Source organism: Malurus melanocephalus, unplaced genomic scaffold, assembly GCF_030028575.1.
Source record: "Malurus melanocephalus ecotype Western Australia unplaced genomic scaffold, MMel_1.1 scaffold_276, whole genome shotgun sequence".
In the NCBI taxonomy this organism is placed as follows: domain Eukaryota; kingdom Metazoa; phylum Chordata; class Aves; order Passeriformes; family Maluridae; genus Malurus; species Malurus melanocephalus.
In genome coordinates, this window is record NW_026623508.1 from 197,316 (window position 1) to 269,404 (window position 72,089).

Consider the following 72,089-nt stretch of genomic DNA (forward strand, 5'->3'; position numbering starts at 1 on the left):
ATGCATTTTAAATAAATTATAATAAAACCCAGCAGTGATAGAAGTGTCTTGGGTTGATTTTGTGCCAATCCTGTATTCCTATATTCATCTGCTTATATGCCCAAAAGGTGCTTGTGCCTTTAAATCTGACCCGGAAGAAGGGGCAGGCGTGGCTGGGAAGGCGGCGCGGACAGTTTAAAAGCCGGGACTGCTGCACGGCTTTTGGAGCTCGGCTCGTTTGCTTTTGAGCTCAGCTCGGTGCCATGGGAGGTCTTGCTCACTGCATGCAGGGGTGGTACATTGTTGCCGTTTAACTAGACTGGGTTTGTTAGTTTGGGCAAACAGCTTTCCCTGGAGAGATACCCTCTGCGACTGCTTTGATTCTGCTTCTGGAGAAATTCGGCGGCCGGTGTCCCGGACTCCGGAAGAAGCCAAGCCAGCGACAGAAAAACATACTTAAACCCTCTGTTTCATCCACAATGAGGAAAAGGACTATCCAGGTTTTGCCACTGTTGCGGGAGCGGCCATGTGGGTTTTTCTTTCTGGTTTTTTTTTTTTCCCCTGGGGACGGGAGCCGCCATTTTCTCTGCACCACGTGGCCAAGCGGGAGGGAGCAGCGGGCGTTCCTGGGCTTTTAAATATCTAACAGTTACTTTTTATCTGTGTCCTGTGGGCATTGTGTTTTACTAATAAACTGCTTTATTTTTTTTTCTCTTCACTTTTGCCCAAACATCTATTTCATACTGGTGGGGGGGGAAAAAAAAAAAAACCACTTCAGAGGAAACATTTATTCTGTAGCATTTTTCTCTGAAAACATTGTCTCAAACCGAGACAAGAAGTTACTGAAATCCTGTATTACCCAGGATCTGACTAAATACAATAATACAACATTCAGCAGTTATTTTGGTGTTATAAATGGCTGGGTTACCACTAATCCTCCCTCGGGTTTTACAGAACTATTTATTATCTCAGAAAAGTTTAAAAACATGCACCTACACTGCCATCTTGTGGAAAATATCCATTTTTCATTTATTATCTTTGCTGGATGAAACACCCATTCAAAAGGAAATTTCCTTTCCTTTTAGTACGCTGCTCTTACCTATCAGATAAGTAAATGTTGTTGGTTTTGGGTTTTTTTGGTTTTTTTTTTTTTTTTTAATAGGATAGTATCAGTTTAACTTCAACTCAGTTTTCTACTGTATAACATAAAAGCAATGAGACAAATTATGCATAAACTTGTACTTTGAAGGGCAACTGAGATAACACCAACAACTCAAAGAGAAAAAGTTATATTACACTGAATGCAGCTCAATGACCAGTTGGTATGTTCTCATTTTCCAGAACCATATTTATAAAATCCCCCTTTCAAACACATCCTCTCACATACAATTAAAACAGCACCTGCTCTGTATCTCAAATAATGCCATCAATACCATGTGTACAACATTTCTCACCCCTGGAGGAGCTCTCACTGAGCAGAATTCTTGCTTGGAGTGGGAATAGCTCCACCACAAACATAAAAGAAGCACTTCATTCGCCTTTACAGGTTAAAACACACCTCCATTCCACTCTAGGCTGTGGGAACCACAATTTACTGTACCACCCAGGGCTGGTAAATAAACATTAATCACTTCCAAATGGTTATATCAGCCAGACTCAGAAAAAGAATAACAACTTGCCTGATTTTCTACTTTCATGGAATTTTTTATATTGACACTGATAATCTTGAAGGGAGTATTCATAAATGTTAAAAAAGMAAAAAAACCCCMAAAAAATACAGGRCACAAAACTCTGCAGCACAAACAAAAACTGCAGCAAAATTAGAGCTGGTATCTAGTCGGAAGTTTTACAAACGTGCTCTGATGCCTCTTGTTTGGGCTGTTTGATATATTTTAAAAAGAGGTATTCCAGTCTTCCCCATTTTTAGCTGGACCAACTTATCTTCAAGTTAATATTCCTGAATATTCTCCCTTACCAATTTCTACCACACTGCCAGGACCACTGTGAATATGAATACATCTTGATGCACATTATATTTCCCAAACAGCTACAAAAATTATATTGGCATACTTGAGCTCACAAAAATTATACAGTATTTTATTAAAACAGTGTTACTGTATTGCCTTCAGCAAGAAGACTAAGAATTCTAAGATCCTGAATGCCACAAAAGAGACCATTTTGGTCCTATTTACCCCCRAAACACATGCCAGCCTTTGTGCCTCATGTATAGGTCAGAGATTACTGAGCAAAGTGGGGTGGGAGACATGGAAGATGTTTTGCTTGAGTAAAAATGGCAACAACAAATAAGGCCTTCCTTAATTATGATAGACTATGAGAGAGACAATCAGTATGTCTACTCACACCAGAAATAACATTTGCTACTGGAAGAGAAAAGAAATTTTATGTCAGTAAGTGGAGAGTTCAAGAATGTAGCATAACAATTAGCTGCTATCACATAGTATTTTAYTGCTGAAGAGTGCTGAAGAGACCTTAAAATCTTAATAAAATTCTGCACACCTCAGTGTGGCAGATTTCAGAATGAGACAAACAACAATAAATTTTCTGACTGAAAGAAGTGAAGGCTTTTACAGTCAGAATTGACTGTAAAAAGAAAGTTAGAATCATGATATATAGGAGGACAACATGCCTGGAGACAGGTGCAATTTCCAATCACAAAAACCCAGCTATTTTTAATTTCAATCACGCCTTTAAAAACCAGAAACAAAACCCAAGAAACACCTAAGCAGTTCCCTTCACACAAGTTGCTGTTTGGATGGGCAACTTAAATGCCTTCATTTCTTTCACTGCTACTGTGCTGAGCTGGAGCTTGTATAAGCAACGAGCACAGATCTATCAAAAATATTCTGGTTGTACCCTACAAATATAAGATCATCATCTACACAGCCTGTTAAGTTGGCCTGTCTGATAAATTTACATGTTTGTTAAAATGGAGACGTTGATGTGCTTTAAAACCAAGTGTAAAGGTAAAACTTCTACCTCCACAACAAGCACTATATTAAAGTTTTGTAAAGCTGCAAAGAAGCTTAAATGTTTTAGATTATAAGAAATAATTCTAAATGGTTACTTATCTAAGGATGTGAATTAGTCTGTACACATCCTGCTCTTTTTCTTTCCTCTGTCCTCAGTCTCTTCTACAAGGGCAACTTCAGCATCACATTCTGGCCCAGGTCAGAAACCCTCATCCCCCACTGCTGCAGGTCTATTTGTGAGAAACAATAACAAAATCGTAAGAAAGTTTTATGTAGTAATTTATTTTTCATAAATAAATATTATTCAATTAATAATATGTGAATATTGTATACTGTGAAGTTATTTTCTCAGAGACATATTGGGGAATGTACTGTTCATAACAGCCTGGGATTTCAAGCATATGAGAGGAAATTGAAGGTTGCAGAGGAGTTTCAAATGAAGACTAAATCCAGGTAGAAATGGGAGAAATTATGAAACCACCTGTTTATGAAGTTTCAATAAATGATAACAAGCATGAAAATAATTACAATAAAGAAACATCCAGTCTTTTGAAACAATGTACACATAAATGTATATCTGTACATTTGCTGTAAGACTAAATACACTTTCTGTACCTTAGCATGGCAGCTATCTCTGTCTTTGTCTTGACCAATGTATTGCAAGTTTTAATAGTGAATATAAAAAAACTTCATCAAATAATTTTCACTTCAAACAGAGGACTTGGCAATAAGTAAAAAACATWTGGGTAGCATACCAACACAGAAAATGACAGGTCTGTAAGTGTGCACCATCCTCCTGATGGCCATTATTATTATATAAGCGCAGTATTCACACATAAAAATCTGAAGATCTATTTTTATTGCCTTAAAGCTGGACGTCAGAAATCACTTTAATATTTTAGAGCTTTCAACTCAATGTGTTTGAAAGGATCACAGCTCCATGGGCTGCTCAATAAGTATCTGATGCTAGTTGACAATTTCTTCGTATTTTTCAACATCCTTTAGGGGATTTCCCCACAGTATACTTTCCTAATTTCCCACAGATTCTTGGGAACTCATGAAAGTTTTATATATACATGTCAAGATAATAACCACTTTCAGGTAAGGCCTGTCTATTAAAAAGTACTGTCTATTCTGAAAAGCTGTAGACATCCAGAGAGCTGAGCATTTCTGGGCTGCTTTAAGGTATTGACTTTGCATTTCTTCATATGTGTATCTCAGGAAAATTCCTAAATTCTATGTGTTGCTTATGTTAATGAAGAAATTATACACTTAATATTTTCAGTGGTATACTATTGGAGACTGAACAGTTTTTCAGAATGTGAAACCAGGAACCTTCTTTAAAGGATTTCTTTTTTAAGCATTCCTCCTAAAAGTTATGATTTTTTTTCTGATGAGGTTGATAAAAATAGCTTGAGCCTTCCAATTTTCTTAAATATGAAATTACTATGATGCCCTTTAAAGAGAAATTGTACYGTTTATTCAGAGTTGGTGATCAGTGAACAAGACAATATTGTCAGACTTCAGTGGTGCAGTATCAGGCCTCATAACAACAGTCACTCCTGCTTTTTCTCTAACTTTTAAATTCAAATTATTTTATTGGCAGTTTTCTCACAAAAGTTGCATTTTTGCAACCTTATGTAAGGTTTTAAATGTTCAAAGCATTTATCAATAAAGTAATTAAGCATATTGTTAAGCATTGCTAATTTATTTAGACATCATTCAAAAGATATAACATCACACTATTCTATGCTCATTAAATATTTAAACTATCCAAGACAAAATTTTTAGATGGAAGTGTTTTTTCTTCATGTATAATATCCTTTATTCTTTCTACATATGCCAATTTATTGATCTATTTATCTTTCTCCTTTGCAGTACAGCAAAGAAACAATACAGAGCAAATGAATGAAAAGACAAGAGACCAACCAGCATTGATAATACTGAATCACAATCAATAACTCTGAAAAAATTTTCCTCATGCCTCCCTCCATTCTTGTTGAAATGTTGCTTAAAATTTCTTCAGGTGTCCAGCAAATGTTTCACAGCAAACATTTACATGTCCATATCCCTGAAAGAAATTACAAACATTTTTATTGTCTTGCTAATTGTCCTTCCTTGAGCCAAGGATATTCTCGTGCAATAGCGATACATATAAGATAAAAATACTGCATTAAAAGTAATCAATTAATTGAATTAAGGTTTGTACAAGAACTCTGAGACTTTAAATAAAATCCAACAAGTAATTTCCTCAAATAAAGGAACTGTTAATTAATATACTCTTACAAACCATTCACTCACTATGCAAGGAATGACCTACCATAGATTTTTTTACACATAATAAAATAAAGAGTTAAACCTGTGAGTATTGGTACTTAAACAACCTTATAAGCCTGTGCAAGACTGACATGGCTATAAAAACTCAGTTCCTCACTAATAAATCACTCCCTTTCTTAATAGCACCAGCATAAAACCGATACGTAACAGTTACTGTCCAGATTTATGGTGATGTAACTGAGGTCAGCACTTGGATCCATATGTTTGTGTGGTTATTTCTGTGCATACTTAAAACTTTGGACAATATAGAACAAAAGAGGCTGTAAACAAAAGAGAACAAAGTTCCAATAATAATTAGTCTGAATGCCCAATACAAAGCGTCTGTGAACAAACAGACAGACTGGTATCTCTACTTATATTTAAAGGCATATGTTGAGCAGGGGGAAAGGAAGCACACAGTGTAACACAAACCAATAAACTGACTTTCACAGCTGTCCTGCTCTGCCTCTGAACAGGCAAGTGACACCAAATTGCATAGCACAGAATGATGAGGGGTTTCAAAAAGTCTGTGGAATAGAAAGTAGAAGACCCTGTAGCTCTGTTCTCGAAAGAAAATCAAACAGTCATATTGAACACAGATCAAATCAATGAACACCACAAAATACAAAACTCCTCTGAACATGCACCAATCAATTGCAGAATGCTTTTGTTTAATCTAGCTGGAAAAAAATGCCATGACTTTTTGTCGGGAGCACTGCACTTCATATAGAAAAAAAATCTGTAAACACACCTTTAGTATGTGGATGGAGAACAGGACACATCAATTGCTTTCAAAAGCATTTTTGAAGAAAGATAAGTTGCATTTCTTTTGCTTTCAAGTTTACACGTAGAAGCACATTTCTTCCCAAAATGCATTTTGTTTATAAATAAAAACAAACAAAAGATCTCCTAACCCTTCACTGCTCTCCTCACCCTTCCACAAAAGGTCTCCCTCCACCCTTCCTGTCCTCACAAGTTGGAAGGATTCCAGAAAGTCTCCAAGAATAAACTTTAGAAGGAGGTCCTAGTTAAAATATTGGCAGCACATAAATTTGTCTTTTTAATGGCAACCATTTTACATTGTTTAGCACATTTAGCAGAATTTAAAGATGAATTTAATATACTAACAAACTCTCAGAAAAAGCCTGTGAGGTGGAGGGGGTTGAAATGGTGAGAAATGAAATATATAGTCACTGACAACAGGTCTTGAGCAAGCACTGCATGAGCAGGTGAAAAAAAATCTAGTGACAGTGAAGAGCTTGATGACAGCTCTTGCTCTGCTCCCCTTATTCAACTGTTTCCACTTACATTCACTTCTGCATCTGTTATATATTATGGGGTGGTTTCATTAGTAGCTTTGCATCCATTGAAGCAGGTGAGCATGTGTTCAAAAGACAATTGAAAAAAAATAAATAAGACATTAAAAAAAAACATGAAACAGTTCAAAGCAAAGCAGAACAAAGCATGCTCTTTGCAAATAAGGGCATCTGCATTTTAATTGTGTCTATGCCATTTGAATGGAGGTAAAATTAGAAAAACAGTTTAAATTTAAATTAAATCAGGGAAGGTAAGTTGATGCATACAATCTTTCTTGACAAGGACTTCTGAAGAAGAACAGAGAATATACACATTTAGCACCTGCAAGCATCTATCATAAAATGATCTTCCTTAAGTAATTTTCCTTATCTTCCCATTCTTCTACTTTAACCAATTATTTACAACTCACTTGATAATTTTGCCTGTTTTCCTCTGTATTTATGTGTTGGCAGAGGTCTCACATGAGGAATCCAAGTGCATAGTGTCAGGGAGAAGAGTTGATTCCCCACAAAATGTCTTTCCTGAATATGAACTCTTTGGCCTAGAATGATGAATTTATGCTTTTGGTTTCCAACTGTTCTTGGAGGGAAAAGAGAAAAAAAAGAAAAAAAGTAACCTACAGAGTTGTAGACAAAGTATTTATCTCTTGAGTTGTATGTAAATAGGGRTTTTAGGGGTTTTTTGTTGGGTTTTGGGTTTTTTTAAAATCTATATTACCTGTATTTTAATTCCTTAACTGCTAGTTAGGAAAATATGCGGGTTTGCATTTGAGACTATATGCAAAAGTATTAAAATAAATTATAACAATTGATTTTTTTTTGTACTGCTGAGAGTACATAGTTCTGATAGGGACTGTCAAACACTCCACTGTCCAATAAATTGTAATTTCACATCTAAAAAGTCTAGAGGTGCAGCAGAACCACTTAAGCACTTGACCAGCCCCTCTCTCAAAGGAATACAAACATCTGTATTAAAGTGTGGTTACAGTATTCATTGTCTTGTCTTCAGACAGTAAAGTCAGTTTAAGATGTTCCCATGCATTTCCTCCCTGACCCCAGCCATTCCTTGCTTCCTTTYAGCTGCTTCCTGAAATAAGCAAATAATAGAAAACTCTTAACAAAAAAAATCTTTGGTGTTTAGGTGTTTTACCTACAGTTAAATGCCTCTTCTTATTTGTAATCACAGATGAAAACACTCTCTAAGTTACCTACTTATTGGAAGGAAGATGCTTTTCACTCAAAACACACATGGTGGTGACGTCTATAAAGTAATCCAGAGGAAATTGTCTGGGCCAAAAAGACAAAAAAATCCATGAAATTATGGTCTAGCCATCAAGAAGCTCACCGAGAGACACTTTACATTCCATTTGCTTTTCCCAAGACTGCTTACCTTGTAGCTGTACATATATAGCAATAACAAGTGAAAAGTTTTGTGAAGTAGGGAAAAAACCATCAAACCACACTCCATTCTATAGATTAATGGATACCAAAATCTTTGAGAAAACTACTACATCTCTGAAGACACAATGCAAAAGGCAAGTCATAGAATCAGAATCAGTTACAAATGACCTCCAGGATCATCRATTGTGTGCAGCTCTAGACTATATGAATTTTTATTTTAATGTTTCTTTCTAATTTGGTGGCTCTTGTGAGAGTTTGGTGCTTATTCATCTTTCAGTTGATGCCATCTTTCTTCAAACCTACTTTAATAACGCCTTTGAATCCTCCTGTTACTCTAATTTATAAGGCAACATCACTGTTCATATACGAAAAAGGAGATAAACCACACCTAATGTTACCAAAAAATGTAGATGGGTTATTTCTTAAAAACAAATATCATACAGAAGAGGACATATCATGACTTACTCAGTGAAACTAATTCAGCTCTTGAAAAATATACGAATCCTAAACACACATTTCAAGAACAGCAAGGTTTCTATAAGCATAGAATTTTGAGTAATAGTAGAAAATGCTTCTCTGAAAATATTTTCCAACAGTCCACAATCCTGCCGATTAGGCCAATGATCATAATTTTGTTCAAATTACAGTCACAGCATAAAATTAAAAGTACAAACCATTATAAGATTATAATACATACCATCAAATTAATTTCTCACTGACTACATGCTAGCCTCACAGGGGGAACCAGATTTGTTTTCATTTTTTGTCACATATTTGGCAAATTTACTGATAACCCTGAAACATTAACAAATTAACAAAAACAAAAACAACAGTTTGCCATCTGCTGGAGGTGGGGTGCAAAAACTTTCAAACAACTGATGGGCATTCAGTCTACGAGGGCAGATGGGTCTGACCCAAATCAGAGCATGCAGACTGTACACCACAGAGTCACACTGGCTGCAAAGGAGTAAAATCTCTCCACAGCACAGGGACAGAAAGGATACAGGTTGAGGAGACAAGATAATGTATAAATGATTCAGGGGGATTTAGGCAAGAAAATAGGTATAATCTGTTTAGATACAGATTTGTCAACTTTTGTCAGTTCATGCTCATACTTGAAAAAATCTGTTTTTCTCCAGAACATTGAGATAAAAATAACACATCACAGTGCTGTCATAAGAATAAATGAAAATTCAAATACATAATTTTAATGTATTTTTTGGTGATTTTAAACAGAAAAAGTTTTATCATTTTCAAGAAATTTACAAAACCAAATTTTGCTGACTGTTTTTATAGAATTTGCTGGCCTCTTTTGTGTAACCAGAATTCAACACCTTCATTTTGACATACAAAACATTTCGCACAGCTGCAGAAACACTGGAAACACTTGTTGCTTTCAAGTTCCTGAAGGTATTTTAAATAAGTATATCTCAAAATCTTGTTTCATAGAGGAAAAGAGCTTGAATAGAAGAGATTATTCCAAGACATTTGTTTCTTACTCAGAAAGTAACCTACCTTTCTTAGTCAAAATATTTGAATGGATGAATGCACACCTCAAAATGGTGCTGTTGTGATTAAATCTTCAGCATTCTGGTACATGGAAACACTAGCATTATATTCTTAACAGATGTATTGTTGGAACAATTTTATATTCTTTAGAGAAATGGCGGAGTATGATTTATCATCCCTGACTCAAGTGAAATGATACTGGATGGAGTGCTGTCAGTGATGAACAACAATTCCAGCTGATTTAAATTTTCCAAAGTAAAAGACAGCATAATTTCACTATTCAACAGTTTGGAAAAACAGGCTGGAGTGCTGAAACATGCCAGAATTTCTGCAACTCATGGCTTTCCATTATCTGCTTCAAGCAAGGGAATAACAAAATGCAGATGATGGGACCTGAGGCTACATTCTGTAATTTTCATCATCTCTGAGGAAGGATTTGAACACAAGTACAACCTTACACAGAAACTACTTTTCTAAATGATATAGCATTATTATACAGAAGCACTCAAATTTAGATGTTTTCAAATCCTTGCAACTTGAAACCCAGACTTCCAATATACTGGGTCTGAATCTCTCTAGCACAAGAAAAAGCTAAGAAAAGGATAATTTTTAATGAGATATTTCAACTGAGAAATACATCAGTTTCAACATTTGTGAAAAACTGGTGTACATAACATGTCAGGCTTTAAAATCTTCACATACTTATTCCAGTGAAATAACTCCTAGTGGACTTGAGGTCTCTGCTTTTGATACCAGATCATCAGGGAATAAAGAAGTAAACCTTGTTCACATTATAATATCTCTCAAACGTTTTAAAACTTGACTACTTTCTAGCTAAAGAATAAAGGAGAATAAGAAATTTCCCTCATTAAAGAACAAATACTTAAACTTACTCCCCCTCCCCACCTCCCCCTTTTCTGACATTTTAACATTAATATCTTGGAGGCTTAAGTTCTAGTCAGCATTGCATTAACTGTTGCTTTAACAAGTGCTAATGCAGTTCCTGCCTTTCCTCTAAAGACCTATAAAAACACAGTACTTTCAAAATTTAGGTAAAGACATAAATCTTGGCTCCAGGTGTTCCTGAATCACTCCATAATCTGAAATTAAACTAGTCTTGACCAACTCTGAATAAAGTTTGAACGCAGTATAGATTTGTACTAAGTTAAACTACTGGAAGAATGAGTATATGAAACAAACCAAAACTTACTGACATATTTACCTTCTGGAAGGCATGCTAAATGAACTTTAATACCAGATTTGAAAATCCAGCTGTAAAAGGAATATGCATACATGATTAATGAGTGCTGAACACCAACCAGATCACATACTTGTAAGAATTACAGCAAGCAATCAAAATTCCACCCTTTGTAACAATTCAAATAAGAATTGCAGTTACTCTTCCATTTTAAGTCCATAGCTATTCTATGGTTCCCACATATCAGAAAAACCAGCTTAGTGAGAGTATAAAACATTTCAGCAAAACAGACATAAGCAACAACCTTTTCAAATATCCTTTCTTAGTGCAGAGTGCACCACTTCTTTAATGCCARCCCTAACACAATCCTTCTGAGTCTGTACCCACTAATCATGTTTCTACTTTGAAGGAATTTCTGAATGTCTCCCCTATCCCCCAGCTGCTACTACCACTCACTAGAAAATCCTCCCTCATTATCTTGACTGATTGCTTCAATTAGTGAGCAACTCAGTCACTTACATTATGTTCTATGTTTCAATTCTAGGAAAGTAAAGGTTCACTGATACGCTTCAGGTTTACTTAATTAGAAGGAAAATTAACTTAAATGCTCTATAGACATGGTGCTGGGTTAGACTGCTTGAGTAATGCTGATAAACTGTTTGCCAAGACCTTCCTTGATCACAGATTGCTTTCTTGGGCTGACAAGCTCAGTATGACCCGTATATGAGCATTTGCAGCCCAGAAAGCCAAACACACTCTGGGAGGCATCAAAAGTAGTGTAAACAGCAGGTTTGTCACAAGGACGGAATTGTGCCCCACCTGGAGTGCTGCATCCAGCTCTGGCATCCCAAAATAAGAACATGGACCTGTTGGACCGAGTGCAGGGGAGGTCACAAGGCTATTCAGTGGGCTGAAACACCTCTCCTGTGGAGACAGATTTAGAAAACACAGGTTTTTTGCAATATAAGAAATCCATAAAAATCAAATTTGAATAGCAAACTGCATAGTCTTCAGGTTCAGCAATAGTTTTAACAATTAGGTATTTACTTTAAAGCTTTTTAACAGTAACACCATTTAAGAAAGAAATAAAAATGAGACAAAGATCCTGTGTATTCTGTGGGATTCTGACTTCTGATTTCTCAAGACAGCTCTAAGATTCAGGTAGCTACTAGTAGAATAGTAGTAATTAGAAAGTGACATCTGTCATGCTCTATAAACAATTGTTAATGGCCTTTCCATTGCTTTTTCCAAGTAAATGAACGATCCCATCTCTAGTCAACAGTAGCAGTTAAACTCTCTGCTGAGGTGACAATTATGATACAGTGTTTTGTTAAAAACAGCCCTTCACCTAACCCCTTTTGCCCTATTTGGAAATGCAACATGTCTTCCTTTTCTTAGCTCTCAGCTTTCAGACCAACCTGAGCTTAAAAAAACTTCTAGAAGCACCTGAGTACCTAAAAAGATGGGGAATCTAAGGGAAATAAACCAATCCTATGATAAGAGATTGAATTAACAAGCATGTACATTAAAGTAGAAGAAATGTCACAGACAGTATTATAGATAAATAGTGGAATATTATCATTTTAGAAAAGGAAAGAAGTGGGTTCAGCTGGTTTGCTCCAGTACATGGATATGGAAAGGAAATCAGAAGGCTTCTACTTTTCTCAGAATTATTAAACACTTAATTGCTTTACAAGTGAAAACTAGCACATCAAATTTCAAGAGTATTAAAGGAAGGCACAATACATTCAGATGCATTCAGATGAATATATAATTTGAAGAAAATAATAAAGCCTAATGAAGAAGAGTTAATCAGACCACATAAATTAGATAGGGCAGATTATTTGTAGCAAATTGTGTTGTCACAAATGTGGCCCACCAATACATCAAAGAAGTACTGAAGCTTTATCTAAGCAGAAGCATTGGACCAGCTGCCCTTCATTATGCCTTTCTAGCTTAGCTGAGGGTTAGACCTCAAGTCTCTGATGACAGATGTTTGAGTAATACTTTATTTGGTTGCTTTGCGAGAAAAGGCTTAAATGATTGCCTTTGCTGACAGGAATCTTAACATTAACTTGAATTTGCAGTGGTACCTGCTTCTCAAGTGTCATCTGATGCAATTTTAGCTCTGTAAGGAGCTTTGAAACTTGCTCAATTTCATCAGACATTTCTATGCAGTCCTAAGGTCTCAGGCAGACAAGTTGTTGAAGCTTAGTACCAGACAGGGCCTCAGAAAGCCAAAAAAAATCAGGAAAAGAATTCATAATGTCTTTCATACTAAACAGACACCATGGTTAAGTGAGCTGAGTGGTCAGTTTAAGGTGTTTATCTTTTTAATGGCAGTCTAAATGTAAAATCATTACCTCCAAGTTAAAGTTATCTTTAATTATCAAGTAATAAGTTATTTTACACTTACGAAATCATGAATTGTATGAAATTTATGAATGTATGAAATACACATGAAGTTCGATTCCCTTTGAAGGATGCTGCACTCAGCTTGAAGTTGTAGTTGCTGCAGTTACGATAGCTATGCTCATTCCCTAGAATTCGAGTCTTTCTGTGACAAATGAACAATTTTTCTCAAGTCATATCAACATTAGGTATCCAATACCCTCAAGGGACTCAAAAAGGGAAGCAGAAGCCTTTTTCAACATCTTCATTTGAATGGGATTTTTAGGTGAAAACCTCTTTTTCATATTACGCTTCCAAAATTCTCCTTTACAGATCATATTTCATACAGAACCAACATGCCATAAAGAACCCAATGTTTGACCTAACAAAGATAAAAAAGATTTAAAAAAAGATAAAATAGTTTTGGTTGGATAAATCAGGAGGAACAACTAAAGAAAGAGAAATATATGGATATGAAAATCTGTAATTTCAAAAAGGTTGACAATCATAGACAATTCTGAATTTGGGGAATTCTTCTTTCACACAATTCTCTAAAATTTTTGAAATGACATTTGTTAAATGTCTGAAGAAAACTTTCAAGAGGCTGTTAGGACAAAGATTTAATGTGTACTGCCCCTACTGCCATAAAGTAGACGTATAAAATCCAAATCTATTCATAAATAGATTCTGGAAGGGGTGATTATCTCGTGATATGATCATTTTGGCTGATAATATTCAGGCTCTTAAGATCAGAAATGCTGGAAAAATATTTACTGAAAATACTGAGTGACAAAAATTGTTGAAATTGTTCAATGCTGACAAACAATCTAATGTTACAATGATGAGCTCCAAGTTGATTATCTGCATGCAAAAGTGAGATACTGGATGTACAGATGAGTCTAAGAGGCAAAATAGCTCCTCTGGAAAACATCAGAGACATTACATTTTGCATTGAAGAATCCAGGTTTTAAACAGGAAACAGAAGACAAGCATGCGATTTATACAGAATCCCAAGCTGACATTTACCTATCCAAATAACACTGGAAATACTCATGTTCCTGTCCTATTCCACTCTGTTCTACAAGCATTGTTTCCATACTTGAAATTTGTTGTTTGTATTTTGCCTCCACTGTTTCCCTCCAGCTGTGCAAATTATACAAATATAGCCACAATTTTACTAGTATGCTTATCTACAGCTTCCATGGGATATTTCCCAGATTTACCTTTTCTAGACCATGACCTCTCTCATGGTTCACATTCTATAAGAGCCTGAACAATGTCCTCAGTGGCCATTTTTGAAAAAAAATTATCCTAATTGATATAGAATCCCCACCAATAAAATAGAATGATTTAACAAGAATAGCACTTTTGCCATGGTACTTGACTGAACCTGTTTATTTATTCCCTCCCTTTTTCCTAGATTAACTGGACCACAAAACCTATAACAAAACCTGTCTCTTTCTGAAATTCAAGGCATAAAAGAAAGTACTTGTAAGCAAAATACTCACAGATTCACCTGATACAGTAATAAACACCATTCACAATTTTTTCTTTACTGAAGGAGAGAAAAAGGGATTTGCATAAGTGCAATGCTATTCAAAAAAGATCACGCAACAACTGAATAGGTATGTTAAAAGCCATATTATAATAATACAGCCAAAACAGTATTTCTGGCATTTCTTAAAGCTCCTGCTTTGGGATATTTTTTTTTTTTATAATTTCACATAATCACAAAATGAATTCTGTTTATCCTAGGGTATGGGCAGTGCTAATCTTCCCCCTCCCCCCCAAAAAAGAAAAAAAAAAAAAAAAAAAAAAAAAAAAAAAAAAAAAAAAAAAAAAAAAAGATAAAACCAGAAAGGAGAATCAGCTTTAGAACTGGTGGCAGTTTTTTGTCCTCAGATATGTAATCCAGACATTAAATTCAAGAAGCAGTTTCTGAAACAGAAAAGCATAGCTTCAATTTGTTAAAAAGGAAAACATTAATAGGCCAGGTATAAGGAAGGGAAGTGAAAAGGGAGTAAAACTCCCTTTTAGCTACAAAACCAGTTCTAACTGACATATGTGATAATAATTATAGCAAGAGAGTTGGAATCACGTGAAATAAAGTGCTCATTACTGACTTCAGGAAAATCTTTCTTAGCAAGGCAACAGACACATATTTAGAGACACAAGAAATGTAACCCAGCAGCTCATATATATAGAGATTTAAAGACAATATTCTTGGATATATTTTCTCAGACATTGGAAAATATTAAATTAGAAGGATTATATCTGCAACACAGACTCCATGTTACAAATAAGAGCCCACATGAACAATAAAAAGTGAATATTAAATCGAATTTCTCTTATAAAARAGTCCATCATTTTGAAATATTCTCTCTATCACAGGCGACTGTATAATTTTAAAGATTAAAAGCTTAAGATTTTTATATAAAGCCTTATAATATTAGGTATATAATAATATTAGGTATATAGGCACATCTTTATCTGAAGTTTATATTTCTAAGTGAAAAATTTTATGTGGGAAAAAACGGGCTGATTGTCAGCTTATTGGGATGTTCTTTAGTGTTTAATCTTTTCTCAAACACAAGGAAATTGTTGCACCATTGCTCCATTATTCAAAGTTGTTCTTATCTTCTCCATGACTCACAGAACTGCAGCTAATCTGTTTCCTGATAAGACAACACTGACTACTGTTATCTGGAAAAAGCAACAAATGTCAATCTTCTATGAAAAAAAGTAGCTAAAAGACTAAACTGTTTACATCATTGTAGAGAAGTCTGTCTGCATTTTCCAATAAACTACACCAAAATAGAAAATACATATCATACTTTATACGGCTGCTTTTATATGCTTTATTTAGGGTCTCTATTGTGAGAGCTAACTTTTAATTTTATACAATGACTAATACTGGAGCAACAAAAAGGAATGACCCTTTACCAAATTGTCTGACTGAACACTGAGATTTAAAAACATTTGACTCTTGGGAATGATCCTGTGAAGGGACAGGATGATGATCTTTGGGGGTCCCTTCCAACCCAGTATATTATGTGATCATTTTTGCATGAATACAGGGTTACTTTACATGAAAACAGGATAGTATTTCTTAAATCACTCTAAATACAACTTCAATTTTAACAGGAAAGCATTGAGTCCATTTTATAACAGAAATCTTGAGTTCAAGTATTCCTTACTTGATCTTACCATTTCTGTTTACAAACTAGTATTAATTATGTTTTGAACATTTTATTGGTATTTATTAACACATCCATCCCTTTAGTTCCCACAGGTAGACATAAAAATACACATCCAACGATCATGGTGTGATGCATGAGCTATTTCAACTGCACAACATGAACACCATTTAACTTCAGCTTCCATATTCAATTAATGAGTATTTGCTGCTGCCCAAGATGTTAAGACTGGAACTACGAAACTAGCACGGTTATCAGCAAGAGCATAGTTACAGCAACAGAGATTGGCATGTTCTGACTCACAAACTTCCTGGGTCCTCTAAGCCTGTGCTGACCTCAACATMAGCCCCAGCAACAAGTCAGGACCTGAGCTCCTCATTTTACTGATAACTTAGGAAGGCTCGCACAGGCTACAGTTACAATTTTATTTACATGGACTTACAGTGATTACTGGAGTTACCATATACTGATGAGCACAGCTGTGGTTTAAGTGTTCACATTAAATCTCACTCAGGCAGACAACAAAAAAACACACCAATTATTCTTCACTTCATGCCCCCCAACCATTAAATACATAAGCATAACAGAAATAAATACCCTAAACATGCCTGAAGGCACTCAAATGATGACAAAAATGCAAGACACTGTAAATGAGGAGCCAAATGAATAATCAAGACAATGTAACTTACGGACATTTTATACTTTGCTATGTGCTAAAGTGTGCTGCTGTGGTCGGTCAGCAGAGGTCCAAAAGGTCTATCACCTAAAGCTCAGAAACCCTCTCTGACACCTGGGCAGCTTGGGATAACCTGTCAAATTAAGATTTCTCCTCTTATTTACACGTTTGTGATTTGTACAAGATTCAAGATATTGTCACTTTCCATCTTCTTTCATTGTTAAAATGTTTATGAAAGCATTTGCTGAAGTAATGTTGTTATGTATCTTGGTTCGTAGCAGGACAGGATTAAGTTTTTGCAGTAGCAGGGAGAGGGTGGCCACTCGTGYGGCGGCTGCGGCGACTGCGGGTGGCGGCAGAGAGCAGCCTGGCTCTGCCGTCGGCAAACACCGGCTGCGGGCAGGCTGCGGTTGCGGGCATTGCCAGACACACGGCACCGACTGTAGGTGGCGGCGGCAGCTCTTTCGGGGAGGTAGCAAACACGAGGTTGTCGCAGTGTCGAGCTGCCTCGGGGAAGCGGCGAAACAGAGCATACGGACAGGACAGGTGCCGGACAGGGAAGGCAGGACCACAGGAACAAAAGAAAACAAATGGAAAAGCGGGGCGGCGGGGGCGGGGGGTTTAGGACAGCCAAGGTGAACCTCCAGGCAGGCCCCTGCTCCCTCCCTAAAGGAAAATGGCCCTCCTTATGTCGCAGTTAGCTGCTTTTATATGCCTCGCTCTCCCATAGCTTGATTTCCCGCGCGTTTATTCCGCGCGCTGTTTTCCCGGGCATGCCCCACCAGCAAGGGGGGCAGGGCGCTTGCAGAGCAGCWGTCTGTGCCATGAGTGGGTGCCAGGCAAAGCCTCCTGAGGGACAGAGCTCCCAGCACAAAACACATGTTACGTGCATAAATAAAAATCAGATTGGTCTGTCTCAGTAGGGGAAAGGGACACTCATCCAGAGAGAAGGGATTCTTTCCGGGCTCAAAAGAGCATTTTGCATGTAATCACTGTCATTTTGTCATAAATTGATCCTCAAGAGCCAATCGGAGGTTAGAAGCCAATTAACAATTCATTAATTAAAACATTAACAAAAGAACAGATACTAACCAGATACTAGTCAAAAAGCAGCGCTGGGCGGGCTAGGCGGGTGGCCTGCCGCACCTAGGACACCAGCTAGGTGGGTCGCACCCACCAACACCTAGGCACGGCGCCGCACGTAACCTGAGCCCCCCTTTTTATACCCTCTCTGACGTGGTGTTTCTAGAAGGTTCCAGAGATCCTGATTGGTCTGCGTCGTGTCTGCGTTGTGCTGTCATTGGGGGGGGGTCTTTTGCGGTTGCCATGACGACCACTGGTAGGCGTGGTTATGGGGAGGCAGGAGTTTTCTCTGCACGTTCGCAGTGCCCTTCCCCCCCCCCCTTAGATACATGAAGGTGTTACAAACTGTTTTAATAAAGCATGTGGCGATTCCATGAACCAACTTATCACAATTTGAACCCTTTGGTTATTAATGCTGTTGCTATTATTGTACTTTTTCTTATCTCATTGCTGTTTCTAGTAAATTGTTCTTATCTCAAACCCATGATCTTGGCTTTTTTTGCCTCCAAGTCTTAACTCCATCCTGCCCAGCAGGAAAGGGGAGGAAAAGCAGGGAAAGTGAGCAGCAGTGTGGTTTTGGAGCTCAGCTGGAGCACTGAATTGAGGAATACCTTTTCTACACCATGACAGCCTTAATTGGTGCCCAAAGTAGAGCATGAAGGGTTGAGATAACAACAGACCTGCCCAAGAGCAGGTTGGAAACAATTTTGATCAAAGCATTTGTGTTTTAGGTATGAGCCGCTGTCACAGTGTTGTTTGGTCGGTTTATGTGGGTATGGTACCTAACCCCGTCTTCTTATGCATATGATCACCATACTATGTGGAGTATTTTTCCTACTCACTTGAACTGTTTTAATTTTAAATGGTCTAAATCATCTCTTTAGCACATAGCTAACTTTAAAATTAGTGTGAGGAGCCATTTTAATCTTGGTTTGCCTCAACACTGCCTGTCAGAGGCATGTGGGGGAAGGGGTGCACACGTGCAGCCTGCAGGAGGCAAACAGGAGATGGGTGAAGCCTTGTCTCTGGGGGGCTTTCGCCTGGCAACACCTCCATGGGCACCTGGAGACACTGCTCTCTCCAGAGACATTTCTCCAATCAGATGATGGAAGGGCTTCACCAATAGAAGAAGCTTGGACTGGACCAATAGTCTCCTGGTCACCAGGCAGACTTTGGGAGGAGCTAGGGTGTACAAAAATTGACTGCGCCGTGAGTCCCGGGCTGCAGTTTGCGGAGCTGAGAGTTGGGGGAGCTGGACTCTGGGGGAGTTGAATAGGGCTGCGCTTTGGGGAGCTAAAATTGGGGGAGCGGGATCGGAGAAGGTGGACTTTAGAGAGCTGGACTGCGGAACTTTGCGGAGTTTTGTGGGGGACTTTGCTGAGCTGGAGTTGGGGGTGGATTTTGCCCTCGCTAGCTCTTGCTCGCTCACCACGTATCCCCCTTCCCTCCTGGGAGCTCGGCAGGACGCCATCTGCCCTCCAAGCCTGCAGTGTAGCATCTGCCTCRCCTCGCTCCTTCGCTGAGCCAGCTGCCGCTGTCCTCCCTGACCCACCTGCCTGCCTCTGACCTCGCCCACTGCAGTGATCCTCGCGTCACCGCATGTCCAGCAGTCTATCACCACGGGGCTGCTCCTCTCCCCGAGCTGCTCTCCCTCCAGCAGCAATGCTCACCCCTGTCACRTGGACGCCGATGACACTCACCGGTCCTACTGGCGGTAATGCCCGCTCTCCTCTGTCTCCTTTCTCTCTCTACCCATTCCTTTTCCATTTTCCTTTCTCTTTTGCTGTCTTTCCCAGCCCCCTTTAGTGGGYAACTACTTCTCCGTTTTCGGGTTACCAATAAATGGTTCAGAGATACAAAGTTTGTCTCGTTTGACTTCATTTCGTTCTTGACCATCCATTTTAAAAGAACTCCTCGCAGTTCCCTACGGTTGGAACGTGACAATTAGTATGCTTTTAATTAAATGCACACCCTTGCTATTTTGTGCTGCTTGTCAGGCACATTACATTCTGAAGGTAACTTAAGGAAAATGCGTCCTGCTCACACCCACTTTTGGTTCSGAGTCTTTTTCCTGCTTCCCTCGCAGTTCCATTTTTATTTCCTCCAGAGGAATCCTCTTACTTCAATAACCAGGAAAGACATCCATATTCTGGGGTCCGAATTCAAAGGCCATAAACATCTCTATCAGGACTTCAGTTCACTCTTTACTCAACACAACCTTTCCCCTTAAGGAGGGATTCACAGATAATTTACCTTTATTTATTGCTAAGGTGAAACTATACCTGTACAGTAAAGCTCACAAACCTTACCAGAACACCTTCAGATCATTGCTGCTGCTTGTAGTACTAGATCAGTATTAGTCCATATTTATGTCAACATTTAAAATAGGAGCAAGACCATCAGAAAACTCAGTTAAAATCCAAACACTTGTCAAAGACATGCCTGCAACAAACATACTTTCACTAAAGGCTTAAGTCTTTAAATCAACTATGAAATAACATTAATTTCAGTGCCTTCTCAATCATTTGAATAATTGTTCTTTCTTTTTTCCATGCTAAAGTAACATTAACAGCTGTATCCCTTCTCTCTGTATATTCTATACTGAAGACAATTAATGATCGGTGCATCAACACAGTATTATGCAAGTCCAAGTCAGTTTCAAACAAAAAAATTTGTTTTTAATATGACATGCAATCACAGCAATTTCTTGCTCTATGAAAAAGGGTATATGTAATGTAGAGAATACAGAGATGCTCCAACAGTGATATATGAAAAAACTTACAGAAAATTTGAGTCACTGATCTTACATTGTTATATCTCAGCTAAAAAGAACTTCATAAAGTATTGAGACTAGTAATCTTCCACCATATCAGCATGTTTTTCTGTAGTTCACACAAAAGCACAACTACTTWATCTGTAATTATCAGAGCTGTCAACCACTTTTATAACTACAAGAAGCTGCAGACTAAGTCACCACTAATACATAAGCTGAAGTAAGCTCATGAACTTAACCTTTAGTTCCTTCAATAGGTTCCAATGGGATGGTTTCAATTACAAGAAAAAAAAGGACTACTTCCATTTGCTTTTTTCCTTAGTAATTCTTAAAGCAGGCATAAACAATGAACCAAACCACATCATACTCAAGAGAAAAATGGGGAATCACTTAATTTTGCAGTTGGAGAAAGCAAACTATGTATTGTGCAACAATACAAGAACAAAGACTGTGAAATGCCAGATCATCAGTCAGTATGATAGGAAATGCACAGARCATCCTATTTGATCACCTCTGGAGCAAACAAACATGCACTGCTGAAAATAACTCGAGAGTCTTCCTGTATATTGCAACTCACTTACATTGGTAGCAAGGAAATGCTTCAAACTCCATTAACCATATTGCCTAGTTTATCACTACAGACAGTTAAACTAAAGTTCAAAGGAGAATTTGTTTCATATTTTTATAATACAGTGTGATCGCCTATGTGAAATATTTTAAATGTGTTACACATTCATGCATGTTTATTACACAGTACAAAAGATTTCAAATAATATTCCCAAGGACTGGGTTTGCATTTGCCTTTATATTTTATGGTAGTTTCACACAGCAGAGAAGGGAGTGGATTTTTCTGGTTTTTTTTAACATATGAAAAAATGTCTCTAAATCCAAAAAAACTGGCCAAGGGAAAAAAAAAAAAAAAACAACAAACCACAAGCACATGTAATAAACAGAGCTATTTCAACTCTTGAAAACTGACATAATTACAAACTGAAGATTTAGATTTCCTTTAATCCTATTTCCCATGCTTTTCTCAGACATACAATTAYCCATTCACTCCATCATTTCAACAATGAATTAAACAAATTTTCATTAATATGTACATTGGGACTTCGCATGGGAACTTCTTCACTTCTAACTCACTGTGGACTCAGATAAAGACATCCTTCAGCAGTAAAACACTAACGTGATTCATTCTCTCTACTGATGCAGTTACTTGCTGACAGACAGCACAGCAGGCTATCCCAAATGAAAGTTCAGGCACAAACATTTGGATGCAATGCCATTACCTGATCACAGAGCTAATGAGAATGAGAAAAAAAACAAAACCAAGACCACCCCAAAAAATACAGCCAATACCCCTCGCTATTTATTTTCAGAAGAGTATATTTTAGTCACATCAGTTACAAAACACAGTTGATAACACAGACAGATGGGAATGATCAGTGCTGGGAGGAAATCCCTTAAGCTGCCAAAAACTTCAGCTTTGTGAAACTATTCTGAGCATTCATGGAAAGTATTCAAGGCTCTCCAACTCTTAATCCCAGTTCATATTTCAAAATGCACTCAATGCAGTGCAGCAACACCAGGTAAGAAGAGAACAGACATGCAAGTGTGAAAGTTTATGAAGACCTTGAAGTATTCCACATGGTTTTAAAAATATAATGCACCTTTGATTAAAATACCCTGAGGCATAATATCCTTTGACATTGCTTATGCTAAAATTTTATCATTATAAACCTAATAYTGGCAAAATTATATTTCTGTTGATTTTGATCCTATCAAGTGATTTTGCTTTACAGCATAAGTTTTCTTTACAGTAACAACAAAGGGAAAGGGGAGGGGAAAACCAACATACAATGCYGTATCAGAACATCAGTGATCCACATAATGCTAATTGTTAACCTGTAACTAGAGCAGCTTGCTCTTAGAGAGTAAAAGGGCTCACTACTTCCAAATCAAGCTTCTGCTCTAGATAGTCTAAAGAGAATGAGTTTTGCAATGACTGATACAGCATTTTTCTCTCAGATAAGGTCACATAGCCTAAATAGAGCTACTAAGTTTACTACACCTCATYAAATGAGCTGTGGGATGCTCAGGTGAAGGAATACAATAATTTTGGTATGACTCCTTTTCTCCATTCGGGACACTTGAGTTTAAAATGTTTTAACCAGTAATCTTGTATAGATTACTCATCTGAATGCATCGTCCCAAATATCCTACAAAGACCACATCACAGACCTCTGTCACGCAGAAATCTGTCTACTTACCACAGAAGCAAAATACTATCATTAAACAATTTTTGTAGATGTAATACTTCTCCTGAGGAAGCATAATCTGCTGAGGATTTTAAGTGAATTAAGTTATCTCCACCATACAGCTAAAAAATCCTATAAAAAAACTGAACAGTAATTACATGCAGCATGTAATATTTGAAAAGATAACTGTAAATAAGCAGCAAATAAATTTTAAGGTACAATATATTAAAATTGCAACTGTTTGAAATTGTGCCTAACCTCCAATGCCAAAACAGGCAGCTGAAAGGAAAAAGCTGTTTCAAGTTCTGTTCACTAATGATTAGTAAAGCATTTTAAGCATCTCTAATAAAAAGTAAATTTGACAATTAGTGGCTTCTTTCACTTTCGCCAGAAAAATTAACCTTTACAAGACAATAATGCACTTCTCAAACTTTAGTTAGTCCATATCCTTGATTTTAGCTTTTCATTACTATTTAACCTGAAAAAGGAAATAGTTGAACAACTCAAGATTTTCAATTTTGTAGGACTAAATAGGGATGATATTGGACACATAGAGAAAAATCTGTCTGACACTTGCTGCATGCCCCAGATGTATGCAGTCATGAATCTCTGTAACTTGAATCAATCATATTGACAAACACTTCTCATTTTTGCCATGACATCAACGAACAGATTAATTCCTCGGGCTCCTGACACAAACATTATCAAATATCATAGAGAACAAATGTCTTACTGTCTTTTACATAAAAGCCTCTTTGACTCCAAGGCAAAGAGGAAAAATAAGAGAGMGATAATTAAAAATATTTGACCATAGCATCTTAAAGCAGACAGGAATATTAATTTTTATTTCTTTGATGACTTCTTATGAAGATTTCCACAAGATGGTGCTGCAGTCCTGTTAAGACATGAATTTCTCTAACATTTCAAAGAAAACCTCATTTCATTTCATTGTTAGAATAATGAGAAGTGATTTGCAAGGCCTATTTTGAATTAAAGAGCAAAACACATTCCAACCATGTAATTTTCCATTTTTTTAGTTTCTTTTAAATAACTGAAAAAGTAAGTCCTGTTGCAGAAGTCAAAAAACCCCTGAACTAATTCATATAACATAATAGACCACTCTAAGTTTTTCTGTTTGTATGTAATATGAAGTCCACTTATATTCCATATGGTTATAGAAAAAAAATCATAGTTATTTTTGAAACACATAAATCACTTTTTACAGCATGTCAAACTGCTTTTGCTTTCATCTGCAAACTCTGCTCCCAAAAACTTCTGATTGCTTTGTAGTATTAAACTCCAAAAATCTTTTTAAGTGAAATATTAAAACACAACCTTGATATGATAGGGTACCAATTTACAAAGAGTAATAAACAAATAAATAAATTTTATCAAGCCTCACACATCTTTGGTTTATCATATGTTTATGGAGGTCTTACATCTACTTATGCCTCTGAACAGAAATCTTAATATGGCTTCAAATAATGAAAATGTTGTGTTTCTTTCTACACTGGCTGGTCTCCATCTGTGCTGCTGCTCTTAAAATGTGTTGGGCAAGAGCACTAAAACACTCAACACATCTCTTGCAGTCAAAGTCTGTGGACTTCCTTGCACATTTTAGCATTTAGGATCAAACTGGCCCTCACTTTGTCAGTGTTAATGGAAGCCATAAAGTGCTGGTGCTCTCCAGCTCAGCATGAAAATTTATATTTAAAAATAAAAAAAACAGCAAAAAAGATACATATTTGAAACTGTGTATGTAAGTTTTTAATTAAGACTTATTCAACAGTACAGATGGTAAGATGGTATGTAACAATGCCTCTTGGGTGTAATATGCAAGTTCCAGCTGGAATGCTTCCACCACGTAAACCACGGTCCTCAAGCCCGCACTTTAAAAAACATATTACTTAGCATGCTGCTAACAAATGTCAACACAAGATTACTCTGCTGCAATGACTTCAATTTACAAAAGTGCAAGGAGGGAGAAGAAGCTATTTAACAGTCTTTAAAAATTCTGGTCGTGGGGAGGGAAATCAATATACAGATGCATGAGAAAAATATTTATTCAAAGCAATAAAAGCACTGGTGATTGTTACAGATTTGATATATTAAAAATTTAATGCTGTACAAATATATATATTACTTCTGGTATCCACAAGTCTGCAGAGACTAGGTCTCTATGTTTTCAGGTATTCTCAGARGTGGGCTTGATGCTTTGAACAATGTGAAGGTTTCTTCTATTCTGAAAATAAATTTTGTTCACACACGCTTAATAAAACAAGGTACAAAATAACTGACTTGCTTTTAACTTTCTACTTATCCAAAATACTAACAAGCAGCATGAAACTCTAAGTTTTTTCTCATCTCCCCCTTTTCCTCTGCAATTCATTTGTATTTTAAATGCCTACCACATATCAAAAGCCTTAAGTACACAAAGAAAGAAGTAACCCACACAATAAAGCTAAAATCACAGAAAAGGCTAGAGCTTCTTATAGGCCACACAATTAGAGAACAGAAATCTCTTGCCAGAGAAACACTATAGATCAACGCATTTCTCTTCAAGTATACTAAAAATATGCAAAAAAAAAATTCCTTACAAATCCCAGGATTAGTATCAAATTCATCTTAATATAGTTATTGTAATGCTTAGGCTGAAATAGATTTTACTTCTCCTTAAACAACAGAAAACAGTTAAGATAACGTAGGTGTTTTTCGGGAAGAAAAGTTGCAAGTACCAGGGAATTTCAGTCAGGAGATAAATAATATTCCTACATCTTGTCAACCAAATTTTAAACAGTCTTTCATTTCTAGCACATCCTATTAAGAGTGCTTTGTATTGCTTTATAGAAACCAAAACTGTGACTTATCCCACAAATACAGAACTGTAAGTGGATTACTATCCAGTAGAGCCATAAGGAAATGCCACACTTGATGCAGAGACCTTTGAGGCTCGGAACACATATGTACATTCTTTGTACGCCTTAGTCCAGGTACAACTCACTCTGGGAAATAAATTCCTGCTGCCCATTCTAATTACTTACATTTTACTTATCTTTTCCATTCTTTGTCTTATTGTCTCCTACAATTTGAAAGCAACAAAGTTAGCGAAATCTTCAAAGCTGACATTCTTCAGAACTTCAGAGAAAATGCTACTTTAAGCACTGTTTACATGTCAAAAGTATTTTTATAAGACAGATCAAGATGTAGTTTTGCATCATTTCCTTGTTCTTCTATCAGTATACACAACTAAAACCAATGCTTACTTGTTCTCTTAACCCCAAAGGAAAACAACTGAGCATTCACCAGTTTTACTTACCTCTGAAATGTCTGACAGATCATGAGAATTTAGGGTCATGTCTTTGGGAGATGGGTCTGTGGATAACAGTGAACTGCATCCAGACGACTGAAGATGGCTCTCTGGCATCTCTTCATTCCTCTCTGTATAGAGAAATACTCGTTTTTATGTCACCTTTGCCTTTTTGCTCTCTTTTGTAAAGCTAGCCACCAAATAACTTGGTTTACAGTATGTAATAACAGAAGAGAACACATTGTTTAGAGAGTGAAAAAAAAAGCTACTATGAAAGCCTRAAATAGTTTCTCATTTTATTAAAATAAGTGCAGCACTACACTATGTATAATATACATAATATACACAAAGCAAATTCAAAAGATTATGAAGACTATGTCCTAATTAGAGTAAAAACAAAACTTATGAACATCCAACTGCAGTACCATTTAAAAGGAATTTCATATAGTTTACATTATTTTTATTGTGAACTGCTTGTTCAAACATGTCTTTAATTTGTGCTAAGTAACTTGTCTTACAAGTAGCAGAATTTTTTTTTTCATTGAGAAGGCTGTGATATTGTTTGCAATTTTAGATTACTATTGTCAGGAAAGAGAACTTAGTATATAGAAAAAAAAGTGTTCCCATACCCATATTTTTAGTAATGCAACCATCTATACATAATMCCTTTGGAATATACTTAGCTACACTATTTTGTATCTAAAAATCATGTTATATTGTTTTTAAGTACTTAAAATTAAGAATTGTTTATTCTCTATGTGTATGGTTTCTGAAGACTGCTAGAACCAAAAAAGAGCCTGAAACATTCCAAATACTATACTTCTCAGATAAAAGACTTAAGACTCTCCCTATAATTTTATGCCTAAAATTTTCTGAATTTTAGAAAAGCAGGAATAACAAATTCAGAGGAATTTAAAGAGTCTGAAAATATGGAAATTCTCTTTTAAAAGACCACCCACCTGTTTACTTACTACAAGGTCCTCAAGTGTCAGTAACACACCACTAAGCTTATCAAAGAAGCTAAACATGTTGCAAGCTTTCTATGTAAAATGAATGTCTTCCTGTAAAATGAAGGTCCCATTTCTGAGACTCCACAATAAAAACAATCTTTGACATAACAAAGAAACTGCCTTCCTAATTTCCATGGAAACTGATTTACTGAGACTCCCTTTTAATTATCATGCAAGATCTCAACACTGGACAAAAAAACCTAATATATGAAAATGGAAAATAGAATATCCTCCTTACCACTGGTGGTGGGAGTAACAGCTGCCACAAGGGAAACAGGCCAAATCAATGAGGAGGTCAGGGGGAGCTAAGGGAGCTAATAGAGCTAAGGGATAAAGAGCTACCATTGAGGAAGACAGAAGAATTACTCACGGCCTGGGCAATGCTTTTAACTGATTTCCCACTTAAGACTGCTTCATTTATGTCTTATGTGTTATCAAAATTAAATGGATGTTGAAAATGGAAGAAAAAGATTTTTTTCTTCCTCTTCCAAACAGCACAGTTTAGCAAAAATGCCAACTGGATAGCTACTAACTGCTTTAGAGTTGAAATACAGAAAACTTTCAGTAGTGAGTTGAAAAACAACACAGATTATTAACCATTATTTGTCTTGATCCCCATTATAGAAGAAGAAAGCAGCATCATAAAACATATCAGTGGCAGCAAAAAGAACTCTTTGTGCTTATGAATAGCACATTTTTAAAATATGATGACTGCTTTGAAGTCCAGATAACAGTATGGTTTTTTACAGCTTTAGCAACTGCACTTTAATTATCTGCATCTTTGATTATTTGTAAGTACTACTTAACTCTACTATGGCAACTAAATCTAGAGAATAAGTTAGAAACATGAAATGATGAGGAGATTAACTTCTAATCTGCAGCATGGTTTTAAAATTCAGAGGTCACTAAATAGCAGTTATCTACTTAAACTATTTAAGTCAAGGTCAGCAAGAAGTGTTTAGTATATTTATGTTAATTAAAAGGAAAATCATTAATACTCACCAAGAGAAACTGGAAGGCCACTAGAAGTACTTTCTTGTCTTGTATTGCAGAACTCTTTAGGTAAGTCTCTCTGAAATACAAGTTTACTGCATTTTAGCCATACACCCTGTTTCTGATTGAACAAAAGTATATTTAAGTACTAAGTATGTTTGCATTTGCTTGTTATACCATCCAGGTATGTTGGCACTGCACAAACATCTTCATAGGACTAAGGAAATTCAACATTTCCATACATACACTTCATTAAAAAATAGTCTATTTCATGGGTAATTTTTTTAGTATCAGTATTGCTGTTCATAAAGAGGTTAGAACCAGGCCAAAATACAGTGCATATAACTTAGGCATGAGTAGAATGGACAATCAGTCTGCTCTTAGCCTGTACTAATCATTTAATCTCAACATTGGTTGCCTTTAGCGTAACCAAGTAAGCATGCTTTGTACTGCTGGTTGATATTCAAAATTGCAATCCTCAGTCCTAAAAAAGTAGCCTAAAGACTAACTGAAATTCATTCTACTTCAATGCTCAGAACTCAGAAGGCTATTTTAAGCCTGTTTCCCAGAGCCATAAGTGAGAAAGAGCTCTTTTAGATTGACTTAAACTGAGAATGTTTATTAACTTTAAAAAGGTTCTCCATAAGCAAGGAAACAGTAGATATTTTTGAATTCACCTTTTTAATTTCAAAGTAAAAAAAATGCAACACTCAAACAACATCTAGACTTTTTTTTTACCAATCAGTTATCATTATGATTTGAAATCTCAGTCTTTAAAATATGTAATTTTATATACTGGAGTAATTACATCAGCTAACAGGCAAATAGATAGAAATAGTAGATATTGTATGGGGAGAAGCTGAAAAAAAAAAGTCATGTCTATCTCTTAAAAAAATACAATCGTAGAATCTGCACAGACTATGTCTGTTGCATTCCTTTCATTGAAATGCATTTGGTAGCTTTCAGACTTTCCCAGAGCTAAATGCATAGCTGCTGCTACTTTGACAACAGCAAGAAACAGATCTTAGCCTGTTCATGTTATGTTGGCTAGATGACAGAAATTCCCTGAAAAGTGCAACAGTAAGAGGAGAGTGATCCTGAATTGTTTCTGTATATGTGAATCGCACCTTAGATGCAATTTCATGATGCAAAAAAATAGCAATTCTGTGGCCCAATGGATTATTTCTTAGCAGTTTTCAAACGACTACTGCAAAACAGTTAGTTTTGAAGATCATGTATGCATATATATATATATATAATAGCCTTATATATTTATATCTATAAAACCAGTTAATTTAACTTTGAAAAAAGACCAGCAGCAATGTCACACAAACTAAAATTGAACTTGTTTCTGCAGGTGATAATTTAATTATCTCACTGGAAATTTTTGAGTGATATCTTTGAGAGTATTTTCCAAAAACTGTTCCAACCATATGAACAACTGCAAACATGTTACTGAAGCAGTAATCAACCAAATTTACAAAAATAAAAGAACAAGTCTAGTCTGAAACACAAGCTTTCCCATGTGCTACAATAATTTCCTGAAAAGAATACATTTGAAATGGGAGAAAAACTGTCTATGGCTGTTTACCTGAAGGCCTTTTGAGACTGCTGCCAGCAGAAAACATTATCACTGGTGGTACTATTTGGACATATGTCTACTGATCCGTAAGAATCTGATTTCAGATGCTAAATCACTTGAGCTTCTACTGACCTAAAACCTTTCTTTTAAAGTAACTGAGAGTATCCATCCTCATTAATTGAGCAACAGCCTTTAGAAATAATCTTGTGATCAGTCTAAACATTTGTCCACTTCAAGACCTACATAACCAGCACACTTTCAAGGCATGCAATAAAAATGTCTTGTATACAAGTATTAGCAACATTTTCAAACAAGTGGGGTCAGCAACATGCACAGAGCTCCTGGTTATGAATAAATTCAACCGTTTTACAAGTACAGAGAAAAATGCAATGCCAATCAACTATTTTCCACAAGGGTTTTTAACTTCTGGAAAGCATCTGACAGTATCTGAAGGATATACAACATGCATGTAAGAATATAATTTTTAGATAACATTATTAATTTCAAAGTGATGTTACACTTCACTCTATCTCAAAATATTTATACATGAACGTATACAAAATTATATAGCATGCACACAAGGATCTTTCAACAGCATGAAAAATAACCTAGGGTCTTAATGCAACAAGAGGCTTCATTTGCTATGCCAAATATAGCCACATGACATCTATAGTGCTTTTACACATTTAAAAATGCAATGAACATCACTGACAAGAAACAGGAAGTGGGGGAAAAAAAGTGGAAATAGGAGAAAAAAATCCATCGATTAGGCTAGAAGTTTCAAGGACACACAAATTAAAAATAGTAATTAACTTTTTGATTAACCCTGTATTTTCCACTGCGCATGCTATGTATTTTTGTCCGTATCAGTTGCATAGAAGGAAGGTTTCATGTTCAAAAGTTTTCAAAAACTTCCTTCTATAACTTCATTAGTAAATAAAATTAAACTGAATCATGACTAATGAGAACAGGTTTCTGCAAAGAAACAGTTTCCAATGGAGATCCGTGGTTCATAGACTATGAGAGAGCAAAATAATTAAATAGTTAAGAAAAAAATACCATCAACTTCATAAATAGCACTTCCATTCAGACTGTGCCTTTAAAATCAGGGAAAAAACTGCATTGGGAGGCAGGGAGGGCAGAAACAGACCAACAAGACTGCAATTTTTGTTCCACAATTACAAGTTAACATACCTTTTTGGATTGTAACAGCAGTTCTGTTTCAAGAAGCAAAACTCGATTCAATAAGTTATTCCAGTCCTTCTCATCTATGATCACCTTTCCTTGCAGTTTCTCTTCTAAAACTTGTAGCTTATCTTCCATCCAATCTAGCTTATGAAGCTTTTCCTGGAAATCTGCAAGCTGACTCTTTAAAAACTCAATTTGTGAGTTATCTTCTATGACCTGAAAATAGCAATAAGAACATATCCTCTAATTTCAGAACAGATACAATACATCATTTGATCAAATGAAGTTAATGCAATCTTCAAGTTCCAGTAACCACATCTTTCTACATTAGAAAATTATTTTTCTTCCAGAATTATCAAAATATACCTATTCAGGGAACTCAGCTTTAAAAAGAAGCTGTTGACAGACCCGTGTCTTGAAAGAGACAGTACAACTTAACTGACTTTTATTTTTTCTGACCTTTAAAATATATTTTTTATGTAAATATCCACTGCACACTCCTGAAGTACAACTTTAATATAAAAACTTTTATCCCTTTAGAAAAATCCTGTAAAAAAAGTTAAGAATACATGCAGACAGAATCTTAAAATAGAGGTTCTTACTTGTTCACATTTAACTTCCACAATATCATGATCTATGCATAATTCTTCCTCCTTCCCTCCCTGTGCTGGAAGGGGTAGTGGATGAAGGTCACCAAAAGCTTCATTTCCTGAGTGCCGTTCAACTAGAGGCTTCTTTTGAATATGTTAAAAAACAAACAAACCAACAAAAATCAACAAACCGCTAGTGTTAATGTCATTACAATAATATTTCAATTCATTAACCAAGTAATGACACATAAGACCTATTAGTCCAATATTTATTTAGATCTATCTTATTTCAATTGGTTACAAAATATAGAAAGCAAAAGCAGGCAGTTTAATTTTTTAAAAAATCATATAGATTTGAAGGAACTGCAAAATGAATATGCACATACTTTACATATACACTGTGTACTTTGTTTCCTATCCATAAACAGTAATAAAGGCATTAATGTCTTTCAGTAATGTAAGGGTTGTAAGTGAGGACTGGAAAATACGTTATTACATAAAATGAAATTCATACATATAGGTAGTTGCAACATAAAAGCCACGACTAAATATTAAGGAAAAAAAAGGGTTTAATTAGGAAGATTAGAATTCTCTGTTTCTCTTGTCAACTGTCAGCAAAACAGCCCTATGAGCTACACATTCAGTTTCCTTTGAAAGCTTCCTGTAAACAAAACAGACAAATTTTGCAATTCTTTCTAGCAGATTAAATCTTTTGATACTGTCACAAAACAAAATAAAATAATGATTAAGAATGAACAATTACTAGTTTTGTGCAGCATTTTAACATGTACAGTTTCCTCGATGTCGTTAAGCTGAAACTCTCCACTGCTAGGAATTCTTAAAACACATGTACCTATCCCCATTCAGTGCTACTATTAAACAACTAGAAGAGACAGAGAAGCCATTCCAAATACTTTCTTTGTGAAAATTTCCTTGATAAAAGCAATATTTTCCTTATAAATGGAAATCACAACTGTTACCACACAAAAGTCCTAAAAGTTTTCTACCATTTTATTTTGCACCTTTTTAGCAGAATGTACTAGGAAAGCTACCTCCTTCACAAGTCAAGAGTAGTAAAACATACAATCATTTTTACTCAATGCATAATTCTTTCACCTCTGTAAAATCAAAGCCAAAAGGAACGGTACATTATGAAATCTTTGCTGAACAGATTCAGGCAAAAGGGCAAAAAGTGTTTCGAAAGCTGTGTTCAAAACAGGTGAAGCACACCTGTTAGGCCAAGCACACTTCAAACACAATATAGCTTCTTTGCCCGATTGTATCTTTTTCTATTGTTGTCCCTAAACTTTATATAATTCAAATATAGCACAAACAACAGCACTAGGTCACTAAGACCAAGACTTTGAAATCAGCTAAAGTAAAAGAGAAAGGCAATATCTTCTGTATTTCAGTTATTATTTTAACCAATCACACTTCGGGCAAAAACTTCAAAACTGGTATGATTAGATATTAAAACATAAATTAAAGCAAAAATTTTAGCAAGAGTCTGACTTGATACAAATGAGATTAATCTTTAGACATAAAACATAAAAATTATTTTCATACCTGTTTGGAATTCAAAGCACTGCCACTAGGATCAGCAAGAGCTTTACCACAATTTGACCATACTTCAAATTTGAAAGGTCTGAGTTTTTTCCTTGTTTGGCATTTAACCTCCAAAGTGAACAGAAGAAAATAACACACGAAAATTTTCAGGATTCATCACCCACTTTCTACCATGAACAATGGTCAGGAATACTTCATGGGGCACAAACACACAAACATTTAAACCTCTGTCTTACAAATAATGTCTAAAAAAATTAAATATGCCCCAAATTTACAGAGAACACAGATCCAGAAGTGAATGCCGTATTTTTACACTCATTAATGCCTATGCTAGGTTGCATCAAAGCTGCTTATAAATAGAAAAGACAACTAGAATTGAAAGTAAAATAAGTATACAGAACTCCTGACTTGTTATAAACTCAAAGGAAACAAAATCCTGTAAAATATAAAGACTGGAAATTCCTTTGATTAAAGCAGAGACTGATACAGTACAYACACTGAGAAAAAATAATGCCATTACAAGTATCATTGACTAAAATAATTAGATTTGAGAAACAAACACAAGTGTTGTGTTTAAAAGATGATGTTGCTTTGTCTTTAAATTTATCTGAAAAGTTTATTGATTCATACATTCACTGTATCAAGAAGTGCAAAAGAAAATGTATCACTCACTGTAAACACACCAAGTATTTATCTTCATTTGCCTTCAAGATATATTTATCTTATTGCTAATTTTTTTAATACTACAAAAGTATTGGCAGCTTCATGCCTTGAATGAAAGCATTCAAGCATCTTAGAATGGAACTTCATACTCACTTTACATTATTTGATCCATGAGCAATGGAAATAGAAGCTGAAGACCAGTTTATCTGCAGTATCAAGCATGTCAAAAGAAACTTGTAATAAAAGTAACCATTTGATCAGTACCTTACTAGAGTTACTCAATTCCTTATGTTTCTTCACCACACTGTTGATAATGTCACAAACGATTTGCATTTTTCTTTCGGCAAAGCCACACTGAAGAAACTGCTCTTTTGTTAAAATTGGTTTATACTGAAATTGATCTCGAAGAAACTGCAACAAAATAAGAGTTTACTTCACTTTCAAAATCAGCTCACAATTTGCTGTATTTTTTGCATGTCTGTATTCTTATTTCACTACAATTCYCTTTCGTTCTGCACTTTAGCAGTTAATCCTTTTCTAATTTGACTATCTGTAGATATTCTATATATATCTGTCTATATAGTTTTCTTCTAACTAGGCTTTAAACAAATCTCCTCTTCCAGAAAGAATGGTTTTAAACTTACCTCCTCTTTCATTCACATCACTCTTGTAAACTTTAACTCATAGTCTTAAGATTCACAAAATAGATGACTATGGAAGTTAATACTAAAAAACTTCTGTGAAAGCACTAAGTGAAAAAGTGAAAGTGAATGCACAGTACAAAGCTCTATTAATCTCAGCAAATGCATCAGTGGGCTAAGGCTCCCACAGAACCTCTCTGTAACACAATCTCTCAGATGGAAAACTAGTCTGAATAAGCCACTATTTCTTAAATCAACAATCCACCTTTCATAAAAACATGCTCATGGATATGTTAAGGATAGTTTAAACTTAGTTTGAATCAGTTAAGAACTTCATTCCAATTTATAAATGTTTAAGTATTCAACTTTATATGTTAAAATGGCACACTGTTTTAAAATAGGTCTATTTCTTAACTGTGCTTTCATTACAATTTTTTGAGTTTCATGTGATTTTTTTGRTGTTTAAGATTGCTGCCAAGGTCACTTCAAAAAAATCTTATTCTCCAATATACATTTCTGTATTCTTCAAAACTAACATCTAACAATATTACTGTTCCTGCAACTGCCTCAACACTGATTTGGTTAACACTATCCATCCTTATTTTCATTAAAATCTAAACATTTCCACAAAGCGACTTGCTACTCATGTTAAAGCTAAACAGAACTAAAACTCGTGCTCACTRCCAAAAATTTAACTTTCTAGTAAAACTCATAATAGATGTGTAATTTTTGTGAAGTTATACTCAAAACTATATTTCTTTCACAAAGAACATGAAGAGATACCTTATAAACAGCTTCAATAAAACGCAAGTCACTCTTTGCTGTCAGTTCCACATCACACTTTACCAAAAGCTCTGCTATGCAAGTTGAAAAAGATGTAAAACAATAGCTGATGATAGGTAGAAATGCAGCTGGATCACCCTTAACTAACCTATTAAGAAACAAAAGTATTTTACACAGCAGAAGATAACAAAAGCCTTTCATCACATGAACTCAAACATTTAATTTGAAAGACATAAATGCAGCTAGTGTGTTATATGCAAATATCTTTCATTTTAAGGTATTTTTGTCCAGGCRTCTTTCATTCAGCAGACTTTGCTGCTATCTGTAAAATAGTCAAAAAATGTTTTTTGTGATCTTCATGTAATTTAAACATTGACAAGTCTAAAGCCCACCAGCATTTCCAGCTCAACATTCAAGATTTTTTTTCCTAATCTTTACAGGATAAAATTTCTTAAAGGAAGTTTTGCAAGCACTTACAAAGAAATTAGAAAGTTGAGAGATTAACCAAAGCAAAGAGAAGAATGGTAGAAGAGGAACAAGACAGTGATGCACTTCAGAATTTTTTCTAAGGATTGCTCAGAAGAGCAAAGCTGTATACTTTAATACTTCAGATCACATATACCACACCCCAAGTTGCCACAGATATGTTCTGCTTACTTACTGGTGGCTGCAATGCTCATACTTACACATATCTTTTTCACATGTCTTGCTGTCATCATGTATTAACACAAATTTTCACACAGCCACTTACATTGTATAATCCACATCTCTTGGATAATTTAACAAGCGAAGTCCTTGCTCTATTTTTCTTAAACTTCCATTTAGGTCTCCCGTTGCCATTATTCCAAATGCTATTCTTCTTTCAGATTATGAAATGAAAGTTTAAAAGTACATCTGTTAAAAAAAAATTATGCACACAAAAATTACAAAATGCAATAGAACTATCACTGAAATTCAAGGGTTTTTGCTCCCCTTTATAGACACTATTTCCAAAGCATTACAATATAGCACAGAACTACAGGTTGATACCAATTAAGACCAACCATAATCTTCCTTCATTCTAAACAGGATCAAGTAGTAATCCTCAATGTAATCAATTACCAAAGGTAAACATATCTGAAAGCATATTAGGAAAGTGCTGGCTAAATCCACTCAAATTAAGTGAAAAAGAGCTTCTTTGCAGTTTAAAAGGAGCAGAAATTCCATAAGGAGCGAAAGCCTTTTGCATTCTTCAGTTTAGAATGCTTCTCATTCTCTTCTTCACCTGGGCCCAAGCTCACTGGCCAAAAGAGCAAGGGTTGGTTGTGCAAAGACACTTCTCTATGTAGATGATCCATTAAATACATTTGAAATTGTTCAGAAAGAGGTAACAGACTGCCTAGATATTTAAGCAATATGGGTTCAAGTTTATTGGCATGAGAACCAAAAACTCCCTATTTAACTTTTTCATGGTAATATGCAAGTTGAAAACCCACTGTTAATTCATTGTGAGCTTTGCTTTGTGGAAGAAAGCAACTCATCTAAAGAGGTGATGCAAACTACAAAAAGGTGTCTTCCTGCGGAACTATCTGACACAGACAAAAAGAAACAAAAAAAGAAGAAAACAGGAGAATCAGCAAAACATTAAACCACTAACATCCAAATCAGTTTTCAGATCTATGAAAAGGATAAATAAGTACAAGGAATCTTCCACCCAGTCTGACATAAAATTGAAGCTCTAATCTGTAATACAAATATTCACAGAAGACACTCTCATAGAAATTTATCTAACCATAAAGGCTGTTTCTCAAAAGTATCAACAGTCCCTTCTTTTTATGCCAGACCTCCGGATGCAAAAACTGGTAACTACTGTCACTACAAAAYAAAATAGCTTAAGAGATCATAGAAGTAAGAGTCAAGTTGGTAAAAAATTTGGGGAAGGTGAACACAGGAAAATGAGGTACAAAGCTTTTGCCTGTAAGAATTCCTAACCGAAGTTAAAGAACGTTGGCTATCCAGAACAAACTCGATTATAACAAAGTTTCATGATATGATAATATACAACTGCAAGCGGCTCAAAGAACTCTCAAAACTGCATAKAGTATCTAAAGAATCTGTAAAACAAACAAACAAAAACCAAAAAAATCTAGTCCATGCAAGTCACCATGTGTGCTAACATTGTAAAAGTTGCCTTTCAAATGCCCAACTACTAGACTTCTGACTTCTTCTAATTGAATCTAGACTCTGCTGTTGCATAAGGCGGGGAGCTGGGTGAAATCGCACCATTACGCCGAGATTCAAAAACGTCACCAACAAACGACGGACCTGTGCCAGCTGCGACACACTTAGCGCAGACGCCACTTGCACACGGGACTGTGCGTCCTGGGATGGTTGCCCTGGGCAGCAGCGGAACACCAGCAAAAAAAAAAAAAAAAAAAAAAAGGAAAAAGAAAGAAAAGCGTGTCCAGCCAGTATACAGCAAGGCGGGCTGCGGTCCCGGGGCCAGCGCGCTGATGAGAACTCGCAAGAGCGGGAGCGGCTCCCCACCCACCCTTCCTCGACCCTAGAACAGCCGGAAACCGGGCCTCCCCGGTGCTCGCAGCCTCCGCGGAGAGGGAAAACCCTGGGCTGGGAGCCGGGCGGCGCCACCGGCCCGCACTGCTGGGACAAACCCCGCCCCGAGAGCGATGTTGCCGCTCACCCGCGCGGCGGGACCGCCGCCGTTCCCTGGGAGCGCGGCCGGACCCCGTGGACACTCCCGGACGCGAATGGCGCAGATCGAATCTGCCGCCGCGACGCCCGGCGGCCACTTCCGCTTCCCGACGTCCTTCCTTGTGATGTCACTTCCAGCAACAACAGCCGACGTCAGAGCTGCCTGGGCAGGAGTCGGGGCGGCGGCGGCGGCCTCGGCCTCCCTGTCGAGGCTCCTTCTCTGAGCCTGTCCGCCTCAGCCTGTCCGCCTGACCCCGCCGCCGGGCCCGCGCAGCTCCTCCTGCCCGGCGCGGCCATCGCACGGAGGCGGGCCGGGCTCGTCGCGGCGGCGGTTGGAACCGAGCTGGCACAGGTAGGGCCGGCCGGTGCCCCGCTGCGGCGTGGACGGACGGGCGGCACGGCCAATCGGCAGCGTGGGCTCCGGGGGCGGCCCAGTGGGGCTTAGGGGCAGCACCCACTGGGCTGCGATTGCCGCTGCCCCTAGAGTGGGGCCGGCGTGCCCGGGCCAGGTCCTGGCGCCGCAGTGCGCGGGGAAGAGTGGCTCGGGGGGGCGGTGCGGAGCTTCCCGGGACGCGGTGTGGCTTTAGGCAGGTTCAGCCTTCGGCTCCCCGGAGCGGCCTTGGGCCTGTCTTTGGGGCTGTGCCTCCCCCCGCCAGCCTGGTTGCCCGGCGTCAGGATTGAAAGGCTCTCACTTACGGGGGGTCCTGCAGGCCTCGGCTGTAGTGCGACTACGACGAACAAAACTTCTGCTTCCGTGGGCTTGCATCAAAGGAAGGAACGTTTTCTATTGGGTTGTGTCGGCAAAGCAGCAGCTGTAGGGCTCAGTTACCATTAAGTGGAGAGTGTTTAGAGGATATGTTGTTTTTTTATTTAATGAAGTAGAATCCAGTACTAATGCAGCTTTAATCTAGGTTACTTTTAGCATCCTATCATACTTGTTAACACTGCAAAAGAATTTACTATGCAGTAGCAAAGTAACATGAAGAAGGCAGAATTTAAATCAGACTTTGATAGATACCAGACAAAGGTAGAGAAGATCAGTGATTCGTAAACAAGTTTGATGTTCTTTTTACTGTGGTAGTTACTACAGCCAAGCTATCAAGAGGTTTCAATTATTAGATAAAGTTATGTTATTGGAAGTTTGAAAACATGGATTTGAGTAGACTATTGAATCTGAAGATTGAAAGTATATGTTTAAAACAATTTTGAAATACAGTTTTTGACACCTTTACTCAAAAGGCTTTGTAAAAATGCGTTTGCTCATCTTGTATTATGAGTGAGCTCTGAAAGCATTCATCTGGGATTATTACAAAGCAGAAAATTATTATGTGATTAGGAAAATTATATGTACTCTAACAAATGGTGTATAAACTGCTGAGTAGCTACACAAGTAGTAGAGCTTGTGAATTTTCAGCAGCTGGTTTAAGACTCTCCTGCTGTGAGAGCCTAAATGATGTCTCATTTTGTTTCTTCYGTGAAATTTCTTCAGTTGGTCTTTAAAATTGCAAATATATTTTTATTTTTTTGTTTTACATTACAAAAGGGCTTTTTATACTTTTTCTGCAGTGATATTCTCTACATAAGTAAGTGAGTACCTTATTCTCAAGGCTTTATGTTATTCTATCTGGTAAGAAAGCTTAAAAAATACTAATTCTCTTGTTTCTGAGCACTCAAAATCCTTACTGCGTTATCACTGAAGTTGTTAAACTTGTTTCAGTGTCAGTCAGAGCCTCATCTTGTGCTCTACCCAATACATTTTTGTTTTTCCTTATGTTTTTTAGCATATCATTGACTCTAAATAAGGTATTTTTATTAAATTTTAAAGGAAGTCTGAAGATTCCAAATGTTCTGAAGCCTAAGGCTTCTTAACTTGCATTGGATATAGTTTTGTTTGGTACTTTTGCTGAAGCATGTTGTTAATTTTGTAGCTCTTCAAGCATGGAGAAAAAAAATCTGAAAAAGTCTTCTAGGTTTTTTTATGGGTTTTGTTTTCAGTATTTCTTCATGAAGTTGCCTCAGGAAGACTGATTACCTAATCTGCAAAACTTAGACAAAACTCTCTACCTATTCAGATCAGGCCTAAATCTTCACTTACGTGTTGAGTCTGTCTTTCAGATGTTTTCAAATAGCTTTCATCATCTAATTTGGATTTTATGTCCAGCAGGCTCGCAGATGGGTCAGGGGCTCTGGAGAATTGCTAGAAACCAGCAACTCCAGCAGCAAGGATACAATGGACAAGGCTATCTTACCCGAGAGCATGGTAGGAGGATACCTGCTAACAATGTTTCCAATACAAGCCATCGCAAACAAGCCCAAGGAGGCATTGACATCTACCACCTGTTGAAAGCCAGAAAATCTAAAGAACAAGAAGGATTCATTAACCTGGAAATGTTGCCACCAGAGCTTAGTTTTACCATTTTGTCATACTTGAATGCAACTGATCTCTGTCTAGCATCATGTGTCTGGCAGGATCTGGCAAATGATGAGCTCCTCTGGCAAGGGTAAGCAAGAAGTATCACTGGAACATAGTGAAAATCATTGACTTTAAATGTCTTAGTGCTTTTTGTCATGTTAATCCTAGCAAAGATTTCTGAAGTTAAATGACATTTGACATAGAGGAAACATACATTGTTTAGAAGTATGTTATTCGGATTTCTAATTATTGTGGTGTATTACTCGAGATTACTGCATACCCAGGTGTGCTTGGCATGAGTGTTATTATACACATGTTCTTTGAGGTAGGATGGGAAAAAAAAACAGGGACTTGTCTTCACTTTTGTATTAGCTCAAAGCACAACTCAAGTGTTTATATCATTACTTTTCTTAACTTCAGATGTCTAGCTTAAGCAATCAAACCTATTCAGGCAAACTTGCAAATGAAAAGGAGTGAGAACTTAACTACTACACTTGTAACAACTTAGGGGTGTATTTTTTTGGAAAATGCTTATAGAGAGAGGAAGGAAAAGGTTGGTTTTTCTCAAAAGAAATTTCTTCAGCCTAACACTTGAAACACATTTATGTATAACATATGCAGGGTTTGTATGTCTGGGAAATAAATACAGGAAAATTCTTTCAGATAAAATAGTGTAATAACAAAATGTAATTAACTAACTATGATACTATAACTTTGATATTTTATGTTTTATAGCACTAGGAAAGACTCATGAAATCATACTTCTCTTTAGAGTAGATGGTCATCAGAACTTGTAGCATATTTCACAGCATTTTCTTCACCCTTAAAGACAGTACTACTACTGTAGCAGTTGGGTTGCTTTCAGGTTATTTTCCTTTCCTTATGCTCTTGTTTCTTGTACATCTCTTCCCTCTCTCATCTATTTCCTTGCTCTGCTGCATTTTTAATTAAGCAGCTTCCCTTCCTATCATGCTTTTGAACCTATCACAAGGATAATGCAATACAACTTCTTAGTCACAATTGTTCTGCCATTGGGGACTGTTACATTGACAGGAAACAGGATTTCTAGTGAAGGATACCAGTGCGCTTCTAAATTTATCAATATGCAATGCATTGGGATCAGTTCTTGGTATCAAACCCACCATAAATACAAATAAATGCTCTAGACCAAAGCTTAAAGATACTAGAGCTTCTTAATTGCATGCAGTATATATTCTTAACATATGGGGGGGGAGTATTTTCATTGAAGTTCATTCTAGGAAACAGTTCCATCATTTTTAATGAAATCTTTTCAAATAATACTTACATTCAAAGTATACCCTTTGATAAAGAAAGTGTGTCCTGATTTAGTGATAAATAAAAATCTCAATTTGTGTCATTTCGGTAAATGTCTTCACTATTCCACGTGCAWTGGATGTGTTTAAACTTTGGCAAGTACTGTGGTTGCAGTTCCAGTTTCACTCCAAATAAGACCCAGGTTCCTGAATTGAAAAGAGGATCTTTGTCATGCCTCCAGTGGCTATCTGCTGGATCCCAAACATTGTCCTTAATTAGGGCAGGTGTGTTGAAGCAGAACCACCAGTTCAGTAAAGAGTCTAGAATGTGTAGAAAGTAAAAGTTAAAGGTTAATTCGGATGGTATCATCAAAGAAACTGAGATGAGGGACAGAAACTGATGAAACTCAGATATGGAATCAGGGTGGAATAAAAGGGAAAGAAGCTGAGAAGTTACAGAAGATAGAGAAGGATGGGGCTGGATTTAGTCATTAGGACTGTCCAAGACAGGAGGAAGAAGATCAGATGAAAATGGATAGATGGGGAAAGTGCTGAATTAATGGCATAATTTTGTGCAGATGTGGTGTCCCATTCACTGCACAATTGGGGCACAAGAAAAGAAGCACAATGTTTTAATATGTCATAGTACTGCAGGAGAAGAACTTGTCACTGTTCTCCAGTGTTCAGATTCTAGGAGTACCAGAAGTCTGCTGTGTGGTTGTCATTATGATGCCACCTACTGGGATATGTTTTGAGGCTGCACTCAAATACACCRAAACCTCTAAGAGAAGAAAGTGTTAATCATATAATTGAGGGTTTAGAAAAGACTTAATAACTGTTACAAGCAACCTACTTCTAACTTTTCCTATAGTTTGAGTATTTAGCTTTGCAGTGTTGATTACATTTTGCCTCTGTAAAATCTATTAAATTCAGAATGGATTTTTCATAATAGATTAATTCTATTTTCATAGGTTGTGCAAATCCACTTGGGGTCACTGTTCTATATACAATAAGAATCCACCTCTAGGATTTTCTTTTAGAAAATTGTATATGCAGCTAGATGAGGGCAGTCTCACCTTTAATGCTAACCCTGATGAGGTAAGTGAACTGTTTCTGACAATAATAAATGGTTACAATAATCGTGGTTGTTGTTTTATAATAATAGGCATATAAAAACAAAGTTTCAATAGGTGTTTGTTTTACTGTAGGGATGGTTAATACTAGCCTACAGCCTTATTTGGTTCTTTTTTTTTTTAATATTGTACCTGTAAACATCATTTACATGACTTGTGTCATGTGCTCTTTACACCAGTCTGATCTGTGGATGCCAGAAACTGATAACTATATATTGGTGTAGGAATGAGGCAGAGATCCTAACTGAAGAGACAGTGGTGAATTGCAAGAGCATAATAATACATAATAATGCGCTTATGTACATAAAAATGCTAAACTGCTTCTGCAGAGTATGAGTTTGGTTCCACCTCAGGCAATGCAGGCTGAGGTATAARGTCCAGTTACTTCTATGGCAATACATTTTTTTGAGGGGATTTTTACCTATTTCCACTATCAAGGAGCAAATCTTGAAATAGGAAAATGATCTACTGCTGAACTATCTTGAAGATCTGTTTGATTTAATTCCTGTGTGTGTTTGTTGTGCATAATATTTCCTTATAGAACAACATAAATTTATCTTCAAAAATAATCTATTGTCAAACTGCAAGGTTTCCATTCCTAAGTCCGTGTAACTAACTGGAAAAGTCAGTTTCTGCTTTCAGTCTGTCACCTTTCAAAGAAGAAAACAGTTTAAGAGTAGACAGTTTTTGCCTGGGAGATGCACAGTCAATGCCCAAGGGACAGAGAGAGTCTCTTGTCTGTAAAACCAGATTCCTGGTTCACATTTCCTAGGAAAAAAGTGTACACAATACTGCACAAAAATAGTATTCACTTCCTGCATGTAGTTATATATACATGTGGAAGTGGTAATTAAATAAATCCAAAGCAGAAAAAGGATTAAGAGATACAAATAGATGTATTTCTAGTAGCAAGTTTCACTCTGCTGATGATACAGAAAATGTGAACTTGTGAACAATTCTATGACTCATTGCAATAAGGTGATTTTGTTTAAGTTCTTGCTTTATCTTAYGTTCTGCTTAATTAAGAGACCATTGCTTTTATCAGTCACAGACTGTTTTGTAATTTCTCTGGTACAACTCTGCCTTGAACTCTGATACATGGCACCAAGACATATCCAGCACCTGGCCACTTGAGTGATTAGTATTGATTTTCTGCAGAGTTTTCACAAATCTAGTAATAAATGTAAAAGTTTTCAAATGAAATGCAGTATTCAGGTAACTACATGTTTTCAATAATACATTAAGTATAATGTTAGCAGCATTGTTCTTCCAAGTTTTTCTTTGTATGTCAATTTAACATGATTTTTCACGTAACTTAGTTTATAATGTTCTGTTATACTTCAACCTTATTTAAAGTAATCTTGGTATCTTTAAAGTATTTTGAGCCTTCAGAAGGGGCACTTAGTATAACATTCATTATTTTTAAAAGAAAACTAAGATCTGCAAACTAGAGCTATCTTACAGCATATCTAAATTAGGTATTAACTTTATTATGGTACTCTTGCTTCTTCATAATGGTTATATTTTACAATAATAGTACAAACAATCTCTTCAATGAGAGACGAGAACCTCAGGGTATCTCCTAAGGGCTCTGTTCCCCTCTCCCTGTGGAGCACCGTAGCCTGGTAAGAATCATTCAGGGCCTGAATTTCAGGAGAACTCACAAATACTATTGCTTTTACTGTTTACAACTGTGATATTGGCAGAATCATTATAAGGACGCTGACTGGAATAAATGAGGTGACATTCCACTATTACAAATTGTGTCTCCGAATTTCCTGCCCAACTCTGCATTTGATAACAGACCTGATCAAATTACTATAAAAATAGGAATACTTACAACCACAGGAGCAAGATTCTCCAAAGGACACCGCCCATGTCATGAAAATGGGTAACCAGGCTCCACAGCAGCAGCTCCAGAGCTAGCGGTGGCTCACGGGGTAGGGAAGAGCATCTACACACTTTGTGGTAGGATTCTCTGGTTAGCCATTGTTGTGTGCATGGTGTTGTGATATCTGCTGTAATTTAATGTGTTGATTGTGTGCATGAGCTTGCATAACTCATAGCAGGTGCTCACATTCTTCTGAAAGGATGTGCCTAAACACATTACACGTAATCTGAAAAAAAAAACCCTCCAGTGCATGCTTGGGTTGGGGTTTTTTTTGATTGGTTGGTTTTGTTGGCTTTTTTTCATATGGCACCACCATTGAAGCYAGGATTTTAGAACCTGATTTTTGTTGTTTCTTCAGAGAGAGGGGGTGGTTTAGTGTTAATATTAACACTTGAATATAAATACCATGTTGTTTAATCTGCCTACATGGTTTCTGGTGTACTTTATTTTAAAGAGTGTATGGTGTATGTGAATGTTTCTCATGCAGTGCTCGTTTCATCTTGTGTGCTTATGACTCAGAATTTGTAAGCAACCAGAAGTTATTTCCCAGAAGTTATTTGTTTTGTATACAGTTTATAACTCCCTACAAAATATTCTGTCAAGTTTATTACATGGATCAATTCTATGCAGTTAAAATTGAAACTGAAGGTATAAAAGAGAATCTTCTGGTCAGGAAAGATCTGTTTTTTTGTTTCAGCCTTAATGGTTCTAACTGATCTATTTAATGCATTTATTTTTATGGACTTTCTGGAATCTGTATTGTACCAAAACTGTCTGTCTTCAGTAAGGTCAGGATTTCTTTTATATAGCATAACAATAAAGTACAGTAAGACAGACAATACTTGTACTAAGCCTGGCTTCCACTCTTCATATTGTTTCATTCACTACAAACCACCTGTAGTTTTGGTCAGGGAGATCAGATTTTTCTTACCTTTTGCCTGGTTATAAATTGTTATACACTTGTATAAAGCTACCTGGCCTGACTTTTAATTATAGTCTGTAGATGATGGAATGTTTACTGTGCTATATTTCTAAGCAATTTTTTTGAAACTTATCCTATTTCMTAGTGATCTAGTAAGCAAGCCAATTTTGAGATGCATTGATTTATCTGTCTGGAGAATATTGTAAGTGTGTGTATGTTGTAGAGGAAAGAAGTCCTTTTGTGTGATTTATTAAAAAAATTGAAAAGGAACATTGAGCTGAAACCTTTTGACAACTCTACATGAAAATCAGAGTTTAATCTTGTAAATTATTATTTATGGACTCTGTGTAAGGTAAAAAATATTTCTGTGTTGTACTTACAATTTCTGCCATCATAAGTTTGTATAACTGAGACTATTTTTAAAAGACTACAGTGAGACACTGTTTGAAATGTATGTTACATATTGTGTCCACATTTGTCACCAAATTACTTGATTTGTAACTTAGTAAACAATAATCAAAATATGTATTATATAATATCAATACTGTGCATTTTGTTCCAGAAGATGCACATTAAATATATTAAGATAGGGTACTTCCCTAGAAAAATGGGAACAATAATACCATACATGTCTAATTATTATTTGCTAATATTGTTAGTGTTACCTGGAATCACCAATAGAAATTGAAACCCTACTATACTACACACTGATTCCAGAATTCCTGTGCCATTAACCTAGGATATATCTGGTTTATTTTGTATGCATACCTAAACAGAGATGTCAAAAGCAACTACAAAAGTTTTAGTGTTGACTGCTGTACTGAGGTGTTATGAAAGTACTCTTAACGAAGAAGAGAATCAGTGCAGAAATGAAATCAACACTGAAAAGTAAGATTTCCATTTATAGGGATATAAACAAATGGAAAGGCTGTTGGAAACAGGTAGGAAGCAAGGAAGGAGTGTCAGTGGTGTAACAGAATAAGTTGGTAAAACAAGCAATGTGTGCCTGGGAAAAAAAAAGGAGCAACTGTAAAAAAATAACATATGGAAATACAACAAATGGCTTTTGTTGTTACTATTAGTCTATGCTTAAAATTATTTGCACATATAATTTAAATCAGCACTTCCATACATTAATATTTTATCCAAAGCTGTCTGAAATTCAGAATAATATTCTTGCTAGAGAGGTAAGATAGGCAAATAACCTTAGAGTCATCTTTCTTAATTCTCTAATGCTAAGAACATTATATTGCTCTGAATCAGAATTTTAAAACTACTTTATGTGCTCATTCTGCAATATTTCTCAAGTGTTAAAAAGGCCTTTTCATACCTGGTAGATCATGGCACAGAACACTGCGTCAAATGTTTCCTAAGAGAATCACCAGCTGACTGATAAATAATCTTAGCATAGGTTTTAATAGTGTGTAGACCGACTTAATTCAGCTAGTACATATGCCACAAATGACATTTTAGCTACCCAAAGTGATTTATTTGAAGCAAGGGTTCTGAGGGGTTTTCAAGGCAGTATTTACACTGTTATGGAAAGCAGATTTAGTGACATGTTGTAAATAAATTTCATTTGCTGTGAGACAGAATTTGAGAACTTGAARTCAGGCTTCTACTGTTGCAAAATATTTTTGATAGCTTAGGATGGAATAAAAAGCCACTAAAAACAATGGCACGTGGTGAAGTTTCTTTTGTCTATATCCTGTTTACTTGTGAAGGAGTTGAGGAATGATATTGTCAAGCATTACATGTGGTAGGGGAAGAGAGGGAATTAGAGACAGAATAATAATGCAGAGACTTTGTAGTCTCTCAGGTGGAGTTCCTACATTGAGTTGCAAGCTAGTGCATGAAAAAGARCTGCAGCATTTACTGTCACAAAGAAAGCAACCCATTGTCTATCTTAAAGAAGGTGTTATTTTCATCCTGATGCATCTAAGCCATTCCAGATGTTTTCTGGATGTGTTGCAGAAGTGTTTGTTAATTGCAGCAGGAATGTTACAAACTGCCCAGCTTCAGTTTGTATTATCTTAAGCAAATTCTTATTACTGAAGCAACCACATAAATCTCAGTGAATCAGGATATATGTAAAGGAGCTATTCTTCTGCTCATCTTACATAAATTGCAAAAATCCTTGTTGTTTATTTTAATCTCCCATATTTAATTTCTTACCTCTGGTTCAAGAAAGTACTTAATGTTAAGTTGTCCATCCATATTATGGACAAAACTTAAATATTACCTAATTTACACTGAAATGCAAGCTTATAGAGCACTACATGTTTCATTGTCATCATAAGTAAAGATTTTTCTTAAAATTGGGACATAACATTGCTAGATTTTTTTGGTTTACCTATCTAAAAACCTTTATGTTTTTATTTCTTCTTATAAATAATTATGTTAACAAAATAAACATATGTTGATAACTGCTATTTTCTATAAATTTATAAGCAAAAACTATAGACTGGTTAAAAAATAGTTATTACTACAGGTGTTCCTTGGCTTTTAACTTACGTTCTTAAGCATATATTCTAATTATTTTCTTGCTTGATGCCACTAAAACTTTGCTTTACTAAGCCACTTCACAAAATGTTCCAAACCTGTACTCAGTCCTTTATTTCTTTTTCACACTAAATTGAAGAGCACTGGGAAGTTTAGTTTATACACTGAATGACAGGTTGCCCCTACCTACATTTTACAGATGTAATGTAAACTAAATGGGCAGACTTCCAAAATATTGTGAAGTTTGATATCAGAACATTTATGAAAAAATATTTCAGAAGTATTTTAAAGGTGATTTAGGTTGTGGCCTTGGTACATTATACTTTGCAGAAATGCATGTCCTTCTCATTCTACATTTCAACCGTTACGCTATAGCTAAGATATGTTGTACTTAAGTATCATAACACTTTTTTGGAACAAAAGCTGAGAACTGCTCCCAGCCCCTCCCATACTGAATTGAAAGAAGTTGGTTAGTTATTCTCAAGTTTCGATTTTTGCTGTTAAAAAGCATGAACACTTTTTAAATCCATTAGTTGGGTTTTGATTTCTGAGATCATAAGAAAAATGTTTTRGGATATTTCAATGACCAGAGAGAATCCAGAATATCACTGAAATATTTTAAATTTGTCATGTTTATTCTATAAGAAATGTGTGCTTGTTCAAAGTGTAAAATTCTGGAAGTGATGAGTATAAAATATATGCTATTCTGTATTTTTAAACTATTTTTATGTTAGGTATAATGTTCTTATTTATGTGTATGCATATTTATATATGTTGATACTTACCTATGCTTTGAAATCAACGTGCTTGTGTTTATTTGCATTATTACACATTTAAACAAATGCATTTAATGCATCTATTTGAATGTGATACATTGTATACATGTGAGAACATTACTGTTTTAATGAAAGATATTAGAGACTAAACTCATTATGGCTAAGATTTTCTTATTTGTAAAAATTAAATTACCAATTATGGTACCTGCAACATTTTAAATGCTATCACTAAAGTATGAAAAGCAAAATACTGATATACACTGTAAAGAAATTATTGAGGAACCACCATGCTCATTATGGGGTTCATAATTTAAAATTTTCTACTATGACTGTATGTAAAATCTCAACCATAACAATAAATTGTTTTTTTGCATTTGATTTATAATTTTAGAGTGTATTCTGCATGTTGAATTGTGATTAAGAGGAGGAGGAATCATTCTGAGAAATAGACCAATTAATTAGTAGGATTACATTCCTACATTGTGAAGTAGAATATTTGTTCCTAAATACTTTGTAAAGATTAAACATATTTATATGTACATATATTTTATCTCAGGGAGTCAACTATTTTATGTCCAAAGGCATACTAGATGATTCACCGAAGGAAATAGCTAAGTTTATCTTTTGCACAAGGACACTGAATTGGAAGAAACTGAGAATCTACCTTGATGAAAGGTAATTCAAATTTCTCTTAAGACATTTTCTATTAATTTTCAATATACAGCCCCATTTAACAATATTTTGCATCTAGTGATGCAACTTCAAGGATGTAAAAAGGCAAGAAAAGGCAATTAGGTAATGGTTCTGTTAAATCTGAACAGTTACTCAATTCAAGTATTTATTTGTCTTAACACTTAAGAATCCTCAAAAATATGACCTATAAATAATAAATGTCATATCCTCACAAAAGCTTGCACAGATGTTTTGCTGCKTTTTTTTACTTGATTTTTTTTCCCCTTTCTATGGGTATTATTCAGAAGAAGTAGTTATCACTTAACTAAGGGATGATAGCTTTTTGACAGATGTTGAATCATCTAACCATTACTTGGTTGTCCGATACTTCTTGATTGGAAGTTGCGCACACCTCCTAAGGTGGAATGGAGTATCCTCTTGGAGATATCAAGACATGCAGAAGTGAGCAGTCTCCCTGCTGTGGTGTGCTTTTCTATCTCCACAGTTTTCTCGTGCCATCAGGTTGGGGTAGTATTGTGAAAGAGAAGAACCAGCAAGAGAGGTTGAAAGAGAAGGAGAGTAGTAACTGCACCTAAGTAGGAAGAACAGAGGGCCAACAGCACTTCTAGCAGGAATCCTCTCCTTCTCATCTTCTTCAGCCTGGACGACTAAAGGAATAAAAGGAGTCATTCTGTAGTGTTATCACCACTGACAGTCCTATCTGTAGAACTTCAGATTTATCAGTTTCTTAAACAATAATAAAAATACAAAACCATTTAATAGATGAGATTGCAAGTTAATATTAGTGAATCCTACTGCCATTTATCGTCCCTTCATAAACAGTATAATCAGACACCAAGAATAAAAACTAGTTTTTTAATTGTTGAAACTCCCATCTTAGTACTAAAAGGTAAAAATCAGGTTAAACACAGGAGAATATTCTTTGGTTTACTCCAGATTTACTTCCGAATTATTTTTTCACACTGCCTTTTTGACATCTAGTAATATAGGTGGGATCTGAATCTTTTAGATGTTTTTGTGTTCAGTGAAAAACACTTGAGAACATCACACCCTGATGACTTCYATGGGCAAATTTTGCCTAGCTGAAACATGGTTTTTACAAGATACTCCTGTAACAGCTTCTATTTAGATACCAAAATGTGTGACATACATGAATCTATTCCCTTTATTGTCTTTTTTATCGATTTTGTCACTGTTTAAAGGAAGCAGAGCCTTTCTGTATACTTTGACTGAATATAAACTTTGAATTCTGATTGTTGTGTGTTTTTATAGTATTTGGCTACAAATAAGCAAAGAACATGTGTTTATATTATCGCTGTGCTGTTATTTTGCCTTTCAGCAAAAACAAAAGCTTATTCTAAACTTTAATTTTGTTTTTAAAATCTAGACATTTTCATATTTAAACAGTTAAAATAAACTTTTCTAATAATGTGGATTTTCATTTTACCAGGAGAGATGTTTTGGATGACCTTGTGACGCTGCACAACTTCAGAAATCAGTTCTTGCCAAATGCACTGAGAGAGTTCTTCAGACACATTCATGCTCCTGAAGAGCGTGGGGAATACCTTGAAACTCTCATTACAAAGTTCTCTCACAGATTCTGTGCTTGTAATCCTGATTTGATGAGAGAGCTTGGCCTTAGCCCTGGTAAGCAAAACGGAGCTTTGATTCATTGGATCAGTCCTTATATTTCTGGGTGATGCTACTGTTTCTGATAGCTTTAAAATCAGCATCCAAACAAATATTTCTGTAATTATAAAATGGTTTGGTATAGAGTCATTATTCCACTTGGGTTGAAAAACAATTAAAAACAAAACCAAACATGCAGATTCTTTTTTTAGAGGATTAGTTGGGCTTATTTCTATGTTATCTTTCCTTAATTTTTGTCTGTACGTGAGCTTTTTTCTATTTCTGCATTTCTTCTTGCAAAATCTTRTACACTTGACATTTTACTTTGTGGATAGTCTCACAGAAATGAAAGGGAATATTRGGCACATTCAAGTCAACAGGCATTTCTAATTGGTTGGGGGAGGCAGTTTTCAGCAGTGGAACTGTTTGCATATTTAAAAGATAAGCTTTTGCAGGATGTTGGCTTTAGTTTACACAAACCTGAAGAATCTGTTTAAATGAACATGCATAAAGCCCTTAGAGGCTGTTGGATTATGTAGAAATATTAAAGAGATTTATAAATTCTCATTTGGCAGTGTGCTGACATTTTTACTTTGAAAATTACTATATCAAATTTTATTTCACTGGGATACCTTTCTGAGTTGTATGTATGTGTGTGAGCGCATATGTGTGTGCATATATAAATAAAATTATGAACCTCGATCATAAAGACCATAAGGTTCTTMGACAGGGAACAATATTTTTAATGATCAGTTTCTTTTTTAAACTTTATTTATTCTCTCTTGTCTAGATGCAGTTTATGTACTGTGTTACTCTTTGATTCTACTTTCGATTGATCTAACAAGCCCTCACGTGAAGAACAAAATGTCAAAGAGGGAATTCATCCGGAATACACGACGAGCTGCACAGAATATTAGTGAAGATTTTGTAGGGCACCTTTATGACAACATCTACCTTATTGGCCATGTGGCTGCCTAAAAGCACAATTTGCTAGCACTTAAAATTTATAATTTTCAAAAATTACATCAATTCAAGATAGTAATTATTTTGTAGAGATGGGGGTTATTTTAGTGCTGGTCATTCTAACCTCTGTACGCAATCAAAGTCTGTGTGTGTATGTGTAAACTACCTTTTCTAACTATTTTCTGTGGGAACAGAAGGATTTTTTTCATATTTGTTTTTAGTTTTGCACAAAACAATGCCATTAGTCTGACACAGCCATTAATGAATGTTAAACTGACATTACTGTCTAACAAAGTGGTGAATTTGTGCTTTAGATCTGCTTGAAACTTAAAGTTCATTTTTTTAGAATACCATGTAATGTGTATATATTTAACTAAAGAGATTTATAATCATAAATATTTTATTGTAAAGTATTTTAACTAAAATTTCTCCTTTTATCTCTTAAATTACTGTTTGACTTTYGTTTGCATTTTTTTACAATGCTGACTACCTCAGATACCTAAGTTAGAGTAACATTGATCTGAATACTACAATAAAGTTCATTCTAGAAGATGATAGAACTTGTAAAATATTTAAGCTGGTATTTTATACTGTATTTATTAACTTGAATTAGCATGTTGCCAATCTGCTATTCATTGAGTTTTAAAGATCACAGGCTCTATTTTAGATGAACCCTGATGCCATACAGGGCTAGCCAGGGGGAATCATGCAATGTACAGAGAGGTTTATGTATGTTACATACATAACCTATTTTGCAGATACTAGTTTTGGGAAACAGAGCAAATACAATCACATATTCAGCACAACAAGCAAGGAGAAATCTGAACAAGGGAAAGTGGTAGGAGTGACTAACGTGTTGCTRCTTTCAACTGGTTCCCTCAGTCTGGAAGTGTCAGTGATGGAAATGCCTTGGCAAATACATACCAGATGAGTTGTTGCTAAAGCTGTTAAAAACTGACAGTGCAAGATTAGAGCAGTGACTGTGTGGGATTGGGGAGCTGTTTCAGAGTCAGATACTGAATTACTTTGTAAATCTGTCATGTAGCTAGATTTTAAACAGTTATAGATTTATGGAAATACTTCAAAAATTACTTGGTCGACTTGTGTCTTGATATTTTTTAAAGTGTGGAGAGTATTAGCAATGCAACTGCTGTGCATGTGCAGAAATTGAATAAGGATTTGCCTAGTTTTTGTTCAGACAACTCACAGAGCAGTGCTTTTCTTAAATTGATATAACATGTAGTTAACATCTTGAAGTAAGAGCTGTTCCTGATTATGTTTGTTTACACAATGTTCAGCTATCTGTAGCATCTGGATACATCATGGTAACAAGTATATTTACTCTTTCCTTGCTTACCATGAGGTGAGGTGGGAAGGTATTCTTAATTTGTAAAATAGAACTAATGGAGTTTTTATGTAGAAAGCCTATTGCAGGACTGATCCCTCACAGTCATACACTTTGTCTATGCTGCTGCTTTCTGTTGGGCAACTAGGGAGTGTTACATTTGTTTTAGATGCAAGAAGAGTCCGTACAAGGGCTACATAAGTGATGGGAGGGAAAAAAATGTAGCTATTACTGCTATTTCAGATGTTTGTAGCTCTGTCCACAAACAGAAATGCACACAGAAAAAATACTTTTTTTTACTGATTTATTTAATCAAGTGTAAATGTCATTGCATATATGTAGCATACACAGCCAAAGCCAGGAGCCAGCAGTATTGTGGCTGTATTCCAGACAGGTTTACAGTATCACTTGCCTTGCTCAGGATTACTTCTCTTCACCCTGTGTTGTGTCATGTATTTTAGAAAGTCCAAGGATGTGTTCTGCAGTGGTCAATTAAACTCAAACAGAAATAAAGAGTATATGGTATGGTGAGGAGCTTTGTTTAAGGTACAGGTATTTGCTCCTTATTACCAAAAAAAAAAAAAAAAAACCAAAAAACCTTTTAACATAATTTGTAAAACCAACAATAAAGGACAAGTGTCTCTGGGCTCCTTAAAGTGATCTTAAGTGGAGACAGCAGGATACAGTTTTCTAAGAAATGCTCTTCAAGTTACACACATTAGAAGAAGAATGTAGTGAATTTTGAAATTAGGAGTRTTCTTATTAGAAAATATCTTCTCCTCAAACCACAAATGCAGAGCAAGGCCTAATTCTTTTTTGACATATGTTTAGGTTGACATAAGTGACACTGATTTTAATTTTGCACTAATAAGAGCCTATGAATTGTTAGTCTGCATTTCTCTTAATTTCACGTTACCCTGATACAGAGTAAGGCCTCCAGGCAGGCAGAATATGTTTTTTTCTGAATAGCTGAGTACATCTATTAGCACGATTTGGAAAACTTCAAGGCCAATGTAGCAGCCAAGAAGATATATTAGAAACAGGATGATACAACTCAAGTTTCCATGAGACAAATCCAGGAGAAACAAAACCCTAATGACATGCAGATAACAGCATCTGATCTTCACCATAGGATTTTGAACAGTTTTAGATGATCAGCACCCTACTCATGTTGTATATTATTTTACTAACACAGAGTTGAATAGAAAACAGCAAACACAACATGTCAAGTGTGAATTCCCTCAGAGGCAGCCACGAAACAACTAATTGGTATAGACATTTATTCTGTCCTTTATCTGGTTTAAGTCTATCTCTTAAGTGTCTGAGAAGTAATTTTTTGCATTTTAGCCATCTAGACTTTACACGAAGTTGTGTGATTTTCTGTTTTAAAAGGAGAAAAACAAGTCTTAAGCAGGTGTAATAGTACTCTTAAATACTGAGAAAAATTCTGTTAGCTGTCCTCCAGAAACTCTTTGAAAAACAAAGATTTGGGCAGTGTCTTCTTCAATGCACTTGGTGCCTCCACGCACATTTTAAAATAATGATACTTCATTGATCCAGGTGTCACTAAATGATGTGATGTGGAAATAGCTACTTGATCAAGCACTTCAAAAGACTTAGGTATAGGATCTCAAGCCAAATTGCATGAGCATGATCATGCTTTTAACTGCAGAGTGATTCCCAAACTATTGTGATTCCACCACTGCATGTCCTTTGAACTTTGGCCGTGTGGTGTTGCCTTATCTCTTAACTGTATGCATTGTACACAGCACTGAAGGAAGAAATGAGCCTGCAGCCCATCCCCCCTAGCTGTTCTGGTCCTAAGACATTGGAATTGTTCTGAATGGCCATTTCAAAAAGTTCGGTAGCTTCAGTATACACAGATGTGACAGAAGGAAAACTGTTTTCTGTTCATGTCAGGAAAATCAGTGTACCTGTGTCCATGTGTCACACATACAGCTCATGTTTGCCTTTATTAAATTCTGAGGCTCTGACTGCATTTATTGAAGGAATATAACATAGATGTTCACATGGCTTAGCTATAGACGGTGTCTGATACTACATGTTTTCTCAAACTCTATTTCTGTCTAGAATACTTTCCATTCAAACACCAAGCAACATATATATACAGCTTTGACTTTTTAAAATAAATCAAAGCTGCTTCAACATACAGAAGCCCAAACAAATACAAGTTTGAGACATGTTTGTCGACTTTTAAGGAAGTGAGAAATTTGCATTCAGGAAAAAAAAATTTGATTTGTTCTCTTTAACCTTTCCCTTCCACACCCCCACACTAAAAAAARAAAATGTAAACAGTTTGAAAATACAGCTTTAAGAAAATAAACTGACTAGCTAGACAGCTCAATGTTACTATTTCCTCTTCAGTATTCTGCAGTTCATCAAAGTCCTTAGCATAAACAAATTTATCAACAGGAATTGCTCTTTTTTGAAGTGGTAATTGTTTCGTTCTCTGTGTAAGGATGTCATTGTGCAATCTTGTTTAGAGTTCTGTTTTTAGAAAACAAGTATTATTTTAAGTACTTAAACAAAATTGAGGTATACCTACTTGATCATGTTAAAATTATGATAAATACTTAGGAAAGTCAGATTTACTTGCCCTCTATTGGATTAGGATTTTTTTTCCTTTTCAAATATTTCATGGATTTATTAAAACTAATAAACATTTAGGCTGATGACTTGTTCTCTACCATTGTAAAATCTACCCTCTAAGCTCAAAAGCACTATTAAAATGGGCAAAGATCCAACATAAAGTATTTCCTGTCTCACATTATGGTTTCATTTTGCCTTAGAGAGAAATACAAATTTTATAATTGCATATAACAATGATTTTAGTAGGATAAAATTTTATGTGATACTGTCATATTTTTAATGAGATGTTTAAAGTTCAGACTTGCCATATGATGTGTAATTAAATCATAATCAAATAGCTAGGAGTAGCTGGAGAAGTGTGTATGTAAAACTTAGAACAGATCACATTGCTCCTTCATCACTCAGTGGTTTTGCTGATCTTAATGTTAGTAAATTTGCTTTCTTATTCATATAAATATGCTTAGAGAAAATAGTTAAACTGAATACTTCCATTTCCCATGTGAAATTTACTTGCATTAAAAACAAACTTTCTGTACGTACTATTTTAGAAAAGAAAAAATCTTCAGTTCATTGAAAGAAAAAAGAGACTTAATTTTTAGTTGTGTGGTTCACTCATAGATCCTAATAGAGAAAACATGATAAAAGCACTTTTCAGATTCCTAACAATCCAAAAAATGCATTTTTCAAGCTTGAAAGTACTATATGTGTACCTAACAGAAATCAAGCATATTTTTGTGAAAGCAATATGGTCAGGATACCAGTTATTTTCAGGGAGAGTATTCATTTGTAAAAGTTAGCTTTCTTCTTGGCAGTGTTGGAGTGGAATGTTGGATTTAATTTAAAATGATTAATGAGACTTTGTCAGACTCCCTGCCTTTACCACCACTGCAGTTTGTCAGCACAACAACCTGGGAAACCCGGACGCCACTCCGTCGCCCAAAACTGCTTTCCAGGAAAAAATAAACCCGAGTAACTAGTGCCAGGTACGTGTCGATGGTATTGTCTTTCAGCTGTTGAAAGTTTAACTCTATGCTGGGACATTTACACATTCTGAGAAAGTGAACCTCATTTGTTATTTCAATAGTCTGTTTCTGMCAGTGAAAAGCAGTGTAAACTTTAGAACAAGCATAGCTGTTACTATTAACATTATGGAAAATCCTATAATCCATGCAGAAGAGATACTCTTAAAAAGGGGAAAAATATGTGTCAAAGCTTATTTAGCTAATTTTTTTTCTGGAGAAAGACCATTTATTCAATCTGTATACTGTATTCTCTTAGGAGGAACTCATCCTTTGAGCACTATGCATGCCAGTAGATTGCTGAGTGGCAAGAAATGCTCTTGTTGGACTTGAGGTAGATGCAGCAATGTGTGTTCCAAGAGCCAAAATCTGATGAGTTTGCAATACTTTTCATATATGACCATAACATAAGAAAATTACTGATTCTTTTCAAATGTAAGGTTGATTTTGAAAATTATTTACAACTTCTCTTCTTTGCTTTCCTTGTGGAAATTTGTTCTGTTGGTCTACAGTTTGAGTATTGCGTTTTCTTACAYGTGAAATATACAATCCCTGAAAATATTATTTCAATTTCAAAAGCGGCCTTGCCCTTCTGAGAAAACATTTGGCTGCTTGTGCTGTGCAAGTCCTCCTTCAGTCACAAGAAACTGACTTGCATTCACTCCCATGGACCCCTTTATACATCAGTACTATCAACTCAGCAGACAAAAATCCTGCAGGCTTCACAGGTGGTAAAAAAGAGTTCATACTGCTCTGCTGCACCAGGCAGAACATACTCCTTTACGGGGCATGATGGCACATTTATTCTTTAATCTTTGCATTACTTTTATCTAAGCCATTGCTTATGAGCTAAAAAAAGTATTTTCATAGCTGCAGTTTCCATCTTCATATCCAGAATTCAGACTAATAATTGTCATAGTTACATGTAACACAATTGAACTGAAATATATTTTTATAACTGGAGAACTTCTTGAATTTACTTGACTTCTGCAGCATTAATCATCTGCATGACAACACGAATGAGAAAACCACAGAACTTCTTTACAAGTGCTAAAGAAGTACATCTCTCAGAGTGCTTTTAGTAACAATCAAGATGCTATATGTTTTCACATTAAATGTAACTTCTTATTTCTATATTCCACTTAGGAATTTATATCAATAAATGTATTTAATACTTTTCCATGCCGTCTGAAGTCTGACAGTATCATTTCTGATTTGTTCTAGCAAAAGCTGACTTTTTTGGTTTTTTTCCAATGGAATAGCAGAAAAATTTAAAGTAAATAGTCAACATTTGCATCTATCACTGCAAAAATATGGTAAATGCTTGAATCTTTTTTCCCTATAAATAAGGCTTAGATATGCAATGAAATACAGAAGTCACATGATTAGTAAAATTTTGTGAAATACTTTTTCAACTTTTTAAAAATAGATGTATTACTAGATGATTTCCCTTTCTTGGTATTAAGTGTTCACAATGTACCTAACATAAATTTAAAGATTTATATGGAACACAGACATTTTTCTGGCTTCCTATATAAAATAAGTTTTATTTAAAATTACAAAGATTTTGAAATGTATTGAATTTTTTTAAATGAGTGATATTTAATAATATTAAGTTAAATTGTCAATCATAAATCGAGATTTATAGCCTGAGTGTAAAGACTCAATAGTAAAACAGAAAAACAAATGGAATTTTCTTTGATAAGACCTTATTAAAGCTAAAATTTTGTTGGTTTTAATGCAGATAAAGACAGAAGTTTTCAAGAGGTGAGATTAGTGGTCTCTGTAAAAGGATACCTGGTCCCAGACATATTCATACCTCATCCTCCCTCTTTCCTGCAGTAACATAACAGCTTTTCTGCCCTGCCCAACACATCTGCACCTTTCCAGGACTGTCCACAGGGAAGCTGAGCAGTCTTTCTTTGCAGCCTATACCTCTTCCCCCCAAATTAGTAAATAGCCAGCATGCAGTGTTGTTATTTTTAAAATATAAAGTGTTCTCTGTAATTTCTTCACAGTGGTTAAATAACAAAATAGCAGTTAAGATGTACTCTCAGGAAGTATCAATATTTTCTAGGTACAGACAGTTGTTCTATTATACAGAGGCAACAGAAAAATAAGCCCATGTTGCAAAATGTACAGTTTTATGTCAATAACTTCCTTCCAAAATCATCCTCAAATTAATTTCATTTATGCTAATTAATGATCTTTATTTTTGAAGTCATTCACCAACTAAGAAGAATTTTACACAGAATATGAGATAATATTTGGAGAAGCTTATCTGCATTTTTTTTACCACACACCTAACAAGTTACACCCTAGTAAAATTGTTGCCCCACCTCTCAAATGCAAATTGGTAACTCAAGAGAGGAGAGTCAGGATGTCATTGCTTTGGAAGAAGTAAAGGCTTCAAAGTATATTTAATGACTCACTTTCAAACAGAGCCATGGTCTCAACACACTGTTTAAGGTGATAAATATCACTTTGTTATCAATTAAAACAAAGCAGTATTCTCACATCTTTTTGGATAATCTATCCTCAATAAAGAAAAGAAGCCAAAAGGATGCTGAGGTTTTGGAGCCTTTATGCTTACTACAAGTAGTGTGAGTAATACTGTTAATTTGTACAAGTAGTGCCAAAAAGCACTTAACCTCAGAGAAAATTCAACGTCCATGATGCAAAGATCTGTTAATAAAATTAATAGCAAAGTTCCCCCTGTACAGGTATAGCAGTATATTGATATAAAAGAAAAGGTGTCTCAGTTTTATTATGTAACTATATGCATTAGATTATAACTATAATCTAATTTCCTCAAGTAATGATTGAAGTATTTGGCTTTATCCYCTTTGTAGCCAATTCTCAGCATACAGGTGTACCATGTAATGCAGCAAAGGAGGATTTTTGTGTTAGTAGGCTAATGAAGTAACCTGTCCTTGCAGGCACTTCTCACCAACGGTCTTAAGTGAATCAGTAGCATTCTAAGACCTTCTGGAAAGACAATTGTACTTGCCATATTACAAAGTCTAGAAAGAATACTCCAAGGCTGAAGAAAGTCAGGTTGGGGGGTGGACAGGATGGGGTTGATACTGTCAGATGTGTGTATTGAATACTTCTATCCCCCTTTCCTCCTTTTGCGCTTTCTTTATTTCCAGAAAAGCTTGTTTATATTAATCTTAACAATAATTTCACCCGGTATACAAAAAAAAAAAACCAAAAAAAAAACAAAAAACACAACAAAACAAACTGAATCTTTGAGGGTAAAAAAAAATGTGTGAGCTTTCACATATTTACAGAGTCTTCAGATACTGTTTTAATGATTGTTACTTATTTGCTGTACTATTTTAACTGGAAGTTGTCAGGTAATACATTTATCACTCGTGTCAGTCTTGCACATCACACATCAAGGCAAGTTTCTGTGAAAGGACTCCATAATATATTGCTATGAAAAATAATTCATTGGGTCCACAAGAACAAAGCTGTGATTGATGAAGTATTCACTTACATGGTGATAAGCATAAATTCTTATATGAAAACGAAACTGCCTTTAAACAACCAAATGATCCAATCTGTTTTAAACACAAATCCTTAAAAGAGGAAGGGTTCTTGGATGTAATCCCTATTCTGCTGACCATACACATCTTTAAACATTCTAAGTTTCTGAGAAGGCAATGACACAACTTTTCCTACTATTTATGTCTCTAAGACCCAGTCAAGCTTGCAAGGTCAGCACCAAAACCCACTCTCCTGACATGAGTAGTATTTGGCTTAGGCTCCTTATAGGATTTGTTTTAACAGATGACAACCACAGAGTGAAATGACCAAATATCAAGTTTATTCTTGACAGGAAAACTTACACAACAAATGCAATAATTTCAAAACAAGAAAGTTATTCCCGGCAATAGCTGCACAGAGGCAATGCAGTCACAATGTCCTTCGTGAGCAAAACCAACACTGGTCCTCAGTTTCAGAAGCTTGTTTGGCAGGTTTGACCAGTTCGGAAAAGCTCCTCCTGATAATTTATCATGGACCACATATTCTGCTCTCTGAGCATCATTTCCCAGGTTTTCCTCAAAGTCCTCTATTCAGAAGAAGGAGCCACAGTTTTGGTTCACGGCAGCACAAGAACAACACAATTTCTGCAGTACCAACAAAGTCTTCTCTTTAAGTGAAACTCCTAATTTACATTAGCAGAGAATATGTCCTTCTCTTTAAGTCCTGAAACTTTATTATCTTCCTCCTACCTTGATATGCAACTTCTTTCTGCATTACTGGGACGTTCAGACCTGTTGCACCCTTCATTCTATGGATTCCTTGTTCACACATGTCCTTTTGCAAGAAAAAGACTCGGTGTCAGAAAGAAAGCACAAACTCTGTGCAGAGCTCTTATTATCAAAAGATCATAAAAAAAAGAGAACAAAACAACACAGTGCATTTGCAAGGACCTATCCCTAGATACAAATACGTTTCAAATTAAAGTAAGACTAGAAATGACTGCAACACAAAGAATACCTTTCTGACTAAAAAATCTGGTAAACTCATGTCTTTTACAGATCTATTTCACTATATTTTGAAGCGGCCAGGTTTCATGTTTTTCAGCCACATGTTCTTGAAATTGTGTCTCTGCCTGCAAGCATAGTAACTTTTTTTTAATATCTTAGACTTGCTTAGACACTTGTTTTCTCTTTTCCAATATTTCCCTTGGTATTTAAGCATATAATGTAATATAGCTTCCTAACAATACCTCCTACTTTTCCACTGTGATTTCCTGACTTTGTCTCTTTCTCTTAGAAAGGCTTATAGAAAAAAAAATGTAATTACTCCAAAATTGTCAGGGTTTATATGTACATATTTATGCCTTGTATATATCCTAGGCTCCTGGTCTGCTTGCTTGCCAGCGTGATTGATTGACTGTGCTTTGAAAGTTGTTTATAAAAGCCGGCAGGGCCCGTATTTGTACAGATCTGTGAACGCCCGAAGAAAACGCAGCGCCCGCTGATCTCGCTGTTGGCTCCATTCCTGCAGCCTCAGATAGGAGCACTATTACGGCGGTACTTATCATTTATTCCGCCGGTGAGCTGCCCTTCGTCCTCCTCCTCCTCCCCCCCCCCGCCCCTCCCCTGGGCTGCAGCGGGCCCCCGCAGCCGGAGGGATTTGCCCGCTCGCCGGCCGTGGATGGCGGCAAAGCCAAGCGGCCCTCGGGGATTGCGAGGGCGACCCGGGAAAATTAATCAGTTTATCCTTGCTTAGGCTCCGAGGAGGCGGGGGTTGGCATGGCGCGGAAGGAGCTGGGTTTTGGTTGGTATTCTCCTGTTTCAGGAGGGTCCCCTGTTCCCCCAGGGTAACATACAGGGTCACTTTACAGCCCTGTCACCTGGAACAAAAAAATAAAATTATAAGAAGTTGCCCTCAGATTGAGGAGGTTTAGTCCAATGCTTTATTTATGTTAAAGCCCCGAGCCAAGCCCCGCCCCGCCCGCCTCCACCTGCCAAGGCGCAGGGGCGGGAGGATCTCTGCCCTAACCGCCCCCCCCGGGTTTTTTTTCCATGTGGATCCCATTACCATCATTTGCTCCAGGTATAAGGGGGATTAAGGCGATTAGAATGAAAATAATTAAATGATTTTTCAATTCACCCCTTCGTGCAAGGGGAAAGAGAGAGAGAGAGGGCGAACTCTACCTGGAGAAACAGAGATAGGGTCTATGATTCCCTTTTGAAAGGGGTAGCTTTTAAAGGAAAGGGAGGAAAGGGGGGAACCCTCGCAACTGTCAGCTGTTTTCCAAACACGAGATAAATGCTGGCTAGACCTTTGTTGTAACGTGGCCCTACTGTTTTCAAATGGGTTTTCCAACCTGTAATTGTTAAGTCTCAGAATTGAATAATGAGACCAAAATAAAATAAAAAAATTCTCAGACGTTTTGGGGTTTTGTTCTTGTTTTGGAGGTGGGATAGTGAAACAATCTTTTGGGGATGAAGAAACTTTGTTTCTTTGTTGTGGTTTTTTTTTTTTTCCCTGTTACAAGCAATATTCCTCTATTTCACCATTTGGAATGCAGCCATAATCCTGATGAAAGGATTTAAACATTTACGAATAACAGACGGCTTTTAATCTGATAAAGAGATAATCGTTTCGTCAGCTTCTCTTCTTTTTCAATAAAAGTGCTTTAATTGTTAAACTGCTTAATATACATATACATAGTCACACTAAAGCTATATGTTCATTTAGATATTTTTATAAATCACTACTTCCGTATTTACATTTTCGTTTGCACGAATAAAATTTAGAGTTTGTCCGTGTCCGTGTCTCAAAATTTCAAAGGTTCATTAGTTACAAGTGCCTTTGCTTTCTTCTCTTTCTTCTTTTTTTTTTCCCGCCCTTCAAGGTAACGTTAACATTCCAGAGCATATTGAAATGAAGTTGTCCACCTGGGAAAATTCACGTGAGATATTTTCAAAGGCAAAAGAAGAGAGTCTTCCCAAGGACAGTGGAAATTGCTCTGATGGTCGCGCCGTCTGATTTTCCCAGCTGTGCCTCAGTGAGTGCCAGCCCTGCCGCGGGGTGGGCCGGGAGGCAGCACAGGGTCTTCCGGCAGCGCTGCCTCTCCGCAAAACCCCCTTCCGCCTTTGCCGGAGAGGTAAAGTCACTGCAAACAGTCTATTAACTTAAAACGGGCATCTAGTAACTTACAGTGGACAGAGACAGCGACATAACACACCCCTTCATAGGTGAATTACAACGAAATAAATTTTTAACCGCCCTCAAAGGACGGCTGCTGATGGAGGAGGAAGGTGAGCCAGAGACATTCAGAAAATGCAACGTTTACAGCTCTGATGCCTCTGCTACCTGAAGGCACAGCGCCAGAGTGGGTAATTCCTTTTACTAATTACTTGACCACAGGCAGATCAAAATGAAAATCTTGTAGGTAGAACTTCGGGTTCTGCAAAGGTAACATTCCTGTGCTCCCTGCATGCCCGAAAATCCTAACAAAAATCTTGCGGATGCTCTGCTCTCACCAGCTCTAAACACGTCTGCCCACAGGCGACTCTGCGGTTTGGATTTAAAGATTCTTCTACAGCTGGAAAATTGCCCTGCGGCSTGCTGTTATAGTAGATCTTTTAGGTGAAATTTAAGTATGGACGTTCCTTTGAATCAACGAGTAGAGGAAATCCCGCCTGTTGTCAGAAGCTAATTTTCAGCTATTAGACAAATTTATTACTTCAAATATTTTTCTTTCCCCTATAAATGTTATTAGCCTGCTTTCATAGTTACTAAAAAATTTATCCTGCAAATCGAAGCCTGAAACCTGGCATTCATTTGGCAATAACTCCTTTAGTAAATACTTGTTGCTGCCGCGTAGCGCCCTTTGCCCGCTGGGTCTCGCCAGCGGCCTGGCAGTGTAATTCCTACCCTCCGAAGCGGTCATTAATGCCAAACCCGCGGCTGCGAGGCGCTTCTCAGTTACCAATAAAACCTTACTGCGACTCGCCTCGAAGCGTCTTTAGAGAGCGCGCTTGTGGGCGCCCGGTGCCTGAGCGCTGCTCTGCCTAATGCCTCCCTTCCTGATCACATTACCGGCCGCTCCCCCGGTACTCTTTATGGGCAATAAAAGCTCCCGCAGGCCTCGGCCCGGCTCGGGCACTCCTCCGGTCAGGACGTCGAGCAGGTGACCGAACCTCGCGGTTTTTCTTCTTCCCAGCTCCAATGCCAAAGAGACAAATCCTCGACTTTACCCTCTTCTTTTCTTCACGGAAGTCACGCATGGTGCTTCGGAGGGGATGTGCCCTCGGYGGCCGGAAGCAAAGGGACCGCGGGGCCGGACAAAGACGAAAGCGGAGCAGCCGCCAGTAGAGCGAGCAGCGCCGGCCGGGCCGGGAGCCCCGCGGCCCTGCGCTGTTCACGGAGCCGGCGGGGCCCGTCCCCGCGGGGACAGACAGACAGCTGGCGGGGACACTGCGGCGGCGGAGCTCCCCGGGATGCCAGTATCCGCCTCCCCCCGACAGGTCCGTGCCGTTCAGAAAACGACGAGTGGAGGGGAAAAGAGAGAGAATGAAAAAATATACATGTTTAAAAAAAATCCACAAAGACACGCACACAGGAAAAACTCCTACAGCAAATCAAACAACCGGGCAAACAGTTCAAAACAACACAGCCCCAACCTACAGCGAGCAAATCTCATTTACCTTTAGTGGCCGGGAAAGTCGCTACGTTGTCCCTTCTGGCGGGATGGGATCTCCTCAGAGATGTCCTTCTCCTCCGCTCCCGCTGTCCCCTGGCATGATACAAACCGCGTATACCCCGCGGAGGCCCCCACGCCACGCACACGCTCCCCGGGGCTCGGGCTCGCAGCCGGGCCGGGCCCCCCGCCCCCGCCATATAAGGCGCTCCGGGAAAGCCCCGGAGGATCCTTTGGGGCCAAGCGCTGTCCCCTACACTTTGGGTCACCCAGACCCGCCTCAGCTCCTTCAACACGGGGAAACCCTCCTTCTCCAGCAACGCCCTGGGGGGTTTGGTGTGTTTTCTGTTGTTGGGAGGTTTTCCTGTTGTTTTTTTCCTCCTGAGTGCATGCACCTAGGCTCAGCTGAGCCACCCCGTCCGACGGGCTGGGAGGAAGCCTCCCAGGCAGCTGGGGCTCCTCGGTCACCCACAGAGCCGCGGCAGCCACAGCCGTGTGGCGCTCGGCCGGAGCGGCGGGGCGGCCGGGACGCGTCTGTGTGCCGGGTGTGGGAGTCAGGCTGGATGGAGCCCTCCCTTACACGGACATTTGATTTAAAACTGCCTCCGGGGAAATGCAAATAAATAACTTAATCGGGAGGAGGGAGAAAAAAAAAATCAAAAGAACGCCCAATCCCAAAGCCGACGGGAGCTACAGACACTCAGTACATGTAGGGATGGGAGAAAAAATAAATAAATCTCGGCTACCTAATTGAAAGGCAGAAGCGAGCCCTTTGTGTACACGGGCCTTCAGGAAGAGGAAAGCCAGAGCACGGGGAGAGCGGGGGGAGCTCMGAGGCTCTCCTTGTCCCTGCCGGCTGAGATTTACCTTCACCCGGACGTCTCCCTCCTCCAAAGACAGAAAGAAAGATAAAGAAGAGCTAGGAGAAGCCCAGGAGCGGGGGCGAAAGGCTGAGCAGCACGGAGAGCTGTCCCAAGGCGGGGAGGGCAGTCAGGCTTCCCCCTGGCGCTGACGGGCCGCTCTCGCAGCGCCAGAGGCAGACGGGCAACAAGTCTGGAAAGGTGCAAAAAACCCGGTGAAAAGAAAKAACACATTTTTCCCCTCTTGTCTGCGAATATCCGTGCTGCCTCGAGGAGTGCTGTGGGATGGAAGAAAGAATACAGCTTTTTAGCGGGGTAAAAAGAGAAGGGTTGATAGTGTTTTGGAGTTCTCTTTTTAAACGAGGTTTCTTGACAACTGTGTTTGCACACGTTTCTCTGMGTAGAAGCTCAAGGATCAGACGGGGCCTCCAAAATCAGTTATATTTAATTATTTGTGCACAAAGCTGAAGCTTTGTCATTCCAAACTAATACAATAATTAACTGAAAACGAATCTCAAGTGAGATTTTTGGTGTCTCACATACAACCACAAGTTTTTCTCCTTGCATTTATAATCAATGCTCAATAATTCCACAAATGCAGATAACAATGCATATGATCGAACCCTTTCCTTGAAACTGTGAGTTTATTCACAGTGCACCTTTTAAAAGAATTTAGCTTTTTAACTTGAGAGGTTGCCTAACACTAAAGCATGCTCTGGACATATGTTTTCATGTAAACACATGCAAATTAATCTTATTCCTTCTGTTAATCCCTCGTTTGCCCACAATAATAACTGTAATTAACAGCTCCAATTTTGTATCTCATAGTGTTCTCCAAATGAAAATATATGTTCTTCACATGAAAATATACCAATGATCTGAAGTTTGCAGTTTTCAGTGTTACTACCACGTGGAGAGCAACTCCCCAACAATTCTTTTCTCAAATGTGACCTTTCAGGTACCCCTCTCAATGGTATCAAGGGGAGCCTTTCCCCACCAGTACCAAACTCGTTTGCAACAATTCAGCCTCTTCACAAGTCAGTCTCTTCCTGTACACTGTTGCTGAATCATTTCCATAAAAAGCATCGGGCTGGTAAGTCCAAAGACAGTACAAGGTGTTCCATTCAGCTCTTTCAGTTAAAAAAAAAAAAAAAAGAAAAACCAAAAAAACCAGTCTGTTAACAGATCTGTCCTTTGTGCACGTATATGTATTTCTAACAAATATCCATTCTTTTTCTGAAACCTCTCATATACATTGTGGTTGCAGTCAGAAGTGTCTTTTACAACTGGTGTGCAATATTCTTGATGTGCAGGTGCATATCTGGGTTGAAAAGGGCCTATTTAGTGTCACCAATGCTATCTAGAGTCATGCATCCTCTGCTAATCAGATGGTGCAATTGCACAAAAAACAATGGCCTCTCAGTTTATTATTCTAGGCCATTACAACTGTGACTATGGAAAGTCTTCAGAAAAATAACTGTCACCTTCATCTACAGTCATAATTTTCTACTAYCTCAATTTTCCAGCTACCAAAACCAGTGTTTCAAAAATGCAGTTTTCATACAGAAATACAAAGCTTACAAAATAATGAATCAAAAAAGATAATTTAGATTTAAAAAGTATCTACACCCACTCATGAGATGTGGAACTGAAAATATTTAAGGTGACTGTTTAAAAAAAAATTACAAATATTCCTCTTACTCAGTTTCTCGTATTCCCACTTTTAAAATGAAAGTGTACCTTTAATTTTCAGTTCATTTATAAGGTTTAATTTTGGAAAAGTTTTCAGACTATTTGCTGCATAGACAGCTGTAGACTCCAAGAAATCCCACTGGTGCCTTCCAGTCCTCCTAAGGGAGCACAGCAGCAGTTATTCAGTAGTTAGCAACATTAATCAGTAGTCTACATCTACAGTTTAAAGCAGTGAACGGGTAAGATAAACACATATAAATCCTTATGTCTTGGAGAGAAACCTTGCATTAGTCTGTCATATGAAAGGGCAAAAAWAAAAGGTGAAGAAAGGCTTTTGAGGCTCTATTGTCAATATGGGAAGTTGCCACCCTAGTCCTAGCTCTAGGTGAGAGAGTGGCTGAAACACTGGCTGCTGTGCGCGAGAATTAGCTCTCTGGGCAACTGGAAAGGGCAAGGTCAACAGAACACTCACAGGAGAAATTTTATGCCTCAGGAAGAAGTCAAGAGAGAAGTGGCTACTTGTAGGTAATTGTGGTGTCACTCTGGCTATCCAAAATACTTAGGTTTCCCTCTTATCTTTCTGGCTAGTCAGATTGGCTTTGAGTCTTCCTCGACAGTCCCAGGTGGTCCCTTGCTGTTCTGTGTGGTGCAATGGCAAATCTGGGCACAGTACACTGCAGGTTTCATGCAAAGTCAGGGGTGCGTTTTACTGCTTATTTCTCGAAGTAATCTGATATGCTTCCTCACTTTCTAGGTTGGTACCATTGTGATTTCTCTTCTTGCATCTGCATGTCTGAAATATACAGAGAAAAAGGGATGAAAATTTGAGAAGCAGCACAAAAGCCATTTTTATGGCTGGACACTCATTGTTCTCATCTTCCTGAAGGCAGAAAACCTCTCAGTTTGATTCAGCACTAACTACCTAGATACTGGAGGGCTGATTCCTAAAATGGTTATGTAAGAAATCACAAAATTAAAAGACTCAGCCCTGTTCTCCATGTTTATACTGGCCAGAGGGTGGGTTTTTACCATCTAACTGCATCCTTGCTCTGGGCTCTAGCTTTCTGCTCTGAGGGGCACTGAAATTTCTCAGCCAAACTGAGACCCACCCAGGGGCAGCTATTTCATGTTGCAGCATGCAAAGTGGAAAAAGCAGAGCATTATCAAGTGGGGCTGTGTATGCCAAGAGAAGGACTGAGGTAGTCTGTGAGTGATATGGGGCTGTGTGAAAGCTCAGGCAGTACCGATGGCAGCTGGAGAAACAATTGTGGCCCTACTTTTGGAAAAAAAGAAGGCAAGTTCCAGATGACAGTCAACCAGAAGAGCCAAGGTCTAAACAAAAATTTAAAACGAAACAAAACAAAACAAGCCCAAACCGTATACAGGCATGAAGTCTTTTGGTGTAACATAGGTTTCATTGAGAGGTGTCAAAAAAACCCAAGCTGACTATGGTKTCTCTTACTTTTCCAAAGGGCACATTTCACCAGATACCTGCACCAAAAATACTATAAAATGTTACCTAGCTTATTCAGAAAGCCACTAAGGGAGAAAAAAAAAAGGCTTTCTTCAAGGGGAGTTTGATGTGCTGCTTAGCCTGCTCTGTCATTTCTCTTGTCTCTCTTCATAATCTCTATGCAACCCAGAAACAGCCAGTAAAAAAGAGAGTGCCTCTTCTTGTTTAATTACTTCCTGAAAATTTGACAACTACCACTTCAGTCTCATTGGATAATCTACTTTTAAATTACCTAGTCTTTCAAAGACAGCATAATTTGAGTACATTTACTTCCCTAGCTATACATCATGCCTATCAAAATTAAAAGTTTCCAACATACCAATGCAGTGTTTTAACATTTCACTCCTGTAACACATTTAACAGCAAATTTGTCCAATAGTTCCTTTTAAACAGATTTTCATACCTTTAGCTGTAAAGCACAATTAGAAGTGGACATTTATTTATTTTTCTGATGAGGAAATAAAATTCTGTAAAAAAGTATAGAAGTTTATAGAATGCAAAGCTTGGTGTCAAATGTTGTGTTATTTAAAAGGCTTTTCTTTATTCCTGCTTAAGAAAAAGATTATTTGATCAGTAAAACTATTTTCTGAATAAAATATGATCTCCTGCATAACTCAGTGAGTTTGCTTATTTGTCCTACATACAATCAAAATTCTAAATGTTATCTCAAGAGAATTAATATTATTTCTCCTGAAATTTTGTAAGACTTAATTTTTCAAAACAATAAAATTATTTACAGTAATTTAGAATAAACTGTTCAATATACTTCTTTAGCAAACTATTCAACTGTCATTTTAACTGGTGAATATGTCAGGTTTTAGAAATTCTGTTTTTCTGTGATCTATACAATTATATCTGCTCCTCTRTCAGAAAAACAAAAATTATCTTAACAACATGTATTGAATATGCAATAAGCACGTATTCAGGGTGTGCTCTCTGCAGGATGTRTGTGTTTTTCAAGGCTGAAAGACTACCCCACGCAGCACTAAGATTCCTCCTGTAGAGAAGTGGGAAGCAAAAAGCAGTCACAAAAACAGACCTCTCTCCCAGATACTAGCATGGCCTTTGAGTATTCCTCTGTCAGGAAGTKCTGAATTTGAGGTTGCTTTCTTTTTCTTTCTTTTGTTTGTCTGTAGTGACACATGTCAATAAGCCCTATTTTTAAACGAGAGCAGTTTTAATTGCAGGAATGCATGCAGATCTCTGGTGGATCCTGTTGGTGTATGCACCACATGTTTGTGCATGCATGCAAGCCAGAAGACTGTCTACAGCACATGTGCAGGTCAACCCAACATGAGAAAAACCAAAAGCAATGGAGGTAAGAAACAGCACGTAAAAAAAAGGAAAAAGAAAGAGCTCCCCCCCTTGCTTCTAAATCATCACAAAGACTGCAATATCCTGTTATCCCTTGCAGTAAATTCATATACAAAAATAAAGAAACAAATGTTGCCCTTCTGTGAAGGGAGATAAGAAAAGATTGATTCTTTGAATAGGAAAAAAAAATCCAAACAGAGGAGAGAAGAAATATGTTGTTTTAAGCTATACTCAAGAAAAGCACAGGGTGACTGACATTACATTTAAGCAGCCCAAATCTCTTGATATTGTCTGTTGAAGTTGTCTTATGGAGCAAACACTACAAACATGGAATGAAAGACAAGTAAAAGCCACTGGATATCTGGTTGCCACAAACCTGTTTCTAAGCCGTGCCACTGTCCTGGTGGAGGCAATCTTTCTATGCTGATCTTAGTTTACTTTTTCCTATTACAGAGCTAAAAGGGACTAAATATCACCAATCGAATATACCTTTTTGCGGCATCCATAAAAATGCATTTTATCTTAAAGAAAGAATACTACTCACCAAGGATTAGTGTTGATTTAAAATATCTATCCTGAATCCCTCCTTAATTGTTTGACTGTTACCTAGTGTTAATTAGGTAGATATAAGAAAGACAAAAGTGTCAAGTTATAATATTAAATGATAAAAAACCAGCCACAGCACTTCAGATATTAATAGTTTTTAATTTAATGTCAAGGAATTAAAATCAGTTACCTACCTGTTTCTAAAATTCTGGTTTCTGATTTTATTGATTCACCAGCTCAAGTTTCCTCTTCTCTCATATCCTAAACACATTTACATGTTCAGGAAATATTAAAAAATTACAGATTCTACTAAAACTTCTGAAACTTTTGCTGAAATACCTTACAAAATACAAAACAGTATGCATGAATAAATCTTCCTCCTTTCTTTACTCCAGGATTACTGCAAAACATGCGCAAAGTGAAAAACTGATACACAAGAAAATTTTTGGGCATTATTTACAGAACTCACAAGAGTAAGCTTGACCAGGAATATCTGGAAAGAATGACACTAATCAGCTATGCATAGATTAAGACATTTAACGGATAAATCTGCTGAACAAAATCATTAGAGGCCTATGCCTGTAGTTGGACTCTCAGGATCTTWGCTCCCTAATGGTTTGGCCAACAATTCCCACTAATGTTAGTGGAAAGTGGTCTGCACTCCTGAAAACTTCAATACTTATTAAACTGCCTAAATAAGGTTTTTGGTAAGGCAGAAGGCAC

At 36.9% G+C, this 72,089-nt stretch overlaps 2 protein-coding genes across 7 annotated transcripts; one reads left to right on the top strand and one right to left on the bottom strand.

Moving 5' to 3' along the window:
- Positions 1–21,778: 21,778 nt before the first annotated feature.
- Positions 21,779–38,213, bottom strand: CEP44 (centrosomal protein 44). 5 transcript variants are annotated; one of them, XM_057376283.1, is made up of 12 exons: positions 38,091–38,213; positions 37,715–37,785; positions 36,162–36,304; positions 35,411–35,558; positions 34,251–34,397; positions 33,324–33,431; positions 31,770–31,898; positions 31,174–31,383; positions 28,407–28,476; positions 26,404–26,525; positions 26,129–26,166; positions 21,780–25,329 (listed from the first exon to the last, which is right to left on the bottom strand). In XM_057376283.1, the coding sequence occupies exons 3-12, from the start codon at positions 36,248–36,250 to the stop codon at positions 25,257–25,259; spliced, it is 1,134 nt and encodes a 377-aa protein (XP_057232266.1). In that variant the 5' UTR covers positions 36,251–36,304; positions 37,715–37,785; positions 38,091–38,213; the 3' UTR covers positions 21,780–25,256. The 5 variants fall into 5 exon arrangements, with proteins under 5 accessions (XP_057232268.1, XP_057232267.1, XP_057232266.1 ...); XM_057376281.1 differs by having other exon boundaries at positions 31,770–31,901; XM_057376285.1 differs by lacking the exon at positions 33,324–33,431 and having other exon boundaries at positions 21,779–25,329; positions 31,770–31,901.
- Positions 38,214–38,266: 53 nt separating this feature from the next.
- Positions 38,267–58,640, top strand: FBXO8 (F-box protein 8). Of its 2 annotated transcripts, none has more exons than XM_057376287.1 (6): positions 38,267–38,453; positions 40,263–40,602; positions 42,760–42,886; positions 49,569–49,687; positions 51,156–51,352; positions 52,125–58,640. In XM_057376287.1, the coding sequence occupies exons 2-6, from the start codon at positions 40,274–40,276 to the stop codon at positions 52,310–52,312; spliced, it is 960 nt and encodes a 319-aa protein (XP_057232270.1). In that variant the 5' UTR covers positions 38,267–38,453; positions 40,263–40,273; the 3' UTR covers positions 52,313–58,640. The 2 variants fall into 2 exon arrangements, with proteins under 2 accessions (XP_057232270.1, XP_057232269.1); XM_057376286.1 differs by having other exon boundaries at positions 40,266–40,602.
- Positions 58,641–72,089: the final 13,449 nt, after the last annotated feature.

Coding starts and splice junctions, on each gene's coding strand:
- FBXO8 (XM_057376287.1), top strand. CDS start 40,274: ATGGGTCAGGGGCTCTGGAGAATTGCTAGAAACCAGCAACTCCAGCAG. Junction 40,603..42,759: donor GATGAGCTCCTCTGGCAAGG/GTAAGCAAGAAG, acceptor CTATTTTCATAG/GTTGTGCAAATCCACTTGGG. Junction 51,353..52,124: donor AGAGCTTGGCCTTAGCCCTG/GTAAGCAAAACG, acceptor TCTCTTGTCTAG/ATGCAGTTTATGTACTGTGT.